The 72,089-nt window shown below is 38.7% G+C and overlaps 1 protein-coding gene across 2 annotated transcripts; it reads right to left on the bottom strand.

Moving 5' to 3' along the window:
* Positions 1-20,382: 20,382 nt before the first annotated feature.
* Positions 20,383-68,867, bottom strand: IL17REL (interleukin 17 receptor E like). 2 transcript variants are annotated; one of them, XM_074825489.1, is made up of 17 exons: positions 68,526-68,867; positions 49,605-49,632; positions 43,745-43,894; positions 42,856-42,965; positions 41,264-41,378; positions 39,631-39,675; positions 38,685-38,824; positions 38,450-38,521; positions 36,772-36,826; positions 33,298-33,461; positions 30,896-30,943; positions 30,195-30,252; positions 29,712-29,857; positions 27,037-27,096; positions 25,920-25,977; positions 22,337-22,391; positions 20,383-21,349 (listed from the first exon to the last, which is right to left on the bottom strand). In XM_074825489.1, the coding sequence occupies exons 1-17, from the start codon at positions 68,625-68,627 to the stop codon at positions 21,322-21,324; spliced, it is 1,434 nt and encodes a 477-aa protein (XP_074681590.1). In that variant the 5' UTR covers positions 68,628-68,867; the 3' UTR covers positions 20,383-21,321. The 2 variants fall into 2 exon arrangements, with proteins under 2 accessions (XP_074681590.1, XP_074681591.1); XM_074825490.1 differs by having other exon boundaries at positions 30,896-30,940.
* Between the last annotated feature and the right edge of the window lie 3,222 nt (positions 68,868-72,089).

Genomic DNA, 72,089 nt, shown 5'->3' with positions numbered 1-72,089 from the left:
TAAATATTGGCAAAGAATTTCACCCCAAAAGGCCTGTTTCTACTCATTAAAATTACCTAGAATTAGATCATTAGCTCAGTCTGTGTGGTTAAATTACATTCAGAAACTGAACCTTGTTCACTTTCCAAAGAGTGCCTATTTCTTTCCAGTGACTCTAATAAGAGAGCAGACAACCAGCTTAGCAGTAGATGTCTACACCTGATCAGATGAATCCTATCATCAGCCAAATTGTTGCCCCAGCTACTAGATAGAAGCTTCTCAATCCCTACATTTTTCACTGTGAATACGTGTTTTCTTTTGATCATTCTGCATAGACATATTATTTCATTATGCTGGGTGTATGATGGGAGGTGAAGACCTGAAAATGAATCATTTGGGCTCACTTCAGTAAACCAAAGTGGATTTTTTTTTATTTTGGACTATGATAACATTTTATTTAGATTTTAAAAACATCAGGAAAACTTCTAGAATTTTAATTAAGCTTTTGTGCGAACATCTGTTCTCTGAAGAACTATGTGCTCACGTTTTTTCTTCATGTGTAACAAAAACAAATGTTAAAATGTTGGAATTTTGCTTGGAATTGAAACTGGGTTCTGATAAACAGCTCTAAAAACATACTGAATTCAGCCAATTAGGTCACAAAGTTACAAAAGGACATTACAGCAATAAGAACCTACTGAATTTAAACAGCTTTGTAGTGTTTTCCCTTTACATTTGCTGTAGCAAACCATAATACTGATTGCTATGAAATATTGGCCATATCTATATTAGTAAGCTGGAAACTGGGGTATGTTTTCTGACCATGCAAACAAATGGGACAGCCTGGCTTGCTTGCAACAGCATAGCTAGACCCTTTCCACAGCATGGTCTTCACCATACCGTGTATTGCAACCAGCCCCCAGCCTCATGTTGTACCTCAAGCCACTCCTGGCCATCACCTGAGGGAGTGCGAGTTAACGGTCATGCGCTGGGTAGAGGGGTAGTAAACACCAAACAGTATGAATGACAGATGCCATTTCTCAAGCCAATGCCTTGGCCCTATTTAGCTTGCTTGAAGTTTGCTTTTAGTTTACTACTGCTAAGTAAAAGACTCTAAGTAGCATAGGCTGGCTTGTGCCCACACTGGTAAAGGTTCGCGCCATTCAGAGCAGATCTTGTGCCTCAGTGGTACACTGGTGATTCTAAGATATAGCTACTATTCTGTCTGCTGCTTTTAGTTCGAAGTGTTTAAAATAATGTAAGAGGTGTTTTGCAGTCAGTCCATCAGGATGTTTTCATAGCGATTGATGTAGGGTGTGTATTGCATGCCCAGGGATATGCTGTAGAAGTGTGTGGAGGTGAGTGGGAGGGCAAAAGATACTGATATATTATGGAAAGACTGTATAGGAGAAGAGGGCCAAAGCCAGGGTAGTCCCATACATACTACCTTTTGGGAAAAGAGCCTGGAGTGAACTGTCCCTAGAACTATGCCTGGGCTTTGTCCTAGCTGAAGCAGACAGGAGAGGACCACACCAGGGTCACAGAGTGAAACCACAACTAATCAGAGTGAATGATCAAAGTTTCTTTCCTTTGCCCTTGTGCATTTAGCAGCTGTAGCACTTTCAGGCTGTAATAAGATGTTTAACAATGGTCCATCACCACCTTTGGGAATTCACCATGGACTGGAGAACTGGACTCCAGAGTCAAAGCAAACCATGCTTAGCTCTCAGGTTCTCTAAAGCCAAAACTTTCTAAGGTCAAAATTTCCACTTTCAATTTTAGAACAACTGGACTTGAAGGGGATGTACAATTTCTGCACAAAGGATAACATAGACCTTTGCTGTTCCAAACTGGAGCATTTCTGTCTATGGCTTGTGGCCAGGCTTTGAAATAACACTCTGTTGCATGGTAACAGTCGAAGTGACACTATCATCTGTTTTGGAGAGATACGATTTTATTACAGTGGTTCCCAGTGAAGAGTCCCCTTTAATAAAAGATTCATAAATGTCTATTTTCAAAAGGCCATAAAATTTATCTAAAATAAGGCTGTGGCACTCAAGCATAATTTTATATTTTTGGCAGCAGCATAGATGGTATATTTAAATTTCAGTTGGTTTGCCCTGATTCAGCCTTTTTTTGGTAACTTAACGGATGTCACAAATTATATCACTTTTTATAGTGTTAGATTTTTTTAACAGATTTCATAAAAACCCAGAAGAAGTCAGATTTTATGCCTGTAATTTTTATGGACCAATAAATCTGAGAGATGGAGTGGTGTTTCACAGCCAAATTGCAGCTCTGTACAAGCATGTTATTTCCACTGTCTTTGTAGAAACGCTAATTACTATAACCAAGACTCTCCACAAAATCTTGTAGATACAGGTTTGTAATCTACTAGGAAACACCCTGAAGAATCGCTTTTTTTTAACGCACTTTTATCTTTAAATCTTAGCCTGACTGACTGGTGACGCCTCACAGAGAACTATGGTTAACAATAAACAATGTCATAAATGTAAAATCATTTCAGATCTGTGTGGTAGCATCTTCTGTCAATTAAATGAAGAAGAGTTCTTTTTTTCATGCACAGCGGGACCTAGCCCAGTCTCCTGGGCTGGGAGGTGGTGGGCAGGGACTCTACCTGCCAGGCCAGGCACACGTAGACATTCATATCCAGCAACAAGCCTGTATTTCCCCAGACCATTTCAATACTCAGCAGCTGCACCTGCAGCCTACCTCCAAAATCCCCAGTGTACCAGTGCATCTCTCTCTTATGCATCACCCCAAATGCCTATTAATCCTAGGCCCTCCTACTGCCAGCTCCACTCAGCACCACATACACTTGCCTCCCACCTACCATCAACCATCTCAATGCCTAGTCCTATGGGTAGTCTCTTACTATGAATCCTTTATCTGCTGGCAGATCTGCCACACACATCAAAAAAGTCATGTGATTGCTATCTACAGAGCCACAGGGGTGTAGAGCCAACGAGGAGCTGTGCAGCAAGGCCACCCTAGCACACCCACGGGCCATGCGTTGGCTGCTGTTGCTACACTCTGTGTGTTTTGACCTTGAGTTCTCCTTTTCAGTCAGTGTGGCGTGGCAAAGAGGTCGACTACCAGAAATATGCCAAAAGAAGTTTCAAGAGGTGTGCTGACTTGATGATATAACCAAAAAGAAGTTTGGGAGAGTTCATGCTAAGAATTAGGTAACACAAAAGTACTTTGGTTTCTAGGAAGAAGTGATACTGCAAAAATATTGTGAGTAAGATAAAGCAAGGAGTCACCCAAATGAGTTCGTAGGTTAGATCATCCCTGTGCTACTGAAAATGAATTGAATCTAGGCATTTTTAAAAAGCTAATAAGAAGGGAAAGTGACTGACTAGGATGTAGCTCTGATGGTCTGGGAACCAAGAGCTACATGAAATCAAATATGAGAGGCATATGACTAAACATAGGCTGTAATATTTGTTCATTATATTGTATAGGTAACAAGCATGCTGTCAAATAGCTTGTCTTCACCTCTTCCTCATCCCTGTAATCCCCATACACTGAAACATTTTACCAATCTCACAAGACTGTGTGTCTCTGTAATTCAGTTTTTTCACCCCTGAGTCCACATATCTTCCATTCTTATTATTTAAACTGAATCACAGTTACTAGGTAGAATGGCTTGAAATGTCTCAGGTTTTCCTGTAATTCAGAGATTTCAGAATGAAAATAGTTTTATATTTTCTTTTTATTTTTATAAAGCAGGGCTTCCCATTTAAAAAAACATAACAGTTTTTTGGTCTTGACAGAAGGCAAAAATTGATCATCTTTCCTTTACTCCATGAAAGGGAAGGAGTAAAGGTAAACAAGGAAGTGAAGATATTATGCTCCTGAGAGAACAGAAGGAAGAATTTCTATAAATAACCCTGTCAGCTGGTGAAAAAATGCCAGCTGCAGGAGGCAGCTCCTTACTGGAATTAGCTACCGAGAGAGATGCAAACACAGAGCGAAGATATAACACACCAAACGACTGGCTGCCGGAGGCCATCCTTTAAAAAGCCTTTGGACAGGACATGGCTGGTGTTGCCAAAAGGGAACCTTTCCCGGAGTGACAGCATGGTGATACCCACACTCCCATCCCCAAACCTGTGCCTGCCTATCCCTGATCTATAAACCGACATTCACTTTACAGAAGCCTTTTCAGAGATGCATGTGTTTCCTCACCTCACAGGCACTTCTATCTATACTACAACACCAGCATGTTGTTCTTAGATCTTAAAGAGCATGGTAACTTATATGGATATGGCCTTATCCTCTATTTTTATTTCATGGTTCCCAGAGGAACTTACACTGTTTGTATCTGCACAGAAATTGTAAAGTTTCTTCTGCTGCTGAGCTGGGTCTGCTCCTGCTTGAAAAGGGAACTCATAAGACACTTACTCCTTCCTATTTAACCCTATATAAAAAATTACTTTAAGGGGCACAGTCTTTTATGAAAAGACCTACTATAAATCTTTTTGACTCAGAGAGGACTCCTGGGCAGAACGACTGATCACAAAGTAGACCCCAAACGAGTTTTTACTTAGGAAATAAATCCTGTTTTCCCTTTCTATACCAAATTTGAAATGTATGTTATAACTGTTGTCAACTCTGTCATGATTCAAAAGCCAGAAAAAAATTGCTGCCCTCTCCTGTTTAGCATAAATTTGTTACTGATATTTCAGATAGGTCTAATCAGACTGGTGTAGTCATAGGTAATTATTTTCCCAAAACGGAATAATGTTTTAATGCGTAGGACTGCATAATTAGTTCAGCATACACGTGAAAGCTGAGAAGTTCACCCAAAAGAAGAAGCCACCATTTCTTATCACCTTTTATTTGCTTACACTCCTGTGGCTTACTACATAACAGCAATAAATTCCTGTTAAGTATTTCCATAATTCAGATTGGTGTGTCATCATTCAACAGTCTGGCATGAGCTAGTCGGCAAAAGAGCAAACATCTGCAGCAAACAGATCATATCCAGTCTGTGATCGATCTCTTTCTCAACTTCCATACTTAATATGCCTCATTAAAAGTGAAAATGCTGGTTCATTCCTTCAACACCCATGTGAAGAGGAGCGATGATAAGCCACACAGCTTAGAGTGTGTTCAGCATGACTGTCCTCTGCAGCCCAGATCTCTGACATCCCTGGAGCTCTATGGAAAACGAAATTATTCCGGTATCTCCTGATTGCTACAGCTTAAGAGCAGCAAGTTCATGTGTTATTGATCCACTGGCAAACCACAGATTTCCAATTCAAAATCCCAGCAGTGTAAAATGTGAGTGGCAATCATAAGCCCGGCCACTGCAAAGCCTTCTACCTACCTCCTACAGAAAGCAGCCTACTGGAAAGGATAGTTTCCAACAGCAAGGTATAGGCTAGACAGTGCTACACTTAAAGCCTCCTCCCCTTCTTCCAGATGTTCCAAATATCCGGGGAGTTGGGATACTGCATCCTTGACCTCCTCTGGGGGTTCCTTATCTTGCACCCTCCATGGGATAGTATTAAGAAAAATAAAATCTGTGGAGGGTTTTAATGGTTTTTTAATTTAATTTCATTAGCCTTGCAATTTGAGTAGCTGCTACCTGACTGAAGAACAGATTGGTTAGCATGGCAAAAAAAACAGTGGCTTAGACCTTCCTGACTGACTTGTGCCCTCCTTAGGTGCAGCAATTTTTTTTCAATTCTACAACAAACCACTTAAGACTATTCAGAAGAGCACAGCCTGAGCAGCAGCAGTCCCTTGGGGAGCACAGAAAGGTCCCAACCTGCAAAGACCAGAGTTTGCTCAGTGTTATCTATGCAAATTCCAAGGGATTTTCTCATCTGAAATAACCCATAACCAGCAGAGAAGAGGAAGTCACACTTCCTCACACACCCACGTGAGAGATGATTGACACTAATGGCATTTGCTATATTGCAGTAGTTTCTCCCTTGTCACACCATGTTGCTCTCCAGTTCTGTCAGGGGTTCCCAGCACTGACTGACTTGGTCTTATCATGACAGCCTTACTGGAAACTGTCGTTCCTCTTGTTATTCTTCACAGGATTCATCATTCATGATTATTGCACCAGTTTTCAGAAGTGCTTGTCAAGTGGAAATTCCCAACTTTGAACAAACTTACAAGATTACAGTCTATATTATCTTTGCCTAGTTTCCTTATGGGAAACTGGACAGAGGTCATGCTTTTAGAATTAGCTGGTTTACTTTCCCTGAGTTACCCTCCTCTGAAAATGAAAAGAAGCTGTGTTGTAACTGGAAAGTGGCCAAGGATAAGCAGTTTTGTAATGGGTTGTGTGTTAGATCATAACCTTGGTTATTGTCATTTCTGTGCTGAGGCTCAGGTCCCCAACATAGCATGCAATGATTGGAGCCAAGAAAGCAGTGTAACACAGCAGTAGGCTGTTCCCTGAGGTGGCACAGCCACCATGGCGCAGTCATTGATTATATGAATTCTCCCTCTGAAATCTCTGGCATAATTTTCTTGCTCGTATTGTCTGCTTGAAAGAGCACCTGGAATCACCCCAAAGCATCCTCTTATGCAATCAGCTGAAGCTAAAAATCAAATTCTTCAACGAGAATTGACATTGAAATGGTTGTTATTGGTGGTGAAGCTCTGGTTAAAAATCAGTCCATGAATTCAGTCTGAAGTTAACACAGTTTAAGGACTGGAACAATTTTCATAGAGGCCTGGAAAAAAATAAATGAGGAAAGAGATAATGAAAGAGATAAGAAAAGATAACTGATTTCAGCTTTTAGATTCCTGCCTGATAGTGAAGCAGTTTTGAAAGACAACTTTGAATAAATTAAAATTCACCTGAAAGACAAATACTGATACTATGTCCCTCTTCCCATCCAATGACAAATTATGTCTTTCCACATAAACAGTTGGGGGATGCAAATGACTGAAGTAAAACAGATAACAAATTACTAAATTAAAATAAAGAACTGATAAGAAGAAAATGAAGAAACTACTTCTGAAGCCAGTTTCTCACCACAAGGACCATGCAGAGCAAAATAAACATTTTAATATCTCTGGCAAAATAAACTAGGAAAAACTGTGTCATCACAATGCAATAAAACAAATTATGTCTATGGGCTTTTTTTTTTCCCCGATGGAAGCTAAGAGAAGAGAAGGGCTAGAGAGGGTGCAGAGGTGGAAGCCAATCTTTGGTCTGTGTGGCTGGATCGAAGGACACTATGAACAGAGCAGGAGATAATTCTTTGGGCAATACTGGGAGAAGTATTAATCCAAACTAATACCTCTGTAATAAGGAAAACCAAGCCAGTAAAGCCAAGTCAGAGTTCACAATCAAGCAATCACAGAATCACAGAATTGTCTAGGTTGGAAAAGACCTTGAAGATCATCCAGTCCAACCATCAACCCAACATTAACAGTTCCCAACTACACCAGATCCCTCAGCACTATGTTGACCCAACTCTTAAACACCTCCAGGGATGGGGACTCCACCACCTCCCTGGGCAGCCCATTCCAACGCCTAACAACTCATTCTGTAAAGAAATGCTTCCTAATATCTAGTCTAAACCTTCCCTGGCGCAACTTGAGGCCATTCCTTCTTGTCCTATCACTCATTACTTGGATAAAGAGGCTCATCCCCAGCTTTCTGCAACCTCCTTTCAGGCAGTTGTAGAGGGCGATGAGGTCTCCCCTCAGCCTCCTCTTCTCCAGACTAAACAACCCCAGTTCCCTCAGCCGCTCCTCGTACGACATGTGCTCCAGACCCTTCACCAGCTTCGTTGCCCTTCTCTGGACACGCTCGAGTAATTCAATGTCCTTTTTGTAGTGAGGGGCCCAAAACTGAACACAGTAATCGAGGTGCAGCCTCACCAGTGCCGAGTACAGGGGTAAGATCACTTCCCTGTCCCTGCTGGCCACTCTATTTCTGATACAAGCCAGGATACCATTGGCCTTCTTGGCCACCTGGGCACACTGCTGGCTCATGTTCAGCCAGCTGTCAATCAACACCCCCAGGTCCCTCTCTGACTGGCAGCTCTCCAGCCACTCCTCCCCAAGCCTGTAGCGCTGCTGGGGGTTGTTGTGGCCCAAGTGCAGCACACGGCATTTGGCCTTATTGAAATTGTCCCTCCTTAGAAATTACCTTTAGTGTGTGTATGTGTGGTCCCTGAAGACTTGGCTCTGCAACTCATACCTCAGTCATTACCTCATAGGAAGGGATAATTTGACAGCAGATATCTCCTTTGTATTTTGTTTCAGAAGGTACCACATTAGTCATAGGTTCCTCTCATGCACATTCCTCTTTTATATATCATTTTAGCATTCTTCTCCTTTTGTTCCCCTTGCATCTAAGTGGAATTGAGATTTTTATAGGAAAAAAGAAAAGGATTTGCATTCACTTCCCCATTCTTGTCTTTGGAAAGTGGAAGGACATCCCGCAGGGTCTGATGTTGCTATATTAGTAAGTAAAGTAAAGTTAGTCAAAAAATCAGAGTTAAAAAGCTGTGAGGTAAAAATGGCAGTGCTTCCTGTTCTGACTGTGGTTTTGTGTTCAGATTGGAAGAATGTTTTAGGAACCCTGGAGCTGAAACAGAAGCATCATTAAAAGGAAACTGTTGAGGGTGATCTATAGTAGATAGAAGTGAGTAGGAAATGGGTGTCTGAAGAGAGATGAGAAACAAAAGGGATCTCAAAAATGTACTTAGCTGCCTTGACAGAAAAATATTAGGGAGCTGTGGATTTCAAGCTTTGCAAAAACTTTTATGATGATTCATGACCACGTTCCCATTTTTCCCCTGAAAGCTCTATGTGGAGTAACTCTAGGGGAACCAGAGGAGCCACACCTATGGAGAATGCAACCAAGCCCCACAGCCACCACTGGTTTTCACCACTAGCAAATCCACCACTGGTTTTTATGAGGAGAATAATTCCCAGTAAATAATATATCATGAAGCACCATGGTATAAGAGATTATCTGTAAGCTTTCATTTTCTTTTATGAATCCATATTTCTTTTCCAATGAAGCAGCAGGGAGGTAACCCCCAGGGTAATGCCTCCACCTCAGGATGAGCAGCTCTCCTCTGGCATGAGAAACAGCCCAAATAGAGCCTCACCTGGGCCTGCTCTCAGTACCTCATGTGTTAATCAACATTGCATACATACGTGTTTTCTTTATGAAATGCATGTTAGAACAGGAAGGTAAAGCATTTCATGTATCTATTATCTATCCTCTTTTCCAAATAAATGCTTTGGAGACATTTTCCTGGCACACAGTACAATCTGTCAGCCTGAAAGCTGGCCCAGGCCCCAGGTTCTGCAGTCTATTTTCATCACATTCAGCAAAAATGTCACACTCCCCCTCCCACTGAAGCTGCAGTTCTGCCTTTACAGGTACCACAGCACAGCCATACACTGAGGGGCCAGGTCTTGGGCTCTGACTGAGGGACTCCCATTCCTTCCTATGAGTTACTGAAATGCCAGCCAAAGGCAGATCAGAGACACATCAGTGTCGGGGTGTTGGACATAACAACTTTGCATTGAGGTTCAGTCTCATCAGTCCCCAGAGGGAATTTCCAGCCTTGTTCGTCCTCCTCACTGTACCTCAAGCCTCTACTTTGCATTAATTTTTGCATGGGTGGATGGGAGTCCCTCTTCCCCCTCCTATTTTCTATCAGACCCAAAAGGTGATTTGTGCAATTCCCAAATTCTGGAGATGGGGCAGTACAAAAGTTAATACCGGAGCTCAGAGACACATGGCATTAGCAATCACCTGGCTTCACATCCTACTGGATAAGCTAACTTCCAAACCATCACACTGTAACCTCCAGTACTCAAGTGCACCAAGAGAGGGAAGGCCTCTGTTTCTTCTTCCCTTTGTCACTTTTAAGGGGAAAGAGAGAATGAGCTGCTGCTGAGGAGTCCCACTGGGCCTTGAGAACACAAAGAGCAATGGTGTCCAGAGAGTTTTCCAAATGGCCTGTCTTGAAAATCAAAGAGACTGATAGATGTCAAGGAATGAATAAACAAACAAATGAAAAAACAAACAAGCAGATAACTAAGTGTCCTGGATATTGTATGGAGAATTTTGCTATGCAGTTTCAGGGGCACCATGCAATTGTGGAAGTACATTTCAACACAAGTTGTAATTCCCCCTATCAGACTCCCAAATGCAGCAAGACTTGAGCCTGGGCCCAACAGGTAGTCTATTCTTTCCTTACCAGTCATTATGGTTTGAATGCTGTGTTCAGTTTTTCACAATTAATCAAATAAATGCTAAACCTACGCAGCTGTTAAGAAACACTTGATAAAAATCACAGCTGAGAAGGTGAAGGAGAATGACTAATCCAAAGCAAACAGTACTTTGCATAAATTAAGAAATAAATACAGGGAGACATATTATTCATTGCAGAGCACTTCCCTTTGGAGCACTCCATGGTTAATTGCAAGTCAGTGGAATGCCATTCCACAGTTTTCATTTTTGGCCCCAGCTGTGCTATTAAGCAATCTATCTGAAGACAATGATGTCTTCTAGTGACAAAAAACTGAGGATGAGATAGAGGGCATGGAAATGGTATCCAGCAGTTTAAAAAGAAATATTGATGTAAATTTTTACTGCTGCAGAGGGAGCTCATGTTGGTTTCTCAACTGTTCAACATGCTTGTAAATTATCTAGGTACTGATATAAAACATTTGCCAATGATGCTAAGGTATTCAATCTGAATATGACAAATTGCAAATGGGTTTCACAACAGTGAGCGGCTGGTAATAAAATGGTAGGTGATATTCAATGCTGATAAATAACGTGAAGTATGTGGGAAAAAACAATCCTAACTTCACAGCTACAGAAAACACCATTGACACCACCACCACCACCATCACCACCCCTACCGTGAAACCTTAACTACATACAGAATGTATCCTGGGATGGCTCACAGTAACTCAGTAGACTCATGGAAAAAAAAAGCTACCATAATGAGTAGGTTGCAAAAGTTTTCTAAAGCTGCCTATCTTGCAGAAAAATATTGTAGTCCATATATGATATAGTCATGTACAGCCTGCTCTAGATAGAAGTGATTTAGATTGGAGGATCAGGACTATTTTCCCTTAAAAGCTGACTACGTAAAGAGCACAGTGTTATAACAGTGCATACAGTGCATGGGTGCCACCATCTACAACAACCTACTTACCATACAAACATCCAGGTAAGGAGCAAACAGCCTCTGGCTGGGTCTTCCCTGCAGGGTGACACAGGAGCATATGAACATGCATGTAAGTGTTACCAAAAAACCATCTAATACAAGGGAAGTGCCGGCAGTTGTCTTTTTTTTTTTCCTTCTGATTTTGCTCAGTTAAAGAAGTAAAAATGAAGCATCTATCTCTTCTGTCCAGTCTACAAGAAGCAGGGTCTGCACAGAGCATAAACCTGCATTTTTTTGTAATATAGTGCTAAGCTCTGATTTAGCCATAAACACTAAGCAATGAGATCTTGGATTTCTAACAGTTCCATGTTGCCAACAGTCCAGTACTTAATAGTACTGGTTAAAAACATGCATGTAGTTTCCAGCATTATTAGGCAGGGAACAGAGAACAGGACCGAACATCACTATGCCACTGTATAAATTCATGAAGCACTCATATTTTGAATACTGTATACAGTTCAAGTGATTTCCATATAAAGAATGATTAAACGTACTAGAGTTCTTCAAACTGACAAAAAGATCAGGAGGAGATAACATAGAGGTCGATAAAGCATAAGGAGTGTGAAAAAATCAGTACAGAGAAACTTCATTATCCCTTTCAATGCAAGAGCTAGAGGGCAGCTAGAGCTAGGTAAATGGCATAGTGGCTAGTGACAGGTTTAAAGCAAAGACATATACTTCACATATCACTTGCTTAAACTGTGGAGTCCCTTGCCACAAGAAACAGAAAATTTGAGTTTACATGAGTTCAAAAAAAGACTGAGGTAAATTTGTATAAGAAAAACCCTCTCAGAGATATTAAACACCAAAAAAAAAAAAAAATTAATTCTTCAAGTTCTTAAGAAATGGGCATTGAAGTTGGGGAGTATTACCCTATGCTTGTCCTGACTATCTGCAGACATACGTGTTGAAGACAGAGTACAAGCTAGATGAACCTTTTACTTGACGCAGTACACACTCTCATATGTCCTTGTACAAAGTCAGGAAGCCTGAGGTGACTGGGTAGAAATGTGAAAAAGGTAATAGTGCAGAGAAGGTCTGCTGACAGTGTGCATTGAAACCCTGGCTAACTCATCAAGATTGGTTTTGGAGTGCTTCACAACAGGTAATGAAGGATGGGATTTACAGGGGAAAAGATTTGACTTTTTCTACCTCTGTCTGTGATTCCCTACATTCCCCAGAAGTACTTTTTACTTCTGTCTTCTCAGAGCCAGTTTCCCAGATGCCAATCAGCTGGGCTCCAAGAACAGGAGAGAAAATGCAGTGTTGTATGGCAAAAAGAGAAGGCGTGTCTCTAGCTCCAGCCCCACAATCCTCCAGGATGGACTCGATTTGGAGATGGCATAAAGGGAGGTGGCTTGTCTCATCATGCGATAGAACATGGTTGAAGGAGGAGCATCTTTGTCACAGCACACAGTCCTGGCAACTGTGAAAAAGTAGCTACCCCCACAAAATACCAGGACTGCATCCTGCCCTGAGTTATATCGATGGGGACCTAAAGTCGAGTCTTTAGGGGAACTAGCAAGGATGACAGCAAAAGCATGGAAGCTCATACTGTCCTGATCCAGAGCCCATCAAAATTTGCCTAGTGAGGAACAGACTTTGATTTCTCATGCTTCTATACCATATATATCATTTGTACTCTCTGAACAAAACCTATAATTACCCACATTTCAAAAGCTGTTCTGTATGTCTCATAGTCTAAAAACTTGCTTTCCACTTACCTGGAAATGAATCATTGGACTTCATAGGAGAACTAAGAGTTTTTGTGCTTCTGGGAAATGAAACTCAGTAGTGTGCATATATTGCCAAGCAAAAAGTAGCACAAAAGACAAATGGAATCCATATTTGACTGGGATTTACTACTAATTACTACAGATGACTTACAGAGCAGAGGCTTACTTTCCTTGGGCAGGACAAAGTCTGTTTTCTTCATGACAATACTAAGTAAGCAGTAAATGATGTTGTTTCTGCAGGCATAGTGACTGTTGCTGTCAAGCAGTGGTTCACAGGGCAGATAATACACAAGAGAAAGTTTCTTGCAATGTTCATTCTTTGTCTCCCTTTGTCTCACACTTCACACACATGAACACACACACACCCTTCACAAAAATTCACAACTGTCAGATTAGACATGGAATGGGAATTGTGGTTGTGAACTATATTACAATGACCATTCTTTAAGAGACCCTCCCACTTTGCTGGAGTTTTTTAGCATTCCATAAAATTGCCTATTATTACATTTAAAAGCAGTTTCTTTACAGACCTTAAGATATAGATAAGGGAATGCTGCTGCCCTGTATGCTGAGTCTTACACAAACCTATCTCCAGGAAAGACTTGATGCAATAGTTCTTCATCTTTGTGAGCTGGAACCACAATATTGGAGTATTTAATGGAGAAAGAGAATGAAACCTTGTGAGAATCTAAACCAAATTAGCCTGCAGTGTCTGAGTCTTATAAAATACCAGAAACATAGATGGTGGCTTACATTCTTCAGACACAGTCACTACTTTTCTCTTGTAATGATACAGAGCTTTGGTAAGCTAGAGTACAGCAGAGCATCCATTCAGGAATCACAGAGTCCTCTTTCATCTGAGGTAATGACACAACAGCAGCAATTTTTGTACAGCTATTTCCCTTGATACCCAATGTATCTGCACCAAGCAGATAATGACAGGTGATAAACAGCCCTCACAAGTACATTTATATTATCTTTGTGATCTTTTCCATAGAGTAGATCTTAGTCTGCAATAACAGTTTGTGCAGATTAGGTTGTATATATACTGTTCTAGGGCTCTTTCAAGAGCAGACTGGCTATATCCACACCCCCCCAAAAGGAGGGAAAATACCCTGGAGCTTAAGCTGTGCCCATGCTTTGTCTCAGATGTGAAAGGTTAGTTTGCTGCAAATGAAAGCCCTGGAGTAAGCTACTATGTATATAATATGGATTATCAGAACCCTGAAGTAAACTGGAACAATAAAGTTTCACCCTAGGGACTACAAAATATTTCTTAGACAAAGAAAATAACAAAATATCAGAGTTTTGTATTCCCCAAAGACTGGGGTCATTTCACAATGACTCTTCAGACCCAGTTTCCTGAAAGTTGTCCCTGTATCACTTTTAAGTGACTGATAAGAACTTTGTAGCAACTGGAACACATTTACCTCAGCATCCTGTTGGTGTTTGTCTCTCCAAAGCATTCCTTTAAGCTAGTTCCAGCTGGCTGTGATTGAAAGGGTGGCCTCCTTGGAGGCATTCCACCTCATGGGACAGAGAGAAAAATAGGAGGACAAGAGAGAAAGAGATAAACTCATTAATAATTTCATTCATGCAAGAACAGATCTCCAGAGCCATTTATGGACTAGAGAAAGGCAGAGGAACAAAGCTCTCACTCTGAACTTCAAGAGTTGTTCTCAGAGAAGAAAAGTCAGAAGACTGCTTGTCAGGGAGGAACTAACACATGCTTCAGCTGTGAAGGCATAGGTTCTTGATTTGCCCCTGGCATTTGTTGGACTTTAGGCTTGCCACAAAGGCCTAAATCCGCCCCCCACCCCCCCAAGGTAACCAATTCAAGAACTTGTGAGTTCATTTTCATGTGGAGGCCAGATGGAGCTGCAGTGGAACAGCTCCCAGGAAGGAAAATTAGCAAACAAAATTAAAAAACAATGCAATAAGATGGCATCTGAAGGTTTTGCAGCAACAGTTGAAGAACATAAAGTCAAGCAGAAGAAAAATGTTTGTTGGATTTGACTGCAGTTTTTACTGACAGACTGGGAAGCCCTGTTGTGGCACTTCTTTTTGAAAGTGGGGATGATGTCTGGTGAGCTGGCCAGCATCAACTAACTGGTGAATATTTTTCTGGCGGTAGAAGCAGATGAAGTCTGATCATCTTGGAGCTTACAAATAAAGGTGATCTGTAATACACCCTTAAAGTGCTAGAAATGTGCCACTAGAAAGAAACTTGAGGGTCACAAAACATCACAGAAGTCAGCTGCCTGAAAACAGGCCAAAGGATTTGAGTCAGGCTAGGTATTTATGACAGCTTTCTGCCCATCACTAACTCACAGAAACTTAAAGGAACATAGGAAGATACCTCAGCTTGAATCACAAAAAAAACCCACAGTCTCTGATGGAAGGCACCCCAAATGAGGTAGCTCATTTGGCTCAGCTCAGTCTCATACCTTAAACAAGCCAAGACAGAAAAGTGAATTTGGGAAACACAGCTCAGATAACACTGCAGAACATATATCCAGAAAAAAAGGCTGAAGTTTTGTTTCTATAGCAAGGTGAGGACAGATACCAGATTGCTGTCTGTGCTCTGACTTGGCCAGAGCAAGTTATAGTCAATCTGGAAACTACATTAGTGCTGTGGTCGAAATGATCTATTCTGCCTTTCAGTAAATATTATTAGTTTAGGCATACTCCCACACAAATACACTTAAGTGACTTCCAGGACTCAGATACACAGACATCTTAGAGCACAAACAGAAGAAGCTTGCATGGTCTAGAAATATTCTGAGATATTCAGACACTCATGGTTGTAAGGTTCATCAGCATAACCTGGGCAGCGTACAGATAAGGAATTGGGTAGATAAAAAAACACATTAATGGAACAAGCAGAACATTTAAGTGTTATTATGATATTGGTATCTGCAGACATACAGAGAAAAATGTCTTCCAGGGTGAGCAGGCAACAGCCCAATCTGAAGGCAGTGAGTTGGCCAAGATCTTGCAGATTAAAAAAATCAATGAGTAGAAACTACAGATGTAGGAACACATTCTGGATTTCACAAAGAATGTGAACAGAGAGCAGAAGAGGAAGAGCCCCTGGAGAGGAAGCTGACTGACACAGAAGTCCAACACTGCAATAGAGGAAGAGATTCATTATAATATTAAGTAACTAAAGAAAGTGAAAGTTCTCCTTCTAAAAATAAAGGGAAACTGAGAGTAATGCAAAAAATGAAAGAAACAGCTCTGTCAAGTTCCAGTGTTTTTAAAGGGGAAAATGGTCATGAAAAGACTATTAAAGCTATATGGCTGTTGTGTAACTCAGTGTTTCTCCACTCATTTGAATCACACCTTTGCTTTCTCTCCCCACTGTTAGAACTTACTGAAGAAGAAAAAAAATGGCAGGCTGTTTCCACACCTCTTCTAACTCATGATCTGCACTTATGCTGAGGCATAAGATGACTTGCTGAGGACCTGACAAACTGTGAAGTCCTGTAGGTAAGGAGCCCATAGACACACTGAAGAGGACTCCTTGTCATACAAGGAGGTTCTGGGTCTGTTTGCCTCCCACTCACCATGACATTGTGCTCCATGAAGGAGGGGACAAGATAGCATAGGACAGTGATGAAGGTGAGAAGCAACCAGGTAGGACAAATGAATGCTCTGGATGCAGAGCAGTACATGCCTGGTTCCTCTCCACTCACATTCCCATTTCACCTGGAGGTTCTGAGTGAGGAGTAGATCTAAACCAGCAATGTGAATCACACCTGCACTGGCTGGCTTCATCTCCCCCTTCCCTCTTCTGCCTCACAATCTTTGTCCCCTCCAGTCCATCTCCCCGCCCCACCTTCCAGTCATCCCTGCCTCCACTTCTGGATGTCCACCTAATTCTTCACCCTTTGTGAAGGCTTCCTTCTGTAGACTTCATATACACTGTTTCCTGCTGAGTGCTTCTCCCTACCTGTGCCCATAGATTGCTCAAGGTACATTCTTCCCATCTTTCATCTAGTCATCCTATCTCTGGGCCTCCTTTTACCTTTCATCCTTTCTTATTCCAGATACATCCCATCAGAGAACCTCTCATGCAAAAGCTGTTGCCCAAGCAAAAACCCAGCTTCAGATTGCATACAAGCTATGAGAGAAAAGCTTGGAAACCTCTGCAGTGGGTGTTTAGCCACTGAACATGTACTAGAAGTTGTGAAATATATGAGAATAGTGGCTAGGTAATAATAGTGTAATAGTGGCTAGGTAATAGTGGCTAGGTACTCAAAGGTAAGAGTTTTTTGATTATACCGGATACAGTATGAAAAGGTCCAAAATCTTACAGCACTCGTGTGGAGACAGCAATGTGGAACATGATCCCATCCCAAGCTGATTTCAAAAATGATACCTTTAGAAGTTATATAGGAACTTACACAGCTTTAAAAGAGGATGGTTTAGGTTTCATTAGTCAGGAGGTATTCAACGGCAGGAAATATATCTTACATATTCAACCTGTTGAAAGATGCAGTCTAGTGAAATTATCATCTGCTTTTCAGTATTATTGTATCAGCTGTATACTAAGGAGTCCTTTAGTCCAATGTAAGATGGAGAGCAGATGAGATCTGTCTTGACACTGATGGTTCCTAGAAAATCAAAATTTCTAGAGTTCTTGTGAATCCAATAGAGGAACTGCTCCTTGCTCATTTAATTAAAGTTTTTTAAAAGTGGCACTTAGTGCCACATAAAAGGGCCTATTCCTGCAAAATGTGATCCAGTGATACTGACAATGGCTTGGAGCAGCAGAAAACCAGAAGAGGGATGGGAGTACTAGTTCCCACTGTTGCTACTGGACTTGTTCCAGTACTGCACTAAACACTGCAGCATTACATGTTTGCACTAAAGGGCTTTCTGGATAAGAGAGAAAAATTGTTTTCTTAATCCAGGAAAGATATTTTATGTACAATAAAAAACTTACAGGGGATATGAGATATAAGATAAAGTCACCGTTTTTTAAGGCCAGCTGTTACAGAATATGAGTAAAGGGAATTTGCTCATTGCAACTTTTCACAGTAAATTGAAGAAAATAAATTATCTTCAGTTTCGTAGGCACAGATACGTGATCAGCTTGCAGTGTTACATTACAGTTCGGTCAATCTGCTATCTAAGGAACTAACAGGAGCAGCACTGTAGCCCCTATAGCTGGGCTGCTTCCCTTCTGCTGGCTCACACATGCCTGACTTTGTAGTTCAGGAAGTGAAATCAGCAGTAAACCCTGCAAAAGTAGTCATTATTTCTCTTCCCATTTATTTCTCTGAAGTAGTTTATCAGAAGTCCAGAAAAGAGATGGGTCAGGAACACAGACTGCAGAGCACTGGACTAGATCTGCTGTGGCTATTATTACGGCTTAGTGAATACACAGCTACTCATTAGGGTGTGGCAATTCAAGCATACCACACAACTATAACTTGCTATCAAGGAAATGTATCCACTACTGCAAATAAAGACATCCAAAATATTGCTGCAGCATCAGTCTGGTTTCCCACACCAGACCCGGTGTGGGTGTGGCAAGTGCAAATAAATCCCTAAATAAGTGGAGGAAAACTACTTTAGTTTATGTGGTAACTTTAAATTATAGTTTCAGGTTTGTGTAATGCATTAGACACAACTGAAAGTCTTCTGAAGAGATTAGTACAAAGCATCTATCAGTGTTTTTGCTATACCTCAATGATATTCTGATATATACTAATATCGGAAGAACTGGGACATTGATGCTCTGTGATAATAGTAAGAATGTACAGATGACATGAAAACAAAATAACTGCAGGTTGTCTCAAAATAGGGTGATTGGACTGGGCCCACAATAAGCAAGAAGGGAATTTCCTTCAACAAAAGAATGGAGGCTCTACAGAATTAGCCAAGTCTATAGGCAATCACACAGGGGAGTTTTGCATTTGACTGTTATTACAGCACATTTACTTGTGCATCAGTCAATTCTGCAAAACTATTGCATAGTTTGGGTGAGAAAATAAAATATTTCAGTGGTCAGCAGAGGAAAATGAATACTTTTAGAGTTGGGAAAGGTTCTCATACCTTCTTTCAGGATTGGCCTACCAACGTTTAAAATGTTATGTAAAAAAGAACAAACAAACAAACAGAACACTTTATTTTTGTAGCTGTAATGTCACAAGGACAGTATTATCTGGTAGCTTAGTAATGCAGAAGTCTTTAATTTCTCTAGAAAAGGAAGCACCCAAGTGGAACTCCTTCCTGTGTGTTACATGTACAGGGTGGTCCAAGTCACTACTTGAGAGAGTGGGAAGAGGTAGTCTCAGGTGGAGCAGGAATTTGTAATCAGAAAAGACAATATTTACCTGAAGTAGCGTATTAGAATCAGGACTCAAAGATCAGCTTGGGAGTCAATCAGAAAAGCTACCAGCAATTTTCTCACTACACAAACACAAACAGGCAGACCTGAGCCAAAGTATGGAAATACTATTATTTACAAATATTGCTGTAAACAGGAATATCTCAATGGTAAGCACTTAGGCTAAGTTGTCTAGGCTCCCTCTAAAACAAGTATCCAAGCAGAATGAATTGTGCTTGGGAAGTACCTATCTGTCTGCAGTGGTCATCATGGGAGCCTAGACTACTACCTTTGAATGAACACTTTACTTTCAGACAGTTAATTTAAGTGACATGTCTGCTATGTTCACCATTCATGCTTTCCTGTAAAGCCACATGAAAGTGATCAGGACCATGGCTGGTCACATCCTCTTTGCTATTTCCATCACTGCAGCCAACAAGAGAAGATATACTGCAAGAGATTTAGTGTCTGTGCAGCTGAAACAGGACCTTATCATTGAAAGCATCGAGCATCAGTACAGCTATAGTTGCTTCAGGACCTCTTATGAACTTCTCATTGGAGGCTGTGTTTTGTCTTCGCTACACTTAGGTTTTCAGATCCTGCCACACCTGTAAAACTTTAATTCATTTTCAGTCTGAGGACATATTCAAACAGTTGATCTTAAGACTTTGCTGCAAAAAAAAAGCACACTGTACAAATCAACCTTTCCTACAGAAAAGACTTTTCCACTGGAGGAAAGTTAAGAGAATAGTGTTATGATGCTCTCTCAGTTGAATGGCTGAATGACTTGTTTCTGGCTGCAGTCTGGAAGGTATTAAAGGAAAAGCAGATGTCCGAATAGATCAGTGCTTCTATTTCACAGCCAAAGCAAGTAACTAAATGCTTCAGGAAAGCTGCCTTGCCACCTCTGCTTTTGGAGCTGTAGCACTGCTTGGAATAAGAATATATCTAACATATGTGTCGTCTATGCAATGAAGCTTTGATATCAAAAGAGTCAAGCAGAATTTGTCCTCTTCAGGGCACCTCAAAACCCTCATGTTTCAAAACAACAGATATGTCTCTTACACCATATTTGTCTCCTGTAAATTGGTCTTTGAAAGTCTTCAAACAAAAAAAAACATTCAGATGGAAAATTTTTTTTATTGATCAGCTTCTTGTTCCAGACCCTTACTCCCCACCCATATTCCTGATCCCCCATGAGCAATTCCACATGGTTTCAGGATTTGCTATTAATCATCTTTTAGTTGGCTTTATTTCCTTGTTACACAACAGGAAGTAAGGATGTTTGACAGGAGTATTCAGTGAAATAAAGGCCAAATGTTTGATAATCAGTACAGTGTGTAATATTCTCAACAATGGAGTATAAATACTGATATAATGGGAAAAAAAACTTAAATTCTTTCCACTAAACTATTTCCTTCTAGACTGGATTTCCACATGACAGTTTTAAATAGCTATGAAACCAAAGACATGTACCTTCTCAGACAAATAGGACAGTTATGTCCAAATCAAATACAAATGCAAACACAGAAAGCAGTTGTTAGACATATTTAAGGAGTATGGTCCGTCTAGGTGAGATCATCAGAATGGCATCAGAAAACAAAGGAAATTACAAAGAACATTAATGTAACAAAGCTGAGAAATCTTCCTTCATTCTTCATTTCTCAAAATGTTTTGCTTCTGGTTTAAAAATGAAGGTTACAAATAAGAAAATCTGAAATATTTGTTCCATAGGTACACAAGGTACTATGAATGTACTCATTTATAACATATTGTATATAAAATATTAATTTAGAAGGAAAATGTGAACCTGATTCTCTAAGTGATCTAAGACTTTTTTGTCTTGAAATACTGGGAAATGAGGCACAATAATACAGCTTCTTTTGGATATGTTAGAATAGGTTTGGCTTGCTAAATTCTTCACTCATGAGAATAATGTCAGTAATTAGCAGAAACTACTAACATGAGATATGACCAGTTAGACAAGACTTGCAAGTTGAACCAAAATACAACTTGATGTTGAGAAGATATTAAGGACCTTGAAAATGTGTTCTTAAATTCAGTGCACGGAATGCACACTCTTCATTCTAGGGGAAAAACAGAAGAGGAAAGAAGATTGGCTTCTTTTCTCTGAAGTGTGAGAGTTCATTTCATTCATATACAGTTGGAGTTAAATAACAAATCTAACCATCTGTCTACAGTTTGTGGACTTGACTGTCACAGTCCAAACAGCACTCATATGAACAAGTGAACAAAACCAAGATACTTTATTCTGTAATGATATCTTCTGACAAGGGAAAAGACTGCCTCAAAGCAAAATGGTAGCCCCTTTCTCAACCACATGACTTGCGTAACTTCTGCAAAGCTGCATGTTTTTTCCATCTTTGAACAAGGGCTTTTCAGAGCATCTCTATTCTCTCCGGAGTTCTAAGTTGCTCCTGCTATTCTAGATCGCCTCTGAAAGGGTATCCTTAAAGGAGGAGCATTTTAAGAGCTCTGGGTCTACCAAATCATACATCTATGGGCTGCATTAATTACTGATTTGATTACAATTTAGGAATAGGTGTTTTGCAAAGGGCTGTGAGAATGAAAAGAAGCACTGGAACAGCTGAGCAGACACATCTAATGAGTGAGAGCACAGAGGGGACTGATCTGCCTGCAAATGTCAGGGAAAAAGCAGGGGGCAGGTGTAAATAATGTGAATGTCATGCTCAGCAAATCTGAGATTGTTCTAGGGCTCTTGAAGGTTGTCTTGTTACTTTACAAGCTTCTCACTTCCGCTGGTTACTTGTCTCCCTTTGTCCTCTCTCCATAGTAGCAAGGCAGCTACCTCTGATGCCAGACTGCACTGTGGTGCAATAGAGAGAGAGCAAGAGGAGAGAGAGCACACAAGCAAGAGATGTCTTCAGTGGGGACAAGGAAAAGGGAGAGATAGGAACCCGATATTCCTGCTGGCTAGTACAAAATTTGCTCAGACATTGCTTCTATTCTTTGGAGAGGCCAATGATATGTTTTCAGGATTAACAACACCATCAACTCTCAAAGATGTTTTAAACTATACATTGGATGGATACCTGTGTGTCATGGCCTTTGCTGGGTTTCCATCACCGTATGTCTGACCACAAAAACCTGAAGAAACAAGTTCAAAGGTAGGTTGCCATTTTGTTTTCATTATGATTCATGCATTTGTTCTCACATTAACTGATTTGGGTTATTGTTTCATTCAGAATAGTTAAGTTTCTTTATAATAGGTGAAATAATGTCTCAAAATGTTTAGCTATGTTAAATGGAATCCAGAAAAGTGGCCAAAGGAAAAATAAAATTTAAAAAGAACACAAAGTTTTGCCTCTAAGTCAATGCTATTAAATGCAAACAAAATTATTTTCCCATTTCCATCCTCTGTAGAGCAAATAAGGCTAAGCCATTCTGATTCCAAAACACAGCTACTGATAGAAAAATGCAATGCATTGCAATATAAGGTATTCTATGTGCCAGAAAACTCCTCTTGCAGCTGGAAAGAGTGTAGTCTTCATGATGGTTAGCTACACTGGTTTTTTTTATAATAGATACTGTCATCACTTGAATCTTGGTTTTGAGTAACAAAATACATGTTAATAACATGGCTCTTTTGGACACACTGATGCTGCTCGGTACCTTTAACAGTGATACTTAACAATTTAAATTTCTATTTTAGAAAGATGTATGCAGTAAATATTTTCACTATTTTCACTATGCCATTATAAGAATTATAAATCTCATTTACTGTGACATTTTGTGTAGTCCAAATTGTCACAAATTACGGAAAAATCTTAGGTTTAATATTCCCTTCACCTTTTTGTGGACTTTCTTAACATCTTAGGTTCAAACACAATAGCATCCCAGTGTAAGAATTATCACTCTTGGTGACATTGTCTTTAAGAAACTTCCATCATTTCCTGATTTTAAAAAACTAGTGCTTGACAAAATATGTTTGCTGTAGAAAATAAGCATTTAAGAATACAAAAATCCTTAGTAGTAATGCTATTACTATTACATTAAAAATCTTACACATGGCAAGCAGTTGATGGCTCCCAACAAGTCATTAAGAACACAGGAATTACAGCAATGAGTTGGACCCACCTAGTTCAGTTTCCCATCTCTGACATTGACTTGTACCATCTGCCTCATAGTGAGGTCTTGGGAACCCCTTCCTGGTTAGCTGACATAGATGGAATTATCCACCTGCTAGTGTGGATCACATTATCCCAAAAATATAAAGTATGGCAGAATCCATGAAGCATGAGGTTAATATCCTCAATACAACAAACACAGTGATCATGCATTACAGTTCTTATATTCTTGATATGCACACAGTTTCTCATATTCTTTTCTGAATCTCCACAAATTCTTGATCAAAAAGTTCCACATTTAAATGAAATACTGTGCACAAAAAGTTCTTTAGTCAGTTTTTGGTGTTCCACCATTTTCATTTAACATGCTCTCCTACTATATATATAACAATTCTCTCCTACTATAAAGTAGAGGGGGATCCCCAGACTGCCAGCTCTGGAGCCTTTCATTATTTTACACACTTTCATCATAGCCTTACATTTGTTAAAAGGAAAGTACGAATAAGGAAAATGCATCCAGACTACACGAATCACAATGCTCTGATTATTTAATTGATTCACCTTGAGTGGGCTTGTTACGAGTTTTTAAGTGGAGAAGAAACCTGAACTAGGATTATGCAAGTGCTTGCACAGAGAACATTTAGACTACAGATTCAAGCCCCCTCCTTTAGTATCAGGCTTCCAAATCTGAAGCTACAGTTAACTGACAGGTATTTTGAGACAGCAGAGAAAATCTGTCATAGAAATCACTGGTTACAATGACCTGGGAGGGCAGGTAGTTTGTTTGGGTGAGTTTGGAAGGATGGTTTTGGCAATACTTAGATTGAGCTTTCTCTCAGCTTGACTCCTTTTAGACTTTTTAGTTCTAAACTAGTCAGTCTACTCCTGTGCTCTTCACAGTAAACCCCACAGCCTTAGTTCACTCTGAACTCACTAACTTCTACAACGCCTTCCTTTCAAGGCTTGAAGATTTCAGAATATTCTGACTCCATGAGTGTATCTAAGTGTGCCTCAAATCATATTTACTGGCCGCTCGAGGCTTGGATGATCACACGCTTTGCTGGGTAAAAAACTGGCTGGATGGCCGGGTCCAAAGAGTTATGATGAATGGAGTTAAATCCGGTTGGCGGCCGGTCACGAGTGGTGTCCCCCAGGGCTCGGTTTTGGGGCCACTCCTGTTTAACATCTTTATTGATGACCTAGACGAGGGGATCGAGTGGACCCTCAGTAAGTTTGCAGAGGACACCAAGTTGGGTGGGAGTATTGATCTGCTCGAGCGTAGGAAGGCTCTGCAGAGAGATCTGGACAGGCTGGAGTGATGGGCTAAGGCCAACTGTGTGAGCTTCAATAAGGCCAAATGCCGGGTGCTGCACTTGGGCCACAACAACTCCCAGCAGTGCTACAGGCTTGGGGAGGAGTGGCTGGAGAGCTGCCAGTCAGAGAGGGACCTGGGGGTGTTGATTGACAGCTGGCTGAACATGAGCCAGCAGTGTGCCCAGGTGGCCAAGAAGGCCAATGGCATCCTGGCTTGCATCAGAAATAGCGTGGCCAGCAGGGACAGGGAAGTGATCTTACCCCTGTACTCGGCACTGGTGAGGCCGCACCTCAATTACTGTGTTCAGTTTTGGGCCCCTCACTACAAAAAGGACATTGAATTACTCGAGCGTGTCCAGAGAAGGGCAACGAAGCTGGTGAAGGGTCTGGAGCACATGTCGTACGAGGAGCGGCTGAGGGAACTGGGGTTGTTTAGTCTGGAGAAGAGGAGGCTGAGGGGAGACCTCATCGCCCTCTACAACTACCTGAAAGGAGGTTGCAGAGAGCTGGGGATGAGTCTCTTTATCCAAGTAATGAGTGATAGGACAAGAGGTAATGGCCTCAAGTTGCGCCAGGGAAGGTTTAGACTGGATATTAGGAAGTATTTCTTTACAGAATGGGTTGTTAGGCATTGGAATGGGCTACCCAGTGCAGTGGTGGAGTCCCCATCCCTGGAGGTGTTTAAGAGTAGGGTCGACATAGCGCTGAGGGATATGGTGTAGTTGGAACTGCCAATGCTAGGTTAAAGGTTGGGCTAGATGATCTTCAAGGTCCTTTCCAACCTAGATGATTCTGTGATTCTGTGATAATAATATCATCACCGTACTTCTGCAGTGGAAGGCAGTACTACTGTCCCATTTGTAGAGGTGGGGAATTAACAGTAGCACTGTGTACCTACTTGCCAATGATTGTTTTTAACTAGTTACCTCATGTACTGACAGCAAGGTAAATATAGGTGTGGCATGCAGAACTTGGCATAGGATGGAAAACTCACCCAGGAAGCAGAGAAAACAGCCAGCCACACAAGTTGCCCTTGCAGTAGCTAATTAAAAGCTAGTCGAGGTATACAAGTCCATTGTCTATAAAGGAAGCTGAGCATATCTAGCTTACATGCAGACCCACATTCAGTCAGGTGAATCCCACCTCAGTTTCCCAATGAAGACATACTTCAGCTGAGATGCTCTCTTCTATACAGTCAAGACCTAATTCTTCTTTTGTTATCGTTCATACTTACCACAGTGGATATCACAGATCTGCAGTGGAACTGAATAATCTACATCAGTCCTCCAGCCCTTTTAAAAGAAAGAATTGAGTCTTATTCCCCTTTCAGCAGAACTGTTACTAAACATTTGTGTTGACAAAATGAGATTTCTTTATTAGTTTACTCAAGTGACTGCACTTTTTAAACTGTTTTTAAATAAATGCATATGGAGACTGCTGGTCTAGTGTATATTTAGTGAGTTGCAACCACTTTTAGGTTTCTAAATGATAAAGCAAGTCAGATGTTTTTTTGAGGAGGGCCGTAGAACTGTATTCTGACAGATATCTTATTTACAGAATAAATTTTTTATGCAAGAAAACATCGATATTGCCACCAAATCTGATTTTTCACTAGGGAAAGAACAACTCTCATTACCCAGAAGGCTCTTGCCAATCTCACTTCCATCTTGCCCCTTTCTTCCTAGCAATGAAGGTGAGGCTGACAAGGGCCTTCCTGGGCAGCTGCTGAAGTCTCACAGCTCTGGCTGTCAGTCTCTCTTGTCCTGGTGTCTGCTGAGAACATTAACTCCAGAGAGGAATAAACCTATCAATCAGCTTCATGCTCATTTTCTATTAATTTTGTCTTAATAAAGTTCAGCTACGGAAATAGTGTGCAAAAATGTCAGAAATAATTTGCTCAGCTCTGCTTTCAAGAGTGCTAATTCTAGCATACTATGCACTTACTGTACTGTTTGCTGTATGTCTAACCTTTTCCAGCTAATGTCAATTTTTGAAAAATTCATCTATGATTTACTTGGATCTTTTGATACCTTGGAAATTTTTATTACAAAGGAACATATAAAATCAGGATTAACAATTTCCTGATGATATTCCTTTATCTGCCACTGACAAAGGAGCAAGATCATGGAGAGCAACTTCTCTGTTAATTAATGTCATCTCAATGAGAGATGGTGGCAGCACATCAAGCTATAAATAATGCTCTTTGCCAACTCCATTTGCACAGTAATCAGATTTGGCTGGGAGGAGAAAGCAGTGAAAGTGCCTGCTGGTTTTCTTTTTTGTGTGGTTTTTTTTTTTTTTAATGATTTGTTTATCTTGTACAGAGTAGCTGGCAAAATCAAGACACATACCTGAATGCAAATTGTTGACCCACACATTTCCCGTGACATAGTGATTGATACAGAATCTCCCTAATGAAAAGAAAACAAATTGAAAACTATTATTTTCTGTACCCTCGAACAATGAAAATGTGTTGCGTCTCTCCAGTTCTTTGGTTTGTTTGACAATAATGCTACATATTCTATTGTGTCAGAAAATTAATAAAGTACATACTCATTATGGAAGGTTATTTATTTTCAGAGATATCCCCAGATCTCAATAACCATAAGCAGCTGGTGTAGCTTTGCCAAGCACAATTTGGGCAGCACGGGAAGAGGGAAAATGTTCCTGCATTTTATGAAGTATCATAAGGCAGGACACCCTCCCCACCATGGCTGCTCACACCACGTTAGCCAATGAGCATCTTCACTTCCTTTCCCTGGTGTACATGAGTTGAAGGAATGACCCTTTCTTTATAGTTCTGGATTCCCCATCACATTGTATGCTGAGAACAAGTCCAGCCTTAGGGTAAAATTGTCCTAAATGACTGTTCTGACACTTAACGTTTGATTGTTTATGGTTTGTCCTCAAAATAGTTAGTTACTCCACTAATAGCTATGAATCCTACACTGCTCTCTTTGTGTGGCAAACTCCTAAAATAATTTCAGGCAAATTAGGTGAATATGTTCCTTTTTGAGCACAGCTGAACAGGGATTACTAGGGAAATAATGACCATTGGTTTCTAGGAACACAGAGCTACGTCTTGATGAAAATTTTGTGTATATCGCTCATGGTGTTGAGACAGGAACTGTATGTGGGGTTTTGTGGGCTCCATTTTTATATGGGCTCCCATTCTGTCACAGTAGCAGAGCACATAACAGCTTTGTACCAGAAGGAAGAAAACAGCATTTTTAAATGCATCAGTGCCCTTCATGAAACACACATTTCAATACCTAGCTGTGATTTATTGGTGCTTCACCATTACCCTTCTCACTTAGTAATTCACACAGGGAACCTTTAAAACCAGAAAGCCTAAACTCCACAGATTTCATGTGAAATAAGCCAGTTGAAGCAAAGTGCCACTGTAAATGTTCACTGAACATAGAGTTTGACAACTCTTCTACCATGCAGATCTCCATCTTTGCCAATAATACAGCATTTCCCCAGACATCCTTCCCCATTAGGACAGTCTCTTGATAGTGCCACCAATGCCCTCCGTGGTCTGTGTTGATCAGGATAGCTGTTTTTTCCCAGCCTTTCCCCATGATTATTCAGCTCTGGGATCTCCTGCAGAAGCAGTTATCATGTTCCACTTAGCATGTGCTTAGCTTCAGCAGCACAGCTGAGTTGGGAAACTGCTTTTAACAGCTTCTCTGTTACATTCAGCACCAGAGATGTAATAAAGACTTGAACTGATTAATTAGAAAATAAATTCAGCTTTCAGTGTCCACCCCTTTGAGTTTAAGAAGTCCTTATTCATAGCTGCCTCCTTGTCAGCTACCCCCTAGCATATGCACCCTGCACACTGAAAGCATCAGAGGTACTTGAAAAAGTCACAGCTGCACCATGTATGTGCATACAGTGGCAAAGGAAGTACAGCTGGAATATATCTTAAAAAGAGGACAGGTGTAGGAGCTACAGCATGCTTGTCTCTTCTAAAGCACATCCCCCTACAGCAGCATGAAGTCAGTGGGCACAGTCAGGAATAACAGTAGAAATCACAACATATGAATTTCTCAACTTTCTCAAAATCCATCATATGACATCTGATATATCTGGTCAGTGGAGGAGACAGCAGGAGCACACATTTAGGGGTGGACATAAGACTACTGAGGAGCTGGCTGCTGAACCAGCAGGATGCCTTTCATCATGGTGGTCCTAGTAGCTCCTAGACCCTATCCTGCTAATATTCTCCTATTTGAAAAATAATACTATGGCCACTCCTCTTCTCTTTGACCCTGCTTTCCAGATGTACCTCTCAGTAGATCACAAGTCAGGCCAACAAGGTAACTCTGGTTGGGAAGGTTGAAGGGCAAGGGCAAGCCACAGTGCTGCACTGAAAGTGTCTGAGATACAGGCTTAGTTGCAAGAGAGGAATGAAGCTCCCACTTCCTGACCAGCTGCTGCCTGAAACAGAAATCTCACCCTCCCATAATCTTTTTCCCTCTCTTCCCCACTTTGCTGGAAGAAGCAGTTGTGTAGTCACAGTCAGCCAGCTCAAAAATCTATTTTGGCTGAAGACTTACCTTTTTTGTGTGTTGAATTTGTTTTGGCAGCTGTGAGATTTAGCGTGGCTCATCATCATGGATTTATGCCTCAAGTCTTATGTTTCATGATGTGAGATTTGCCAGGTCAGTTGTATCAGTGACCCATATATGAAATACTAATACTAACACTAACATTTGCCATGTACATAATAGAAATACTACACCACAAAGATGATGTTTAAAGCACATCAAGGTCCCACTCAATAGCCACTTCCTGTGATGTGATTCATTTGACTTCAGGATCCTTATTTATTTCTTTCTTCAGTGTGGGATCCGAATTAAAACTACATGCTTTAAAAATGTTCCAGTAATTGTTCCAATACGTACGTGCATGGGTTTATTAATGCTTTCAAGCTGCAGAGTGATAAATGGAATAATAAATGAATGCAGTCAGATATATTTAAAAGTCTTACAATGTTTAAGAAATAACATATACAAACCACAGAGACTGAATGGTGCATCCCAACAGATTCACATGAGGCCAACTGCGTCCTGTTACACACAAGCACTGAGAACTGTGCCTTGGTTTGGGATGTGAAGAAAACTTGTATTTGTTCTGCAACTGCAGCAGTTCTCATTTTCCAAGCTGATATTAGGGGAAAAGACTTACTTTTAGATGTACAAGGACCATATATTATATTCTAAATTGTAATATTTAAAATAAATGCCTTTTTAATTAGTTAAGTGCAATGAAATAATATGCGAGTAATTATTCTGATCCCCACTAGTTACTTTTTATACTGATAAACACTTGATCTGCTGGGGATACATAGAAGTAGCAAGCTGACAAATCTCTTTGCCATAATTTAGAAGCTACAGTGATGTGAACATATCCACTTGCTTACTGGAGAAGGTTCATATCTAGTGATTGATTTAAATATTTTTCACAATTTAGTATTATGTAATTAAAAAAATATATTTACCTGGAAATTCCCCATGAGCAAATGGACATTTAACCCAAGAGCCTTGCTTGGTTGTAAACTGAAAGCAGAGAAATCTGTTAGGAAAACTGATTTTTCAATTTCAGTCTGTGGCTACAGATTCAACTAGAGATGATCAGTGAATTTCAGAAAGTTGCAGAAGGTGAATTCACATCTTTCCTGGTCTATTGTATCTTCCAACTCTTGATTTAAATTAGGTCCCCCAATTCTCCAGGTATTTATGCACATGCTTATTTTACAGAAACCTGTAGTTCCACTGACTTAAAAGTAATCTAAAAGAAAACAATAATATGCCTATATTAACCTTATGTGTCATTCTTTTCTCAACTAGAATCATAAAAGGTACTCCAGTAAATGTACTGTATTGATCATTTTTATTACCAAATATTTAATATGGAAAACTTTATATGTTAAGTTTGGTGCATTCTTCAGAGTTTGCATTGACCTAAAACACTTTTTCTCTGCTTTGCTTAAGCAGAGAAAACAGAGGGCACAATCTGACCTGCTGCTGACTTCAGAAGAACCTACTGTTAATCTAGTCTTTCATATTTCCTTAATTCTTGCTTCCCATTCATCAGAGCTATGAAAAAAATTATTAATCCTAAAGAACATTAGAAACTCATTCTTTTAGAGCTGACAGAAAGAGGACAGTTAGCAGGTGTTTTACAAAGAAATCCCTTTACCTTCATGCAAAGTCTTGGGTGAGTGTCCACACGAGAATATTTAACCTGCTTGAAAAGACAGCACTCAGCATTAGCTAGTTTCATTAACTAGTTTCACAAAGTCAGTTACCCATAATTTTCATTGTTTGATTACTGAGAAAGGAACTGGTTTGTTTACTTTATAAACATCCCAGGAAGTTAATCACATAAAATATTAAGAATAGAAACAACCGCTACTTTGGACTACTGAATAATTTGCTTCATTTTATCTGTACCATGTAGCATTTTTATAGTCAGTCTGACCAACTAGAGTTAATGAATTGATTCTGTGGTGGCTCGTGTGCAAAATTCTAATTACACAGACATCTAGGTTCAGTCCCTTATTTACCATTCATCAACGACTCAGCAGAAATTTCAAATGTACACTCAAAAGTGTTGTTCCACCTTCAATTCAGAAATTTTTCTATTTTCCATATCCCTATTCCAAAAAAGACTTAAATGTAGACTGAATTTTAAACATCTGCTTAAGTGACCTACAAAATATTGCTTTCTTGATTTAACTGCTGTTCATCTGCCAGGGCTTCACCATAAAAAGCCTTGTGTCATATAAACAATTGGTACCCATGTAGGTGATCTTATTTAAATAAACACCATTGCTCAAGTGACGGAGCACAATGGACCCTACACACAACATATGGCATCGTGACCATAGTAACACCTTTTTCCTGTAACTTTTTTGAGGAGAACATAATGGATGTCCTTGGGTATGTCTACAATATGGTCACAAAAGATACTTCTGTAAGAAACCATTCAGACATGGAGATGGCATTGCCATCAACAGAGAAAGCCCCACCCTAATTTGAGAGAAGAGTTATGTAGCTTCTGGGCCTGATCAGTACATATCCATGGTATTAGAGTGTGCAGCATGTGTGGATTCACTGGGGGAGCTGGCACTATATGAGGAATCTCTGCAGTAGACTCCAGCACACTATAGAGGTGTTCTTCAGGGTTACAGTACAAGAAATGGATGAAATTCATTTCTTTCATTTAGGATTAATTAGAAAAAAGGGAAAATTCATCATGTCCATGAAAATTATAAATACAAGAAAACATTCATCATCTGTAATAAACTAATCTTGGATTGTATTCTGGGTAATAGATATGACCATTACCAGCCAAACCTCATTTTAGGCTTCTTTCTTTTTTTTCTTTTTTCTTTTTTTTCATTTTTTTCTTTTCTTTTTTTTATTTCTTTTTCTTTCCTGCAAGCAATGAGTTGTGCTTGTTGTCAGCAGATGATGAATCCCACAGGGACCACTCACATGTATAAAATTAAATATATTTGGTTTTGCAAGATCAAAGCTTTGTTGAAACCCTTAACGTGGTGACTCTGAACAATCACTGAATGCTTGGATAGGAGTTCCTAATCAAAAAAACATTCAACAGCCTTGAGTCACTCCCCCACTCCAAATCATGTCATCAGAGTAATACTCAAAGTTTCAAAAATTAAGAATTTGTATTTTATTTTATTTGGCTTTTCAGTTGTTACCTCAAGTTTACTGGCTTCTCTCCATAATCAGGAAAGCCTGAAACCTACTTTTCAAGATGAAAGCTGGTATTCTAACCACCCTCATAAATCCAGTGCATTCAGCATCATGAGACTTCAGATTGAATTATTAAGCAGTTCAAGATATGTGCAATGTAAACCCTTTTCAACTTCAGAACATAAGTGCTGGAAGAACCAAGGAACCCAATATTTCAATACCCACAATTTCAAGACACTGGACCAGGTTGAGGAAGGCACTTCAGAGAGACCTTAACTGAGTACAAAGCAATTGTGCCCTACCAAAGTACCATTATGTCTCCAGTAAGTTTTAAAGAGATTTTGCTTCATCTCACTTACATTTAAGGTGTCTAAATGTTAAATATCCAAATCTGATCTAATCACAGTAGACTCTTGTGATAGTCATTGAAAAGAAAGAGGTACCTTCAGAGAGAAATCACTCCAACCTTTCTTATATGCCTGTCTTCAGATGAGAAGAGTTGTCCTCTCAACATGTCTGTTTCACTTTAAAGGGAATCTGACACGAATAGCATAGACTTGAACACTTATCTTTTAGACAGTAAAGTCAGGGCAGATGAATCATGCCTTTACTATAAATGAAAAACAGACCCTATTTACCCCAAAGAATTTAGCAAACATTACCAGCTTCACAGTCATCTCCACTTTTTATTTCTTAATAGTGAGTCAATGAGCTCTGAATAAATCATGTGGTTACTGTACAAGAACAGACTGTGATTATGAATAGTTTTAAGTATCAGAGAAGCAGAAAGGAATTGTTCTAATTCTAAAGTCTAGCTCTTCACATTATGTCTTTGGTCATGGCCTTCTCACAGTTTGAATAAATCTACATAGCTCTTACTTTCTCAGGAGAATTTTTGGAAGAGTTTTGTATATCTTCACAGTGGTCGTTAGACTTCATTAACCTGCATAGGTTAACCATGACAAGCACAGGACAGGCTGGCTCCCAAGCTAAGGTTTGTGTTGCTGGGTTATAAACAATATTATCCCATAGCGCCTTTGTATCTGTGCACAAAGAGTGGAAATGTTATTCAAGATGTCTAAAAATTAATCAAATTTGTTCACAAATCTGGTACTGATACATGTGCTTCAAACCAAAACCATTGCTTTTCCATTTCCTTGTCATTTTCACCAATCAGAACTGCAGTGTTTCGCACTGCAACACTGTAAAACTTGAATTCATCACACCAAAGTGTTGGCATTTACCAGAGGTACTCAACCTGAGAGCTTAGTCTTACCAATCTCCCACTACAGTGATAGATAGGCATCACCAGGGAATGACACCTAGGCTCTTAAGTAGGCTGCACAAGCTCCTGGAAGTGAATTCTGTGCCCATCAATCACAGGGGGAGTGTAACACACATAAATTCCTAACCAAGGACCTTCAGTTAACTGTGTATGATAAACTGGAATGAATCCATACATTACTGACTAGAGGTCATGGTATTGGAGACTCAAATTCTGTGCCTTGTGTAGCACTTACATGTACACCTGTATGTAAGAGTATAAATTCAAGCCTTTAGCTGAATATCAAGAACTCCAATAACAAAGCTGTGCAACTAATTCACAATAAATAATTTTTCTACAGCATTCATATAAATCTTCTTTCTTTCTATACTGGGCACACCGTAATTTCAGAGCTAGCCAGCATATATTTGGGGATATCTTAAATAGGCACTATTTTAAAACAAAAGCTGTCTTATTTATTTGGTCAAATTAGTCACTTCATACTGACTTTCTTTTCCATTTAGCTGCACATGGATGAAAGAATTTCAAATTGATATTTCAGTTCTTGCTTCAAGAAATAATCTTTTTTTCTAATAGTCAGAAGTAGGAGAAAAATATATTTCTGCAACTATGTGTGAAGCAAAAACTTAAGAACATGGCCAGTTGCATGTTCAAGAGGAGTGAACAAACAATACCCTTGACTAGAAAATGTAGCAAAGTGAAGAAGCACAGTCTACATCAAAGAGTGGAAACACCAGATGTCCAAATTCAACGCCCATCAAGCATAACAACAATTCCTATTGGTATCGCTTCTTTCAGAAATGTCCTGAAATAAAATCTTTTGATATTTTCTAACAGAAACTTTCCAGACCCTTTAATTCTACCAAGCCTCTTGCTGTCTTAACTTTGTGTCCCAATGCATATACATCAAAATACCGAAACATTCTCTGAAGTGAAAACTTTTATTCTGTTTTTTAAAAAAACTGCTGAAAATTTTGGTTCTTTTTGAAGAATGTTGTTTTTAATAAATGAACATGTACTATAAAGCTAATGTTTAGAGACTATTCAACCTGACTGCAAAGTCCTGGGTCTCAACAGTTCTGACTGTTTTCACAGCTACATTTTGAATGTTACAGGAGTCTGTAATACGTAGATATAGTGTAAGTGTAATTCCAATTAAGAGAATAGCACCACAATTAAGACTTCTCACGTTTGTTTCCAGTCCTGCTCATTGACTTATTACCTGAGTTTCCTTCTGTCTTACTCTTTTGTGACATCTACTTCTTTACTTCATAATAGATGCTCATTAATCTACATTGTTTAGTAACCAATAGACATTATTTTTTTCTTTTTTTCTCCTCTTAATTAACAGTTATTATATAGAGGAGCTTCTTTCTTATACAAAACTGTTAATTACCTCCTACCACAGAACTAGCTCTATAATCCCAACTTTATTACATCAGTGATAAATGAGACAAAAAGAGAACCAATCTACTTTAGATATTCCAAAAAAACCCTGTCAGTTAGGAAAAAGAAAGATTTAAAAAGAATAAAATGTGACTCAAAGGCTGGAACTCCTTATATACCTAAATAGCTGGGTACTAGTGTCTGAAAAATTGCTTGAGATTCCTGCAAGGAGGATAGTTGACTAAACAGCTGTAAAACAGTATTTCCCATATTCATTTCCTTATCAAAGCTATAAGTTATGTTTTCAATGGTAATTGCCCTTTGGAACTGCCTAAATGGACAGAAATAAGCTTCAAGAGCTTCAGTGTGCCAAGGCACATACTGCCCTTCCTCTGACTACATAAAGCTTTGTAACCTGTGCTTCAGCTACCCCCAGGATTCAGTGGCATCAGAGAGGGGAATGACTGCCATAGGAGGGGAAGGAAAAGAAGCAGAATGGAAGGAATCACAGGATTCACGAGCCTGATTTCCTGCACTTGCAAAGCATACCATTCCAAGCACAGGAAATAGGTAGAGATCTGAGAAAATCTGGAAGAAAACAACCTGTGCTCTATGAGACCCAGCCTCAGGCTGAACAGCGATTAAAACTAGAGGATAGGACTTCATACTGCAGATGACTTTAAAGCCGGATCTGACTACATGACGTAGACATAGCTGCAGACAGAGCTTGAACATTCCTGTAAGTGCTCTCTATTGCATAAATAGAGGAAAAAAACAAAATCCATTTTTATTTTATTTAGTCAAACTGCAGTCCATTGATAGAAAGAAATGGTAGTGTCACAAACACTATATTCTACCACAATAAAATAAATCGGAAATGAAGGCTGGGCTAACTAAAGAGGAAATAGTTTCCATTTTAAGACATTTTAACACAAATGTATTGGCCCTATATGAATGTGAAAGGATTGCAGTAAATGTCTATGCAGTTTAATGGAGTTTGGATGCACTGTTATGTGACGGTGTTTTTATTATCTCTCTTTTTTTAAAAAAAAAAAATCCTTAATGGGCTTCTTAGCATAATCTGGGGCAAAATTATTGTTGTACTTATTTGGACTTAACACAATAAAACACTTTTTCAGGCTACACTTTTTTTCTATCTTCCTGGTAAAACTTTCACTAAAGACCCATATAATGCAACAACTTCTTTTTCAGCTGTCATCTCAGACCAAACTCTGACGTTTCTGGAACACTTTGTGTAAATAATTTCCCATTAAGTATGAGAACTCCCACATGCAGTTAACTCTTCTTTTTCAACTCCCTATTCCCTCCTTTAAATTGGGTGACAGACACCTTCTTCAAATCTCTCCTTGAAGCCCTCTTCTCATATAAGCATTTCAAAGCTGACCTCAGTGGCTTTTCTTCCTTCTGGCCAGTTTGTGTGTGACTTAAGAAAATGTGGGAAATTACTAGAAAGTTACTTAGTGTTTATATTGGCATAAACTTGGTGAACAATTTGGTCTGAAAGTAAGTTATTTCCTCTACCCACAGTATAACAAACCAATGTGACGACTTCCTTGAAGTTTTGCAATATATGGTTTTCACCATAGATTAATTACAAATTGTGACATACTACTGAAGCTGCTGAAAATCACTTACATAAAGAGTAATCACACAATACTTGCCATTTTCAAAGGGGCAAAGTTGTATCCTCCTTGCATCTGGAATTGCCAGCCAAGCCTACAATCCAAAAAGCGACCATTAGCTAGAGATTCTCAGATACATCAGTTTTTAACATTTCAGACAGAATGTGAAAGAAGACCTGTCTACCAAACATAATGATGCTATGTTTATTAGAAAGCTTTGGAAGTAGTTTATTTAAAGGATGTTTTGCACTAGATATCTTTTATTCTTCATCATTAGGGGGATTGGAGCTGATGAACTAAGGTGATCCCTTCTAGCCCTATATTCCTACTATTTCTGAGTCATATATTTAGCCCAATTTCATTTAGAAAGTCTTCCAGTTTGATTTTCATTAAGTTTCTTACAGTGTCATTACTTTCTAGGGGTATCAAAAGACATTCAAGAATCATTCCAAAATCTCACTACTCAGATTATCAGGAAAAAAAATCTGTATCTATCCTGAATATATTCATGGAATGAATTTATCCCCCTTTCTTGTGGCAAGAATGGCTTTAGCTTAAAAAAATCTCATAGAATCATAGAATACCATGTTGTAAGGGACCTCGAGGATCATCTGGTCCAACCTTTCTTGACAAAAATCTATTATTTCTCCTTAGAAGTGACCCTTCTGTTGTGTATTTAGACAACAAACATATTTTCTCTTTGCGTGTGTTTTACCAGGCTAATGAAAACATGTTCTTTGAATCTCCTTTATAAGACAGTCTCTCCATTCCCCGACCATCTTAGATTTGTCATGTACATCTTCCATTTGAATTAATCTTTCTTGAATACAGTATTGCCTAGAGTATGTCAAAGAAGGCCTTGTCCATACTTTCTTGTTAGCTTGGAATAATCTAACCCACTAGACCTTTGTTCATATTTACATCATGTAAGCATGTTAGTTTAATCATCCTGTGGTGAACTATTACAACCAGATTTTTTTCCTCCACTGTTATTTATAAATGAGGACTCTCATCTTACATGAAGAATTCTTTTTTAGTAGAACAAGGCCATGAACTTGCACTTCACACATTACACTTCATCCTCCTTTAGTTATTTCACATATGAAGACCTCTAGTCTCTTCCAATTATCCTGACCCTCTTCCATTTTGATTACACCTCTCAACTGTATTATCAGCACATCTCATTAACATTCCCACCTTTTGTGCCCATGTCATTGATGAAAACATTCATATAAGAACTGCTCTAAGTGTGGTCCTTAAATAACCTTCCTACTAGCACAGTCCCATTCAACAGGAGTAGTCTAGTTAGCCTTCCAGCTAGGTATTATCTACCATACAAATCTTGTTCTCACTCCCAACTTCCTCAATTCCTCTTTTAGTTTCTCATGCACGACTATATCAAATGCTATGCTGAAATTCAGTCAGATTAAATTTTCTGTCTTTTCATTGCTTAAAAAAATCAGTCAAATTAATCTTACACAATACTTTCCATAAATTAATGTAAATTGTATGCCATTTTCTTATCTCCATGTTTTAATTAGTGTTTCCTAAAAAATTTATTCTACACTTACATAATCATAAGGTCAGACAAGCCTTAGTCAAAAACTTAAGTCTAGAGCCTTTTTCTACAGATTTTTCCTCCTTTCTTAGCACAAATCCCAGATAAAATTTCTTTAATCAGAAACACAACTATATATTAAATTCCAGACTGTATTACCTCAATGCAAAGACAAGGGAGTAGCTGAGAATATTTCAGAGACACTGATTTTAAAGATTCCTTCCCTTTTATCTGAAATGAAACAGATGGTCATGAATCCAGGACAGTAAATGACTTTTCATAAAGCGAAATAAAGATATAGAAGGTCATTTCATATTACTATGACCTCAGTGAACATTTCCACCTAAATGTCACCTCCCACCAGTTCAACAAACTGCTTTGAGCTTTAACTCACCACAGCAAACGCCCCTACATCTTCACAGGTAAACCATTTGTGGCACAGACGAACGTAATAATCTTGATCTCGAGGAAAGTTGGATACATTCACTGATATAATTTTCCTTGCCCTGTCTACATTATAATCAAACTTTCCAGCTGAAAAAGAAAATTCAAGCATGAAATTATCACATCTGTTTCTTTACTACTTTTTTATTTCTGATTTTTTTGTTTCTTTATAAAAGGTACTGAATATATTTCATAACTTGATGGAGATTAAACTCAACATCTATAGATTCTTACCTAGGATGTTTGAATTAATTATTTTTATATCCTGATATTCCTAAAGATATTATTATTTTATGAGATATTTCAATATTATTCCATTTTAAATTAGCCTGTGTATACTGAGAGGCCAGGACACCTACCGATTATACCTCAACCTTAGTACTTGAAATGTTATGTAGTTCATGTACAAATACTTGAAATATACACACTGATACTATGACAAAAACTGATTATCCCAAGGTTCCAACTTCATTACATAGAGAATATGTGCAATTATGTTAGCAAGTACAATATGTGCGGGGATGTTTTATTTTTTTTATATTCATGGGTATGCCAAAATTGGGATAGCAGTTTGGCAAATAAATTTCAATCTATTTATGAGGTCTGTCTATAGAGAAAATATAAAACCAGCAACCCAAAGGGCATGAAAAGGTCACAAACTTTTTTCTAAAAGTTTAAGTATTAAATAAGTTGTCATCTTTATCTGCTATCTAGCATTTCCAAGTAAATATAAAGAAACACATTTTCCAGGGTATTACCTATCAACTACGTGGTAATTATAATTAGTGGTAGTTGTAAATAATCATTTTTTCTCCTGCTTATTTAGCTATGAAAACATATCATTGTATATGTCACCAGAAATATCTCACAGCTTTAAGTTGTATAGATCATCTCACCCGAACAAGCTGAAATATGTTTTCCCACATCACTATTTCTGCAATCTGTAAAATAGAAGCCAGAGTTTTCTTCAGTGTTGTTTTATTTGTATAGCTGTGTAAATAAACTGCTATCTCTTATACCCCTTTTTAAAGGCAGATTTACATCCACTTCTAGATAAACAGCAAAAAAGAAAAGTACCCTTACCACACACAGAGATTATATCACAACTTGCCTTAAGGGGCTATCTCACCAGTGTGGGGTTTCTACTGGAAAACCTCATCAGCAGTTTAAGGTGGCAATCTAGGATATAACACTGCACTTCTTTACCTAATACCTAACAATAATTCCAGTAATAATAGTAATAATCATAATAAAAATTTCCATTATTCTTTCCTTGAAAGCTACTCCTGTTGTTTACCAGGCTTATTCCTCTGTTATAAACACCTGTGTATTTTTGCTATTCTGACTGTACTCTAGGCTTACAAAGAAACACCTTATTTAGCTCCCAGGAAGCTTACCAGAATTAGAGGCCAGGTGACACTTTCAGAATATCTAATATTTGTATCTCCAAACTTAAATCTTGATTTAAGAACACTAAATAAGCTCATAATGTGCTGCCTACTGTTTTCATCCCTCCTTGCTTAACTCAGTATTAGAGCAGCACTTTGTGCTCATTTCCCCACACAGTTCTTTTCCCCAGAGAAATATTTCCTGTTTTCAGTTGTTTACTCACCCTTGTAAAGTCTCTTAAAATTGGGCTCTATAAAACCTTAATTCCCCCGCTCTTTATTCACAAATTACATATCTACTTCAATAGTGGATCAGGATTTATCAAGAAAATGAAAGGCTTTTTAAATACAAAAAGGCTTTACTCCTATGAAATCATGAAACAGCCACAACGTGTCTGATACTGTGTGCAAGGGATGATACTGGACCAAGGGGAAAGGGCAAGATCCACCCCTACACACCAGGCTCTGGAGGTGGGAAGACAGGACAAGCCTGGGCACTGGATCAAACAAAGGGTCTCATTTCATTTTTCGCACCACCATTTGGTGCACTTGTCTCCACTAGACACACTGTATCTTGGTTGAACCACAGCGCTGAATCTATTTTTGTATGCATATGGTAGGCACTTTACCCCAAAAACATGGAAAAATGCTACCTTATCTTAGCCAGTTACATGAAAACAGGTGATAGAACAGCTAGCTGATGAAAGTAAAAAGAAATTTCTTTGCACTTCCTTATTAAGCTTTCCTTAATCTCTGAAACCACCTGTGACATAACTATGAAAAGAAGCAGAGGTTCCATCTTATGCACAGAGAGCACACAGGACTGAACCTGCAGGCAGAGAAAGAGCACATGCCAGCCACAAGAAGGCCAGTTAGGACAAATGCATAGTGTAGTTCAGTTTTTCATATACTTTTAGATATAAACTCTGGTCTCTGTTATTTATAGCAAGTCAGACATTTATATGCACAAAATCAATCATCGAAATGTAGAATAAGACTGGTCCTGGCATACATGATGTACCATCAGTTAGATCAGTGTATCCCAGAACATGATTTGGCTTTGCATTTGAGGTTTTTTGGCTTTTTCTTTTCTTTGAAAAGATGTTTCTTGAAAAACATCTGGTTTAAGATGTTTTCCTACCTTCAACATAGTATTCCTGACTCAGCTTGACTTCACAGTAATTTGGTACTGTTTTGATGGTCACATAGATGTGTTGTGCTACATTGACTTCAATGCAATTGAATTGTACCTGTACCTGTTCAAAACATTTATAAAATCAAGTTTGTGTGTGACTTCCAGAATAAACGAAAACTACTGGTTATCAGATTTAAGCAAGAAATATTCTTTGTTCAGATTTATTTATATTTATGAGGACCATTGTCTCAGATATTTTAGCATTAAGAATGTAAAAGAAGCAGATACCACTTAATGAAAGGATTTCAAAGAGCATCATTACTTCTCATCCAGAATGTTGCTATCTTCTTCACTTCCAGAAATCCAAATATCTACAAGCTATCAAATAATCCTAAAAGCACAGAAATACAGGTACCCAATGCTCATTGAACTTCAAAAGCAAAAAGGTCTTTCATACTAGCAAAAGTCCCAGTTTGTAGGCGTTTTACAAGCAAAACCACTTGCAGAATAGGAAAAAAAATGCCTGTTTAAAGATTTAATGCCAACTTCAGCAAGTTTTTTTATTCCAGTAACAGTTTGTGAGAGAGAAAGTAATTTATGACACAAAAGTTGATGTCCAGTTATGGTAGGTCATTCCTTCACTGACAGCAGTAACTATTAAATTCAATATAGGTTTTCATGCTGGATATACTCCTATTTGGTACAAGGCATTTGGAGGGTAAAAGACATCTTATTGTCACCATTCTAGTCACTGAACTGAAACTAAGAAAATTACATTAAATATGTTTGTTGAGTCTTGCCTATAAACTTACCTTACCCTAAAAGCTACCAACTGTTCATTGCTGGCCCTGCATTGCCTGACGTTTGATCATCAAGTGATACAGACTGTAAACTGCAATTGCAGTTTGGGAGAAGAACATTGTTTCACATGTGCAACCAATATAACACTTACAAAGCACATTTTGTATGAGATTAATAACAGTTATCCACCAGTAACTGAAAGCAAAAATTCATGTCTTTTAAACAGTTGGTAAATGTTGGGGTTTTGGTTTTTTTTTTTTCCCAGTTGCAAATTTTAATAAAAGATACTTCTGGGTTTAGCTTAGTAAAAAAGTATATTCTGCTGTTGCAGTTACTACCATGAGTTTAGGACAGATGTGTACAAGTGCTTAGGCACTTGGCTGTCTTCTAGATGTGTAAATTCCATTGACATGGTTGGACTTAAATAAATCATACGTATGCACTTAAAATCCCTGTGGCATTGTGCTTCCTAGCAATTGGAGTTACAAAAGCTTCCCCACACACAATTTGGTAGGCACAAAAAGAAAGCTGGCAAGATTGATATGAAAATTAGGCTTTGCAGAGGCAGCTTCTCTTGCAAAAAGGTAAGTGGAAGAAGTACGAAAATGGTGGAGAATTGAATTTATAGCTTATAAAAGGACATTTTGTTATGGAGTTTCATTTGACAATGCTGAAGCATACATTTCATTGCAGTTTTCCACAAAGTCAATAAGAGGAGAAAATAAGAAACAAAATATTTTTTTTACAAAGACTCATAAACATTTAAATGAAAAACAACCCCCAAAAAAGGGGTCTACCTTCTTTCCGTTAAGCATCTTGCTTTTTTTCCTAGCAAATCTCACATTTGTGCACTGAGATTGCTGAGTGTCCAGTGAAAGAGAACATATTTCCAGCCCACGGATATTTTCTGAAATGAGTCAGGAATAGATTTCAGAAATATAATTTGAGAATCTTTAAGAAAAATAGAAAATAAATAAAAATATACCATATCGTAAGCTTTCGTTCTAAGTGAAAGGCACATGTATTTTATCTCCTTTAAAAAAAGGGGCGTTATATATAACGCATGCATGGGGGTAGGAGCAAGAATTTAATACAGATTGCTATAAATTAAAGCTTTAATTATGCAAATTCTTATGCAAATTTTAAAAATAAACCTATTAACTCTGAGTGAAGCACACTAGGAAATATCTAAATGGTAACACAGTAAGCACATGAATGGCAGAGTGTTAAGTATAAATAGACTATGCCCCAAAAGTCTGAGTGCTTTCATTTTATTTTAGTGCAGAATTGTAACTTCAGATGCATAAACTGTTTCTCCTTCTGTTGGGGCAGTCGCTCATGTCTGAGTTACCAGGGCAGAACGAATTAGCGCATGTGTGCATGCACGCATGTCACAGCTAGAAAGAAAAGGGCAGCAGTATGCTTGGGGCACTGGTAGAGAGAAGTGTATTATGTTGGGAGTAAAAAATCAGTTTTCTTGAACTCATTATCTCAGTTCTCATTCCCCTGAGAAGGGCCATGGCTTTATCGTGGTTTGTAGTAAAATGTTTTCACAAAAAATATCTTTCTGATATAATTACATGAAAACAGCTTGGACACAAATATTTCAATAAGGAACAAAATCTGGCTGAACAGCTATAAACAAAAAGTAACCAGAAATTATTCAGGAGCAAATCTGTTTCCTACCATCCAGATTCAGAGTTCCTTTAATGTTTAAATGAAGAGAGCATGGGCTTCCTTGGACACATTTCATCACTGTTGAGATCTTCATGCTTTTCAGTACCATAGAAGATAGAGATTTAGGAGCATCATGGCAGAAGCTGTTAAAAATGCCACCTGCAAATGCAAATACACAGACAGAGAAATCTCACTGTACACAGGATATTTGGGGGCAACAAAGCACCAAAGGTGAAGGTCCACCTCTACTGAAATCAGTAGGAAAAGTCACCACTGACTTGAGCAAAGCCAGTACTTTACCTATTTATATGGCCAACATTGCTAGTGAGCAATGTAGGGGGGTTGGAAAGAACTACATTACAGATAGGGTTTGATAATAAATTTCCTGGCTTAGGGAAGTGTTAACCCACAAGAGGAAGGAATCACACTTCTAACAGTTAAGGCTAGCAGAGCACAACTGGACTAATAGTGTTTTTAAATAATCAGATCTCCTAGGTTGTGGCTAGACTAATAGTTTATTTAAACTTTTTTTCAAAACTATTACCTGTATATTGTGAACACTCTCATAGGTGGTATTTTAATTTTAGGATTGACTGATGGTCTCAACTGCGGTTAAAATTTCACTTTCACACAAGAGGGCACCATTGCATTCCAAGTCATGGAAAAATCCCTCACACCTACAGGATTTCCTTCTGCTTTAGACCAGAACAGCAAGAGCAGAATAAATATTATCCAGGCCTTCTTCAAGGTATAAACAGTAGGCACAGAACACAGCTACTATGTCTCATCTTATTTTCCCATGGAAATTTAGTCATCCCGAAACCTTAGGACATCAGTTTGCATAGCTGCCTTCTGTAGGCTAATGTAAAAGAAAAAACAGTCTTAAGGCCCCAAATCTCATCAGTTAGCCATATTTCATCTCTTTCAACTTCTCAGACTGCCCTGCACAGAAATCAGTTATTTATTTATGAATTTATGTTGGTACAGTGGCTTTAATCCCCAATGCATTCCTTGGGCTTCTCTACCTCACATATATTGTTTGCAGTCCCAAAAATCAAGAGTTCAAGAAACTATCAGAATGAATAGCCAGGGAATTGTGTTTTGTCCCTTGGCTTTGTGGTATACAATTGCAACACACCTCATTTTAGCTGTAACTACATCATAGCAATTTCTTTGAAATATTTCTTACTCGTCTCACTTCGGCACATAGCATGAAAGTTAAAAGATACCCAAGAAAAACAAAGTAATTTACTGCACATTCTCCTCCCACTGGGGAGAGGCTGGAAGAACAAAAAACATTTGACTTTTTAGTCATACTGCTTAACATATGCGTAGAAGGAGTTCAATTACTATAGCAAAGAGCGTAGTATGAAACAGCAGTGCCACAATACTGTGCTTGCCATAAAATACAGGATAACACTCTTAAATCATCAGGAAAGGGTGCATCCAAGAATTGTTGTCAAGCATGGATGCCCATTGACTCACATGGAAGACACATCCACAGTTCTCACAGAGGAAAGGTAGGATGTGGAGGAGGAAGAAGGGCAAAACTTATCCTTCCTTACCCCTCCAAACCCTCCAATGAAGGAAAGTGCTCTAAATTTAAAGACTGAAAGTGTATTAACCTGTGTAGGACCTCCTTCTATGTTATGAGATCCTCACTTTCACAGTGTCTGGTTGCAACTGAAGCTCATTGTCAAGGGCTGAATACTGATACATGAAGGATGTGAAAGAAGGCTGACATAAATGTGGTACCTTGGCTTGAATCTGTCAGGCCTTAAGGTGCCCTCACACTTGGGATTAGGATAAATAAGTCCTGCGTGATACATATCAAAAGTCAGAAAAGACAAACTCTTTGCACCTGAATCTCCACTCCATTATCCTGGTTTTGTGCCATTAAGCATCTTTTAGAGGTGACAGGATATGCTGTTATGAACCAAGTGGAAAAGAATGGAAAAACAAGGACACTTTACCTCAACTGACAGTAGAGTCAGCTCTCAATTATCCAAGGTAATATTGGCAATGAGAGAAGACAATTTGTGCAAACCAAAGAAAAAACACAGATCATTCAAAATACACAAATTAGGCTTTAAGAGCAGTGGAGTACATTGACTTTTGAAGAATTTGTAAACAAGATTTCACAGAGATGAGGAAGCCTTAAGAAGTACAGTGTACAGCAGCCAGATGTGAACACTATATTCCATGTTCCAGGAATGGGTGGTGTAATAACCCTGAAGGTATCTCAGGATAGAGAGCTACTGTACAACACCCAATCAATCTACCCACAGTTAATTGGGAGGTTACTATATTGCAGAACCACCTGATAATTATTACTAATAGCATGATATGTGATGATTAGTTTTAGCTCTGTCTCTTTGCTCAAAATGATATTTTCTTGACTGCATCACATGACATGCAGTTGTGGATACCAAATGGTATCAAGGAGCAACAGTTTCTGCTTAATTTCTTGGCTGTTGGTGTAAATTTTTTGATCCAGACCTATAATCTTTCACATTCCCATGTCTGTGTAGAAATGATTTAAGAGAAGAGCAATGTATATATGTATACATTGTCAAAGCTGACAGTTCTTTACAAAGTACTCTGTTTCGGTCAATTTGACCCTACTTATTTTTAGGAGTGACTGTCATGACTTAATTGAATTCAGTTCTTAGTTATTACTGCCTGAGGTATGGTATTATCAGATGTCACAGGCTTGGAACTATCTCAGCAGAATCCTAAGACATACCTAGGTGCATTACTGACACTGGATCAGTATCAGGCAGATGCACAAACACAGTTTTAGGGAGTGCTGTCTGTCCTTAAGCAGGGACACTGCCCTCCTTGATCACAGTTGCTACCTTCAAACTGAGAACAAATAAGTAATACACTGGATAAAATAAAATTACTCTTTCACTTTGGATTTTTTTCTATTAATTTTATGATACATTTTGAGAATTGAAAAAGATGCTGCAAAACTCATTAATAATAATTTAAATGGATCGTATAATGCATGAGGATATTAGTTTTGGATGACAATAAATATATGATACAGGGAAAAGCTGACAGAAAATAATTTTCATTCTATAAATCATCACAGTATAAAACTCATTTCTGACTAATTCTTCAGTAAACTTTTACCTTATCATCTTTTAATCCCCCCCAGATAGTTTCCTCTGGAACACACACCTCTTTCTTTTTCTCATGATTAGTTTGATCTACACCCCAGAAGACATAAAGATACATCTTGCTACACAAACCATCTGCTGAGTAAATCTTGCCTAAATTTTGTGTTTATGAATTATAACTGTAATTAGCCCTACATGAGAGAGGGATTGTTGCTGTAATAAAAGATTCCTTAATTATGGACACATATATGCCCAGGCATAAAGAACCCAAGGCTTATTATTCAGCGTGTAGACACTTTCCTTGTACTTTTGCCATCAGATCAACCACAGCAGATTATTTTTTTATCTGATGATGCAGCAATCAACCCAGAACTGTCACGACAGCAAAACACACCTTATGTACACTGGGATAATAGAAGCCAGAGCTGAGCAATGAATACGCAATAGAAATGATTAGATGGATAATTTGAAGCCTCAAGCAAGAAGATGAAATTGGAGAACAGCAAAAAAAATTGCAGAGAAAATCCATTAATAACAGGTCCAGGCCAACACCCAATAGAAAATCATAACCATTTTTTTGTCTGATATTTCTTCCCTACAAGAATTGTAAGAATCTGAAATACTTAGGATACTGACAGTGCTAAATTTGTAAGCATATCTAAAGCACACTAAAATTGCTTCACTGGAACATCTTTCCATGAGTATAAATTACAGTAACATTTCAAACCTATTTGCATATGATTTACCACAGTATCTGCTGCATCTGTGCGTTAGGGTGATTCAACAAAATTCATAAACAAACTAGATATGCTCTGCTAAGATAACCACATGGTGCACTTCAGTTAATAAATACCAAAATTTGCTACTTAAAAGTACTTACATCAATTATGAAATTGGTTAAATTTCAGACTGGCAGCCTCTCTTTCACAATAGATTTCAATGCACAGTAAATTAGAAGGGTTTCACAGTTGTACATTCAGAAAATATTTCAAACTTCCAAGTATATTGGACAACATGGTGATATACTATGCCAAATACATTTTCTGATAATGTAAGGTTTCTTACATTATATATCTGGAGATATATATATATATATGGAGATATATATATATGGATATATTACAGTGTATTACGTACTAATAGTCTAGAAGAGCAAGAGGGAGAAGGCAGAGTCAAAGTTATGTTGCCAAATACTACAGAGCTGATAGCTGCAATTCTAGAAAATAAAGTCATCTTTTTGTTGCAGCTAAAAGCAATGACTACTGCAAAGGTGCTCTATTATACAGTTAAAGTCTTTTAAGGTAATTTTATCTCAAATAATAAGTAACAAAAAGAATTACTATAGAAAAGGAAGTATGGAAATGAGTATACACCCACTGTTGCACAAGTGAATTAGGATGAAGATTAAAAAAATGTTTTTTCATCACCCCTATAAGGCTGACTCATCCTACACGTTACTTGTATTAAAGATAGGCGGTAAGTCATTTTCAGGCAGCACTGAAAACCTACAACCAGCTCTGCTTCGTGTACATCGTCTTGAAAGATAAGGATCTTTAGTTTACAGACTCTTCAGGGCCCAAAGTCTACATCCAGCTAAGAGCTAAACATCTAGTTTATGCTTATGTGCATCATCTAAGCACCTCTGGCAGTCAACAGAGAAGGAGAACCCCTCTCGCCTACCTCCCAGCACATAAATCACCTGGTCCTAAGATGAGTGGAATGAATCACCACTTTGTGGTACCTGTAGTGAGTCTCCACTATCTAGATCTGCATTTTTGCAATACCCAGCACAGATTTTAACTCATAACCAACAGTATTGCAGGTGTCCTTCCCTCTGAGACCAGGGTTGAAGGGTTTGGTTTCCTCAGCCTGTGCTGCCCGAGGGCATGAAGGCAGGCTTCAGTTAGGTAGAGCAAAGGTCAATGACCCTGTTTCTTCTTCTATCTTCCATGTAGTTTGTGTAACTAGCAGCTCAGCTGCCTAATCCTAAAAGGACTCATTCACAATCCTTGAACCAGCCACCAATGGTTCAGTCTGCTGGCCAGCAAAAGATTAGAGACCTTTTCAGGTGGGACTTTTAACTGCATCCCTTCCACAGCCATGTTCTTTCTCTCCACCTCAACACATGTCCCACAAATGCCACGCTTTCAGAATAAGACTCATGACCGCTGATGTTCGGCTCACACCCCATGCCACAGCATCAGCATCTCTCGCGCTTGCGGCTCAGCATCGCAGCTTCTCCCTCTTTGTGGACTCTGCCATACGGATCCAGGAAAGGCACCGTGGAGACAAGCAGTGCTCAGAGCTGCACCTCCAGCTAGGACTTCTCCTCTCAGAGGGGACTGCCTGCAAGGCAGCTGCCTCGTACTTCCCTGTTAAGAGACTGTGTGAACTGGAGGAGTGATTGATGAAAGCTTGAGAGTTCAGGTAATTAAAGAACCTGTATTATTACTGTAGGCAAGAATATAAAGTAGAAGCAATAAAAACATGTGAAATGACTAAGCAAATACACCCAGTGACCATCTATGGTAATGAAAACTATAAAGCAACAACGCACAGTCATTATTAACCTATTATTTATCAGAGCTTACCAATTTCCAATGTTTTGTACAAGGAAACTGGTGGTAAATACCCTGTCATGATAGTGATCTGATGTCACCAGGAAAGTGGATTTATTATCTGCAATAAAATATCTTTGACTTTTAAAAACAAATGTAGTAAAAATGTGAATGATGTATACTCACCGGAAGGTTTGCTTTTACAATGAATCCCCTGCAAACAGAAACAAAAATATTATAAAATCTGAGGTAACAATAAAAATAAATATTGCTTAATCATTGGACACAAATATAAACATATCTTAAGCAAGTAAACATATTCACAGTCCACAACAGAAATAATTTTCAAGATAAAAAAAAGATTCTCAAAACAATGCAAATGCATATCACTACTGCATATGACAGCCTGATACGTACAGGAACACAAGATCAGCATTATCCTTATTTTCATGTATTTCCACTGAGGTGTAATTGTTATAACAAGTATAACAGTTCCATCAAATACAGACATCATTTTATCAGGTACTGCCATTCACAGTGACCAATAGCTTATTTATTGTTTTGTCAAACTTTACAACAAACTGCTTCATACCAGGGCAAAGAAACCAAATGATTTTGTAATGAAAGATATCTAGAACACTATTGAATATTATATGATTTTTAGAAGATCACACTAGGCCAATGGAAGGAAGTATTACAGAACTATCTGGCTCAAAATCCTGAAAATGAAATTACTCAGGCACAGTACTTACCATGTTCAAGTGGGAGAGTGTTTTTATAAGAGTAAAATGAACCTGACACTGAGATTTTAACAAGTTTCCAGCTATCTTTCAGACAGACTCCATCCATTTTCCCAGCAAACTCTTAACCACACACTAAAATTCTGTAGAGTTTGACTACTCTGCATGACATTGTAAAAAAAGGCTACTACTGAGCTAACGAATACTGTGTTCTGCTTTGTATCCAGCACATATGTTCCCCCCTGCTTTCCTTTAAAATCAGTGTCTCAATCACAGAGACACTTTTGTCACACCCACAAAAGGAGCAGGCACCGCCTTGTCTCCTCTGCTCTCAAACGGACTGGCAGCTCTCAGTCCTTTTAAAACATCTTAGGATCTTGTCAATAAGCAAAAGTCTCTCCATGGACATTTTGAAGTTCTCAAGTGGTGGAGAAACACAAAGACTGCAGCCTGGGTAAGCATTAGTACATCGTAAAATAACTATTGCTTGGTGTTCCATGAGGCTTTCGTCCACAGGTAATTCTGTCCTCCTCATAAACACAGCTGTAGAGCAAAATCGTATTATTGCTGCAGGTGAGAAATGGCAGCATGTTAGCTACCCTGTGGCAGCTGCCTAGAGTACCTGAGAAGTGTTTTCTGTCCTTCATCACTGCTTTTAAGTTTTTTGCTATATTAGCTTGCTTTTAAAGAAGGCCTTTAGAAAACCAGTGACCAATATTTAACCCGTATTAATTCTTATTCCTTGGTCCTTTTGGCACTTTTATTTTTAATCACTTCTAGAAGTAAGTTGTCATCTTTTTTGATTGGCAGTTTGTCACTATGACTCATAAAAGTGCAGGCACATAAAAGGTGGTATTTTAAACCACTTTTTATAATAAGACAGAGATCGTCGTATTCTTTTGTGGAATCGCTGGAAAACAACGAACATGTTGTGAGCAATCCAGACCGAGTGGCCTCACTGTAACAACAGGCTGCAGCTGTGTTCAAGGACATATGCAAGGCCGAGATAGATTTAGAAACTACATTCATGGCCAAGAGATAAGGAAGTTGGACTGTTGAAAACAGGATGCCTACCTAGTAGGAGAGCAGCGCGTGGACACCACACCTGGACCAATCATAGAGGGCAAAAGGACGCGTGGACAAGTAGCTTTAGCCTATTAGCAATAAGATAGCAACGTGTGTACTTTATGTTAGTGTATAAATTGCTGCGTATCCTTTAATAAAGTGGCATTAACTTGATCACATTGGTCGTATAAGTTGTGTCCGGGACTTCCGCGTCAGCATACTTTCATAGACAAGTTTATAAAAATTACTTGTGACATTGTAAAAGATATCACTTTGGCTGCTTCTACACAATACTACATTGACACTCAAAGAAGTAGGGCCTATTGCGATAGGACAACTCTATCAACTGTTGCAATAAGGACCCTCTTAAACTAAAAGGGTAGATTTAGATTGGACATAAGGACGACTTTTTTTACAATGAGGATGGTGAAACACTGGAACAGGTTGCCCAGAGAGGTGGTAGATGCCCCCTCCCTGGAAACATTCAAGGTCAGGTTGGACGGAGCTCTGAGCAACCTGATCTAGCTGAAGCTGTCTCTGCTTATTGCAGGGGGGTTGGACTAGATGACCTTTAAAGGTCCCTTCCAACCCAAACTATCCTATGATTCTATAAAGGAAATCAAACTTCTCTATATAACTTCTCTAAAACTGGGGTACTTCTATTTCACTGGTTTCATTAATTCCTCAAGACCCCCTGAAAGTCTGAAAAATGTAACTGATAAGACCTCATTTCCTCTGTAATGTGTTCATAGAAATAGTGGTCATTTATTAATTATTTCTGCTCCCCCCCCAAAAAAGCTTCATTGGTAGTTTGCTGATTCTCCCAATTCACATTAATCAGTAGAAAGAAGACCATAGCTTTCTGAATAATTCAGTGCAACACTAAACCAATGAAAGTGGAACATACCAGCTCATATAAAACTACTGGAATTTAACTGCTGTTTCAAAGCCCTAATTTTGAATTATTTCTGATCAAACCCAGCAGTATTATGCAGAAGGACAATCTGAATTCAGTTTCTTTACTTGAGGTTCTCCATGGCCTTAGGGAGTGGAATAGACGAATATACAAAATGACTGCAAAAATGAAGTGAGTAAGTTAGGGAGCTTTCTTGATGAGAAAATCTAACTGTTGGATCAACTAATTGCTGAGCCACTGCTTACTGAAAGAAATTAATCTCTCATGAGGTTGATAATTTAGCAAATTACTTCTGTATTTTTAACTTTTCATTTTGCAGCCAGACTATTGAAAATATTTTGGTTAGGTGGCTTGAGAAAGTTCCCAATTGCCAGTCAAAATTTATTAGAACATCCTCTTTAAACTAACTTCTGTAACTGTTCTTTCTGGTTACAATCATGGTGCAAAAATACATTAGGAAAAAATCAGGATCCCATTGAAGTAAACAACAAAAACATCACAAAACTCAGGATTCAGCCTTTTATATAAAGAAGGTCAGTGCTTTGGAACCCTCGCTATGACACCTGAAAAATGCAAATCATGTGTAAATAAATTATCTTAAGTTACAAACATGGAAAAAAAAAAAAACACTCACTTCTGTGGGTCTGTGGAACAATGCAGAAATCCTCCTATACCTTCTGGTCTATCTTAATTAATTATCATTTTTCAGTATTGCTCAGATGAATACTACCACATGAGCACTTTCCAGTGCCATCTTGCATTTATTTTCCATGGGGAAAAAAAAACCCAGATCCATCAGTGATTTTTTGTTCTGGTAGGGAGATGTTTTGTCATTCTTGGGCACTTGGGTTTGTTCTGGGTGAGGAGTTGTTGGGAAGGTTTACATAAATAATCAAACATTTGCACAAACACTTGCCAGTTACAGTGAGCATTTGGTCACAGCTCAATTCCTTTTTTTTTTAATAAGGGTTTCTTCTTATTGTACAATACCAAGGGGGGGTGGGGGTAGTATTTTCTTTTATGATCATTTTGCAAAATAGTCAAAAGAGACCATTTGTCTCAAAGAAGAACTCAAATAAATTAACCAAGTTCCTCTCCCACTTTCTATATCTTTTGTTTTCAGGAATTTTCAGTCATGAATGCAATAGAAAAACATAACACATAAAACCAGAATGGAAATTTTCTTCCCCTTTCACAAATGCCGTGGGTGTCTTTTATGCAAAAATAAGATCCTGAACATGATAATACATTTTACTCCTATACAGAGAGCATCTTTAATTCATATCTGCTTTGGCAAAGAGCCTAAGCAAAATATACTTACACAATGCACAAACAGTTAGGGATTTTCCTATTTCTTTAGGGTTTTCCCCATTTGTGGTATTACTCAACTGTAGCTAGAGGTTATCTGAACAGACACCACCAATGTGTAGCATTCTGAATAGAAGGTGTGGTGCCAACTTTTTAGCTAGCACAGCAACTTCTCCTCAAAGTCAATTGTAATATCACACTGTTTTGTTTAAAGACTGTAGAGAAGAAAGTGAGATCAGTAGAGGAAGACTTGGATTTAGGGGCACAGAGAATATTTTCATGAATTAAATTGCCAAGAAAAAGAAACAAAGATTAGACCTGCTTCCCATTTTCTCTCATATCTCTAGGCACTGAATCAAGCACAGAATAGCAGAAATTCTTCTCTGAATGTTCTGTCATGCAGGAAAGAGTCTGAGGCAAATTTGATTTCACAGTCTACCTGTTAGCTCTGCTGTACCTCGTTCATAGAAGAGTTGGTGGCATGACTCCATAAGAAATAGTAATATGCCTGAAAATGCCTTAAAATGTTTCCTTTAATTGGACCAGGTTGTCAGACACTTAACATTCATTCATTAAGCTACCTACATTAGTCAGTGAATTTAGAGTGAACAGTTTTCGTCCCTTTTGAGAGATCCTCAGTGGCAAAGCTATTATCTACATTCCTACTTCAGTTTCAACTGTCAGAGGGCAGAGAGAAAGGAACATGACCATATTTTGATGTTTCCCTCTACTCCAGCAATTTCTGTTCTTTGACCACCATTAAAAATAAGCAAAGGACTGTATGTATTCTTACAACACAGGGAAAGCGTGGTCTTGCAATAACTGATGCTCAAATTGTAGCCAAAATGCTGATAAAGATGATGAATTTAATCATGTTCTTTTTGATTTCCAGTTGAGAGGGAATGCTCCGCACAAATCCATCTTATTCTGCACACAATTAGAAAGGACCCCCCAGATCACTGGGTCTAGTGCCCTGAAACCACAGGTACCACATCATCTAATCCCTTTCAAAAACTAGAGAAACTTCATTTTAAAATCAGTCAGGCTTCTGTGTGCATTGCTTCAATAGCCAAAGCTATTCCAGAAGCCCTGTTTTCTGCCAGCGCCAGCACCAAATCTTTTTATTTCTAACATAAACACAATAATGGCTAGCTTGTATTGGCTTCTGATTGTGCCCATTATCTTTTCACTTAAATAGATGCTTTCCACCCTGGAATTTACTTTCCATTTATTCACCACCTGTAATATACCTTTTCTCAGTCTCAGCTTTTTCAAGACTACAAAAGCCAAGCTCTTTTATTCCTCTCTAATAAGACAGGCTTTCCTTCTTACCATCACTCTTCTCAGCAGCTATTTCTACTTTAATGCATCTGTCCAAATGGAGTGACCAGAACTGAAGACACACGGTTCTGAAGACAGTTTCCCTCTAGGGTTTATCTGGTGCCTTGTAAAGCGACAATATTCTTTGTCTGAATTGGGAGCACCACAACCATGTTATATCAGTAGTTATCCTCCAATACAAAGAGGGAGTTACTTACCCCTTTCCATGTAAGCAATCCAGCAGCAGCCTTCTTTTTTCCATCTGCTCACCCCATTCAATTTATGGAGGGAAGAGCCTACAGATGCTGGGCCATTAGAGACCCAAATGATTTCTCATGGCCTCTAGTGAAAAACCTGACAATGTTAACGTGATCTCAGTCACTTCCATAAAGAAAAAGGTCTCTGAGCAGTGGACAGCCACAGTCAAAGTGATATGGACCTATACAATTTAAGAACTTTGGATGGAAACAGAGAGGATACGGAGTTGTATCATAAGCTCCTCAGACTATCAACAAATGATTGCAATTTCTTTCATAGAGACATTCAGCCACAGAAACTACTTAAGGAGAACTTCACAAATGGAAACAACTGAGTATGCTTTAGCTTTTTCCAGAGCTATTTTCACAAGCGAAGGAGATAATGGCTTTGCGCTTTACATGTTCCTGATGCTGGTGAGGTTTGGAACCTCACAGGACTTCTCTCATTCTATTCTCATAAGGGTCACCGCTGTATTTATCTTACCAGATGTAAGGAAACAGAATTCTTTGCACTAAGAGAAAGTACAGGGATAACATAATGATTCCTGTCCCACTAAAAAAAAGTCTTAACTATATCATGGTCAAGTATGTATACGAAAAAGCTTGTTATTGGAGATGGGTGAAAGGGAAATTATAGGCCTACAGAACACACTTGGCAATTGAGTAAAATTGTCGTTATTTACTGAGAACCAGAGGAATTATGATTAATACATGTAATAAGAAAATTTAGAACTGTTAAAAATTCATAGTTAGTACTGCTGATACAGTGTCCCCAAAAGACCTTTTCTCAAAGGAAGCATCTATATTTGTGTTGACGTCATGTAATTACTTTCATTGCCAAGGTAAAACTATCTTACTGATGATCCTTTTTAATTTTTGGCAACTCACAAGGTTGTTCTTCAACTTTTACTGACAATGTGGTGATCAGATACATGTGAACAGTGTGCAATGAGATCCGCTAAGCAACCATAGAAGGAAACATTTGGACTGTTATCCATGCAGAAAAGATAGGCACCTGAATTTATGGCAAAGCATTATTTTGGACTACTTTGAACTGCTTCTACAAGGGTGCCTGGATGTTGCTGGATTTTTTTACAGAATGTTAAAACCAAAACATCTGAGTCATTATCCACCTCCGAGTCTCTGTGTGTGTGCTCCAAGCTGAACAAAAACCATCCCATCACATTAGTGCAGTGCTGAACCTGAGGGGATAAGTACTACTAAGAAGTGGGATATTAAGCTCAGGCTCAGTACAGTGCTAACAAGGCCCACACACTTTTTGGATGAGAGTCCAACAGAGCAAGGTTAACATCTGCCTGTGTCAGTGTTGTGTTGATATGCTCTCAACTAAACAGTGAACAGACAGTGAACAAATGGGGAAGAGATTAGTGGGTTTATTGAAGATTATTGGACAATCTTCAGTAAGACTGCAGAGTGGTCTAAAGCATAGCCTTTTAACAATTTTTGTTTCCTGCACCATTTGCCATTTCACCTGTATATGCAAATGTATGGACCCTGTCCTCCACAAGCTGCTGTTTGTCACAGGGCCAACACTTCCATTACAGTCTAGCAGCACTTCAGTAATGCAGGAGCACATGATTAACAAAAGACCCTCAAGCCCCTTAGATTTTTTGTCCTTATGTTTACCTGCTACTATTCAGGTATAAGAGATTTCTGTCCTCAAGTCAGTATGTATTTCCTCCTGCATTGTATTGATGCAGAGGAATCCTGTTCCCATATTTTAACTGAACTGTCCCATATTTTAGCTGGACTGTATGTGGCATATAACGTCTTCTGACCATTACTGTGGCTGCATGGCTGTATCCCTTTTATATAGCAGAACAAGTGAAAGAGTTGGTAGCACAGTAATTATATTTCTGGGAACTCTTTGCAGTGACATGCATTTATTCTATAAGCGAATGTCCAATCAAAACAATATTGCTTTGAGTTCTCACAGCTGGGAAGAATATTCCCCCGTTGTATTTTTTTAAGTGATTTGTATGTAAAAATAAGGATGTGATACAAAAAGGACCTACATAGAAACCACTTGCTTTTAAATTTATTGGACCAAAGGGAGCTACGAAAGTCTGAAATAAAAGCTGCCTGTTCTATTGTATGCTTCAACTCCAGGACTAGAAGCAGAATTTGCCTGAAGCAACAGTATGCTCTAGCTTCTTTTTTTTAGAAATTTAAAAAAAAATAATAAAACAAAAACATTGTCAATCATTTTGATGTCGTGTTTCCTAAAATATTAATACAAGTTGTTAACAAAACAGAATTGCATACAATAGACAAAGTAAAATTAAAATTCACTTTGAATGCCATGCCCTCAGCTGGTATAAATCAGCACCATCCCATACATAGAGTGTCAAAAATTTCAGACCACTCAGCTACTTGAAAGGACAACTAATCTACCAAATCAGCACTTCTAGTCTAACAATGAGACAGGGACATTCTAACACAGCATTAATGGTTATTTCAATGAATGACTGGAGATCTCATACAGAGGATGATAAAACAGAATCAAAGAAATTTAAGGTGGAAGGAGTCTCTGGAGGTCACCAAGTCCAGCCTCCTGCTAGAAGCAGTACTATTACCAAAACCAGATCAAGTCAGCCATTACTTTGGCCATTTCTTGAAAAACTGGAGGATGTAGATTCCACAAGCTCTCCAGACAACCATAGATATCCCCTGCTTTGAGGTTAGGATGGTATAATGATCTCTGTAGCACAGAAGAGGCTACGATAAAAACTTAAGATCCCTCAGCAGCACTGACAGCACTGAGACTTGCTGCATTAGAGGTGACTGGAACCAGTGGGCAGTAAGATTGCCACAGAAAAGGAAAAAGAAAAAAACAAGCAAGAATTGAAGTGAAGATCATGAGAAGAGACCCTCCAGGATAGAATTGCTCTTCCTGCTGCTGCTGCTGGAGGCAGTGGTTATTTCTTTGGAAACAGTTATTTTTCTTTTGGCCTCAAGATCTTTTTCTATTCCAGTTACATCCTAACGCTATTCCATATATCCTAACACTATTCCTCAGCAAAAGAGGGAATATATTGCATGCCTGGCTTTCCAGTGCTCTGGCATACACAATGAAGTCCTCAACATTTTGCTCTAGGCAACTACTTATTTTCCTTATGTTTAGAGTCAGTCCAGGAGCAGAGCAGTGTTCTGCTGTGCACTGTGACCTTTATAAATTATAAATGCCATCCTGCTCACATTCACAAATTGTGGAGGACTATGGTTGAGTGAAACTCTTTCCACTGATTTGAATGAACTTTGAATCAGATCCAAGTGGGGAAAAGCTTTTTGCCTATTGTGGTGGGTTGACCCTGGCTGGAAGCCAGGTGACCACAAAAGCTGCTCTATCACTCCCCTCAGCCGGACAGGGGAAAGAAAATACGATGAAAGGCTCATGGGTCAAGATAAGGACAGGGAGATCACTCACCAATTACTGTCATGGGCAAAACAGACTCAACTTGCAGAAATTAGCTTGATTTCTTACCAGTCAAATCAGAGTAGGATAATGAGAAATAAAAACTAAATCTTAAAACACCTTCTCTCCACCCCTCCCTTCTTCCCAGGCTTAACTTCACTCCTGATTTCTCTACCTCCTCCCCACCAGTGGCACAGGGGGACAGGGAATGGGGGTTGCAGTCAGTTCATCACACGTTGTCTCTGCAGCTTCTTCCTCCTTAGACTGACTTCTCACATTCTTCCCCTGCTCCATTGTGGGGTCTCTCCCACAGGATAGTGTTCTCCACAAATTTCTCCAATGTGAGTCCTTCCCACAGGCTGCAGTTTTTCATGAACTGCTCCAGCGTGGGTCCCTTCCACGGGGTCACAAGTCCTGCCAGCAAACCTGCTCCACCATGGGCTCCTCTCTCCATGAGTCCACAGGTCCTGCCAGGAGCCTGCCCCAACACAGGCTTCCCATGGGATCACAGCCTCCTTCAGGTGCATCCACCGTTAACCTCCATGGGTGCAGGGCACAGCTGCCTCACCATGGGCTGCACCACGGCACCTGGAGCACCTCCTCCCCTCCTTCTCTGACCTTGGTGTCTGCAGAGCTGTTTCTCTCACATATTCTCACTCCTCTCTCTGGTTGCAGTTGTTGTTGTGCAGCAACTTTTTTCCTTCTTAAATATGTTATCCCAGAGGAGCTACCACCATCGCCAAGGGGCTTGGCCTTGGCCACTAGTGGATCCATCTTGGCACCCCTGTATCTCCCCCGCTACCAAAATCTTGCCATGCAGACCCAATACACCTATACAAACTTCAGATTTGCCCATGATAAAAGGGTCACATAACTTCCAACTAAGGCAATTTCTGTGTGCTGATTTTGCATTACTACTGGTAGTGAAATGAAGCCAAAGTTTGCAGTCATTTGCAAAATAAGATTAAGTCAGCCAAATCTAAAAGAGGATTTAAGTACCTGAAACATGATTTAAGCAAACTAGTAATCTCAGCTGAACACCATGATCGATAATACCCTATTAATTGCCACCTAACACTAGAGGCACCCAAGATTATTAGGCACCTCCCTTTCTGATCTGAAAGCTACCTGGAGACATGTAGTTTGGTGTTTAGTTCATGACCAGAATGAAGCTGGAATGACACCTAGCTCATGCCAAAGCTCTTTGAGATAGCATTACACTCACCTGTGAGACACCACATCCCCCAGCATAGCAGGTGGCTAGAGGAGATTTAATAGTAACAGAGGACAAATTAACAAAGCTCTAGCCTAACTTCTCTCAAACTGGAAATATTAGAGGAGAAAATCAGACAGGGGCATGTTCCAGTTCTTATACTCTAGCTTTCAAGTCCTTACCTCAAGGGATAGCCAGGTTCAACATCATCCTTAACCTGAAGCAGTTCTAACCCTAAGTTCTCTGTTTGCCACACTGCCCAGTAAACTAGAGGGTTTCCCAAGCCTCCTGTCAAAGCAGTGATATTATATATAGAGAGGATGAAAGAACGATGGTCTGAGAGAAGGACAGGCAAGATGCAGTATAGTTTTTAAAGCTGAGTGCTTCCAACATTCAAATGGGAGATCTGTTCCCTTCTCAAAGCCCACTTAAATTTTATTTTAAGCAGTCATCAGAAAAAAAACAGAAACTGAAACTTTGGAAGAGTGGCTCTCAGCAGCTACTCTGAAGAGAGACTGTCAAACTCTGGCTCGTAACTCAGGTGTCTGGACTCTAGAGAGTGGAGTTCAGAATAACCTGGTGCTTAATTTGTTCCCTTGCCTCACTTGAGGCAGTACCGTGCTGAGCAGGCACGTTTCTCATACTGCTCTGACAAGTCACTAATGCTTTCTCATGATCTCCATTTAATCTGTACTTAATAACCTGGAACCACAGGAAAGGAACATAGAATGGGTGAATGTTGCACAGATACTGTCCTGAAATGTTGGCTTAAAAACAAAAATGAATGTGCTAATCCTAACCCTGCCAGTGTGGATCACAAAGTCATACTAAAATGTAAACCAGAGCACACTTATTATAACAGTTTCAAGACTTTGTAGGCCATGTGTCAAGGCTCAGACACTCTTCAAAGCCATGCAGAGAAACACAGGAGCACGTTTCTGGTTTTTGTAACTCCCATAAAAATGGTGTTTCTCCCTCTTCTCCTTAAACAGAGAAAAACTTAAAACCTAAATAAACTTGGAACTACCCCCTATTATGGCTCTTCCTGATGAAAAATATTTTTAAATGTTGATTTTGATTTTATTCTAGCCTTAGCTTGTTATGTGGTTGTGTAAGGATGTAAGGCTGTACAAATGATCCCTTGGACCATGCTAGAAGCAGTGGTAGTGTAGTCTTCGGTGACAATCCTGAGAAGTCAGTGCATTCCTTCCTGGTGTCACAGTATCAGTTAAGGAACTGTTTCCGTTAAAGACTTAATGATAAAGGTGCCTGACTAGCTCTAATTGTGCTTGCTTGAATGTACAGAAACACTCTAGCCACAGCAAAATGAGGAAAATCTTCTTGTAGGTGAAAAACTTTTTTTGCAGCTGTATACTTGAAAATTTTTGAGAGGATTATTTCCTAACTATTTGATTCCTTTCCTAACTATTATGGCATCTGAAAGTTTTAATCCTACATCAGAAATCTTATACCAGAATCCCTGCATACATGCCTTTCCTCTCCTATGAAGAGCAACAAAAGCCAAAAACACCTTTCCCTGAAAGAGCTAGCGGTGTGAATACATGAAAAATTAAAATATATTCAAAATTTGCCATGTAGAAAAGCCCTACTGAAAATATCTGTACTGTGCATTCCAACTGAAACATTTGCAGTTTGAGATAACTGATACAGAAACTAGTTATGAATAAATTTGGAAATGCTAAGGAAGAATAAATCATATAAAATACAGACTTAAAAATATTTACTCAAAAAGTCATTACACAGTCTATTTCACTTTTTACTGTTAACTCATAATTTTGTGGGGATTTGGGGGGAATGGAAAAAACCCACCAAACTATGGATAATCACGTAGTTTGGCTTTATCTTGTGTATCTTCCATATACTGTAGTTGCTAAAGTTAGCACAGTCCAATTAAAGGAGGCAGAGGTTCAAAAGAAGAGCTTCCAAGGAGGCAGGATTCTACCAGCTTTACAACAGCAGCATTGTTTCAGCTGACTCTCCTGATCATGCTCGTGTCCCTAGAGGAAGCTGTAATTTCTGGGCATAGCCTCAGTGTAACAAACCCATCAGTGTTCAGTACCTTCATATGTTGCTTCACCCTATGTCTCATTTTTAATGATAGCACTTACTCACTGAAAACCACCTATGCCACACATTCACCTAAAAAGTGTATGTGGGTTTTTTTCCCCGTAAGTGGAAGATAAAATAAGCTACAGAGGCAGACTGAATGGTAACACAGATGTGACCGTGCTCTAAAAATTATTCTATCATATACAAATATAATATATTGAAAATTAGGGGAAAAAATTAAAGAGCACATACTACTGACCAAAAGTAAGCATGATACTATAATGAGAATTGCAAAATTAAATTAAAAAAATAAACAAACCACAAAGGGGGAAAAATTATAATACAAACATCAACATTTGAAAAGTAATGGAGAAAACTCTCATTGCAGTCATGGAAGGAAGAACAGCAGGTCAAGGAGATGAGGAAGTAGGAGAAAGATCAAGGAAGTTTGCATATGTAGGGATGAAAGGGAAAAACAAAACTGGAGACAGTGAAATGTATTAACTGCAATAAATTTTATTTCCTCAAGGTTTTTCCAAGAAAAGACAATGAATGCACAGCTAGTACTGTACAATGTTGTTTATATGATTCATACTTTCTGAAAATATGCAGGCAAGTAGAGGCAACTCCAAGACAATCAGTTTTCCAGAAATGATTGAAATTTGCCACACATATTCAAAGCAAATAAGTTGAAATATTTTCTTGTAAGAGAAAGAGCCACAGATCATTTACAAAGTAAAACTGAAACTCTCTTCATTTTTGCATAGACACTTCCTGAATGAGATTGTATGTCCCATACAGTTTTCATGGTGAGCCCCATATTTTGCTTGCTGAAAGGGCAGGATATGCAATACAGCAAGACAGATCTTTGGCTCTGTTGAGGGACTTGAAAGCCCATCTTTGGATCCCACAAAAGAGAAATTTATGAATGAAAGCAAAGATATGGGTTAGAAAAGAACTCAAGATGCCATCTACTCTACATTTCTGCCTTAGGAAGAATGACCTTTATCTGAGACATATCTGAGAGGTATTTGCTTAGCATGTGCAGAGATCTCTATAAGCTCCTCAGGCAATCTATTTCAGTGCTCAGCATCATTAGTTACTGTGACTTTCCAGCTTATTCATGACCTCAGAAAACTCTGGCCCAACGACTTCCTACAGTTGTGAAGGCAGGGTCAGGCCTGTAATGTGTCCATATCACATCCGAGCATACATGAATTTATCAGTTCCTAGCCAAGTAGTTCAGAGCTAGTCTGGAACTTCCTCAACAACACACTGCTGTTCAGGGCATATTTTCTGTTTTGTGTTTTTAAGATGGCAAATAATTTTCAAAAAATTTTCAAAAAAACAGAAAATAAATGTTAACAAAATTTAAAAAAAAATTTTTACAAGGAAAAATATTTTCCTGAGAATATGAAAATACCTGTGCCAGAGTTGATATATAAAACCTAGAGATCCCTTGTGGGGATGATAGTAACGCAACACATAGAACTTCAAATGTGGATTCCTGGTTTGAACAGCCTGGTAGCCATAGCATGGTGCACAGGAGTTCATGGTCCCAGAAATCAAAAGATTTTCAGTCACAGATAAGAGGAAACTCCTTTCTTAGGTCCAAATTACCTACCTAGCTGGGAGTGAGGCCTAGTTTCTCAATGCTGAGCCAAGAAAACAGGACAGTGTCCAAATCTATCCTTAGAAAGAAGTCTTATAAAACCTCTTTTTGATCCTTCTCATTTTTGATCATCCCTGGTTCTCTCCCATGCACAGACATTCTGGCAAGAGAGGAAGAACAGGACAGTATAGACAAACATGACAAAGTAACAGGTACAGCATTACCAGCTCCAGCAAATGTAGAAATTAAGCTAATCCTAGACCTTATTGCAAGAATTCCAGATAGGTCACACCACATGGTCTCATTAAAGTTACTACCACTCCTAAAAAATTTGTCTTGCCTAGATTTGATCAAATTACAAGTAGCTTTTCAACTGCAAAGCAGTCAGTCAGACAGCAATATTCTGCAGCTGTGAAAAGCACCTGCTCCCAAATCTCAATATTCACCAGTGAGCTTTGGGTCCAAATGGAGACGAAGAATATCTTCGCTCCCTAAGATCAGGGCTGAGAGACATTTGTGAGCTAAAATTAATTGCCAATAATAAAGATCAGCTGCTCCCATCTCCTGCTGAGCTTGCTTATATATCCCCCTTTTTTTTTTTTTTTTTTTAAATATCTACCTTCTGCTGCAGGTACTGATTGCACATACTTGTGTTGACATCTCATGGTGGTGAAGCTTCTAGAACTGCCTTATGTTTCAGTTGCAGGACACCTTGTCATGTCCAGTTCCAACATCTGTTAATTCTGTGCCCCCAACTTTCATGATTGCCTGTAGTGCCTCTGCTCTTGCTACTCCAGTGGCTTATCTCTTTCCAGACCTTGTAATCTTTTTCCAGAGTTTCTGAGGAAGGAAGAAGTGAGAAAGAAAAAAAACAAGAGCTACCGTTGCATTTTTTGCAAGCTCTGAATTGCAGAGCTTTCTCCATCTCCACCTCTCCTGAAAGAAGTGGTGGTAGATGCTCTAATAATGAGGAACAGTGGAGAGTTTTGTAAGTCCCTGCTTGTACCTGTCACTGGGTATTTTCTTCTCAGGGGTTGAGGAAATGGGATGGCACCCAATCAGTGGCATAAGACACAGCAGGAAACATGGAAGCTAAGTGTTTCATCTCATTGCCAAGCTATTTTTGACCCTAAGAGCAAATGTAAAACACAGTCCAAGAGATAAGTCACCTAAACTTGCTAAACTGCAGCTCTCCTGATTACCAGCAGAGAAGGCAAGCAGGGATATCTAAGCAAATGGGTTAATATCACTCTAATACAGTGACTCAACATGATTGAGCCCCTTAAGTATGACTGTTTTGACTAATGAGTACTTAACATTAATTATAGTATTCAAAGCACTTAATTAAGACACATAATTAAGACACATCACACAGGAAGGTCAGCACTATTTTTCACTTGTGAAAACTGGAGAAAGGAAATTACTTGGATAGGGCCACACAAGTGAGTCAATGACAGGCAGGGATGCAAAGCCCAGGCTGTCTATCTAGGGCATTCTCTCATGGATTGTAGTGCATCTCAGCAAAAATTAGCAGAGGATATGTTTTATGTTTTTATGCATCTCCTCCAGTCATCAGGTATATTGATGCATACATAATATACCTAATATACTGTGGTGAATCATCTTCCTATGTTGGCACTTCACACTGTATCTCTCACTCTGAGGAAGCCAGGTCTCTGATCAGTCTCTTTAGACATTTTCCATGTCTAAAACTAATTTTTCAAACAGATTTTAGAGAACAAATTAATTATGTTACCTAGCTTATCATGTCCGTTTTTTAGAGGCTTGGGACCACTTCTAAAATACAAATTGCTTACCGTAATAATGAACAAAGAATGCCAATTTATGTCAGCTGAGTTAGTGGCCTAATGGCTGTTTTATACCACTGGTTTTGCAGTGTGTAGTATTCAGCAAGAATGGACTGATCCATGGCATAAATATCCACAAAGAAACACCACGTACTTTGATTATTAATAGCATGAACAGACAGCAGCTATATCAATAATTTGCTGCCAATAACCTTTATAATTGCAGGGAAATCCCAGGTTCACTTTAGGGTTTCTTTCTTTATCCATGGACTTTGGAAACGTTACTACAATTAACAGCAGACAATACAAATACTATTTCATAGTTTTCTGGAGAGTTTTTTTTAAATGTAGTCCTCTTGATCTTTACCAGCTGTTCAGTCAAATTTGGCATAGGCCTGTTTCTTTGTATACAGCCTGCAAACAATGTGGATTGTAAAATGAGTAGGGCACAAACCCAATTTCATTTGCAGGCTGGGATTCCCCTATGCTTTTACAGGGAATCTTGGTTGATAACTGTGTTTACTATTGGGTGAGGCATGGAGACCAAGCCCATTGTATTTAACCTTTGAATACCAGAATATCAGATGAGCTCTAAAGCCAGGCATTAAAGTAAGGAAGGAGAAATAAATCATTATACATAATAAAAGCTTGATTGTTCCTTTGCCATCTCTCAACCCACAATTGTATATTTTTATGCTGTTTAAATTTTCATGTAATGCTTTCATAAACATCCAATGTTCTTTTGTTTTTTCCTTTCCTGTACTGAACAGAAGTACAGTTTGTGGTATAGTAATGAAACCTGGATATTGCCTTATACAAGGCAATGCAAGGATGTCTTGCTGAATACTCATGGTAAACTAAGAATGATTCATAAAGTCATAATAAGATCCAAAATCTAAACAGTTCAGTGTGAAGGGCTTTTAAGTCACATACCTCAAGACAGTTATGTCACTATTTCCCTCTTAAGTACAACCAGTGCTTCACTCTGATAAGGAGTACCCAAGACGGTCAAAATTGCTTACAAATAGTCAAGGGACATAGTCACCTTAAAATCTAGTCTGCTGGTCAAACTCAACAATTTCTGTTATTAAACCTGCTCAAAACCTTCTGACAATACCCACAGTTTGAAAAATGCAGAAAAATGCAAATTAATTTATTTTCATTACCCTATTTCTTTATGAAGAACCACACAACCTCACGGTTGACTCTGCCAAAGGGGAATCCATTATAGAAACTTATGGGAAAACTTCATAAAGAAAAAAACAATCTTCTATAATACTCACTTGGAGCAATTGCAGCTACAGAAAACTTCTGATAGTTTTACAATTACAATATCTTATTATCACATTAAGCAAATTCCTAGGAAAAATGGCATTAATTCTCTACTTTGTGATGTGACGTGCTATAGCAGAAGGCAGCACACATATATTGCACATAGACAAAGACAAATTGTAACCCCTGGTTAGTGCCCCTATAAAGACCATTGAGCTATAAATTATGGAGAAGATAAACTGCACCCTTTTAAAGTAACTCAGGTAGGAATGGAATTGAGGCCACAAACTGTGGTCGGTTATGTAGGGAAATTGAAGTTACTTCCAAAGGAAAAGAAAGAAGGAGTTTTCTCTAACAAGCCAGTCATGAGACTCTAAAGTTCATGTAGCTAAAATGCTTTGCTCTAGATTGAAAATGTTAAGCTGGCAGTGATTTGTCCTGTTGAGATCATTATTGTTCCCAGTGAGAAAACATTTTTGACTTAAAAAGTCATTAATGCATTCAAGATTCTACTGAATACAACTAGCGGAAACGTTACATAGAGGACATGAATTGAATCCTGTCTTTAACATCACAAATGATTGATTGATTCCATTATTCTGGAAACAATGTATTTCCACTGTAAATTAAAAAAAAAATACACCTTTCTCAGTTATCCAACCTACAGTATTGGAAAAGTTGTAAGACAAACTCTTGAAAGCAAAGGAAGGGATCCAGTTTACCAAACCTCAGGGCTGTCTATATCTTAGACATCTAGTGAATCAGTCTTCTTAACATAAATACCTAAGATATGATGGAGAAAGATGCCCTTTCAGGTCCTCAGAAGTAATCCTATCCCCTAGACTGATTCACTCCAAAAAAAGTTGCTACTGTTTTTTACATGTTGAGACTGATAGTCATACACTCTTTGGAGAGATAGCACAGTAAATCATTTCTATACTAAACTCTCATTGCAGCAGACCAAGGAGCACAAATCATTTAAAATACACGTGTGTTTGCATTCATAAACGTAAGTACATAAAATTCTTGAAAAGTGCTCAGGTATATCTATAGATTAATCTCTTATGACTATATTTTATTATTCTAAAAACACTAAGTGGATAGAGACTACAGAATTTGAATGTAGAAACATTAAACAACTTTAAATATAGAAGGGGTTTTTTCCCCTCAGTCTGGTATTTTATAAGCATCTTTATTCCTGATATTTTCTAGGATAGATGTATAAAATATAGAAGAAATTCCTGAGACATGTACTAACGTAATATCTGGGTAGTACTACCACATTTAGACATTCTTTGGTACGTCTCATTGCCTGACCTAAACACTGACATCTTCAAGCAGAAGTCTGTACAGACAGCCAAATTCTTTCATGCCATCAATTCCACTTCTCTGTAGCAAGTACAGAGTTAACATCATCTGCTAAGACTGATAGTCAGATTCCCTATTGTTTTATCCTTTTTAAATTTATCTTTCAATTTACTCTATTCTTATAGTTTCAGAATGCCAACAGAAGCAGACTATCTCCATACTGCCCCTCTGTGGGGATAGTTGGAAACATACAAAATTCAAAGTTATTAAAGAGATGGTATGGCTCACACTCCACTTTTATGCACATACATAAGTCATTAACATTAACATTCATCACAGAAAATTAAAAACAGGTTTTACTCTTTCTCAAGCTTAATTCATTTACTCACAGGAAAGTCAGTGTTCCATATATTCCTTACACAATTAGCAATTTCTGAAACTTCATGTTCCTCCCTCCCTCATCTCTTTGGCACCACTGCTGTTACAAAAACTGACTCTCCAAAGTAATGAATATGAACTATATCATTTTTTTCAAATACGGAAAACAGATTTTACAAGGTACTAACACCACCAGTTGGAAATACTGTAAAATGCATTTTCTTACTCCTAACAGTCATCTTTGCCACTTCAGATACTTAATTCAGAATGAGAGGAATATGAAGTGAATGTTCATTCAGGACAACTGAAATATTTTTCCATTTTGCTTTCTTGCTTTTCTTACAATTATTTTGACAGCATACAACTACTATATTAATAGATAGCAAATAGGAATAAGAGATTACCTGAGAACATGAAAGTCCACATTCTTCAATCCTGGGAATAATCTGACAATCCAAAGTCCAAAAAAGAATTACTAGAAGAATCTGAACATGAATACTTATCATCCTAAATTGAAAAAAAAAAAAAAAAAAAAAAAAAGAAAAGGCAAAACCTCAGAAGAAACCTTCTACTCTGACAATTCTCCCTCTCATGCCAAACTTTAATATGATTTTTAGTCCCTCCCACAGCACCTCTCAGCTCCTCCCTCTAAAACTTTCCAAAGACAGAAAATTGCTAGTTGTGGGAAATATAAAGCCTGTTCAACTCATTTCTTATGTTCCATAGTGAAAAATCGGAAATGTGAATTTCTGACAATCACACTAAAAGCCTTTTCCTTCTGGATTTCATCATGTCAGCTTTAGATCAGTTTTTGCAAATTTCTTTTCTGTAAATTCTATGTAAATGAGAACTTTGTTTCTAGAGTGATGTATCAGCAGGTTAACTGGAATCCAAATGCATTCTTATGTCTACTTATTTTCCTGGGTTTCTAATGCATTGAATAAAAAGAAAAACAGCTTTGCTGAGGTGGGTAGTCTTGAAAGATTGGTTTCTTGGTTTTCACCAGCAGGTAAAACAGATTCTTTTACCCTAGAAATGTGTGCCTTGAACTTATTTCACTTATTATTTAACTGTATCAACAGAAGCCTCTTGTTCTGTAGCCTATCTCCAGTTTTTGGATTTTCAACACACTCCAGAAATATGCATGCTTTGCCAAAGAAGCTCTGAAAGCAGGATAGGAGTGAGTCACAACACCTCAATACCTGTTAGCACAACAAAATGCTCAGGAATGCCTTTCTGAGTGCTACCTTGCATAGTCTCAATTGTCATCACAAGGAATAAGTATTCCAAAAAACACACACTCTTGTTCATGTGGAGGCTATACATGGTGTGCTATGCCCATAGGTGGAATAAGGAGTTATTCCTCCACAGAGAGGGCATGCTCACAACTAAGAGAAGTATCTTTCAGTAGAACACTGCCAGACCCCAAGTCTGCAGTGCTCTTGCAAAACTTTTTACATCAGTTAAATTAGGAAGTTCACACTTAACACCATCTGGTAGAATCTGACTTTACCAATTATTTTTTTAATAAACAGGTAAAAGACAATGTCTAGTCTGCCATTGTATCTACTATACTTGTATTTTAGATACTTTCATGTGAGTCCAGTTGGTCAATTTTCCAATAAGACTTTGGTTTTGGAAGATAAAAAGCAGTATCAATCACAGTACTAAACAAATTGTTAATGAATTATTTTGGTTAAAAGTAACAATGAAATTTTGTCATCCATACAGAAAAATACACCAGATCAAAGATCCACCCAGTCCACTCTCCTGTGACTAACAGGATCAGTAGCAGATGCTTAGGAAAAATAATAAAGATGTTAAATATGTTACTTATTTTAAGATATGTGGCATTTATATTTTAACCTACATAGGGAATTATTTTAACCTATATTCTGCCAAGCTCCAATGACCTGGATCTTATGGATTTCCTGAACTGAAAGCCATGTGCACATCACTGGTTTTAATAGCTGTTTCTGGACCGTTCTTACATGAATTTGTACAACAGCTCTTTGCATCTATTTATCTTTTTGGTTTTCAATACTTCTTGTGGCAATGAGTTACACAATTAAACTACTTTTATTTGCTTTGTTTTGATTTTAAAACTGCTTCCAAATAGTTCAGTTGGGTTCCCCCCTTGTTCTTGCTTTAGAAAAAATAGAGAATATCCATTCCCATCTCACCTTTGCCAAAATAGTCACAATTTTATTGATTTCTAGCATGTCTCCCCTATTTTTTCTAAGATTAAGAATATACCTCTTCATTTTTGCTATACTGTTTTGTAAGACAGGGGATCCCACACACACAACATTCAGGACTGAGCATATCAAGGATCTTTTACACAATAGCACAGTGATGTTGACTGAATCATCAGAAGCATGATTTCCCTCTACCAAAAAGCCATTTTGACTCTCCTTAGTGTATCATTTACCTGTATGTCTATTGCAAGCACGCCAGTTCAGCACACACCACACTAGTTTTGCAGCTTCAATTTCAATTGCAATTTATGGCACCCTGTAGAACACCATTTGATTACTGTTTCAGATAGTCTCATTGTTTTGGATTATTTGTTTTAAACTTAGATCTGAGACAATTCCTCCAACTCACCCTTCAGTACGTTCCCCTATAATGAATTCCACTGCAAGCAAGCAAGGACTTCCTTTTTTTACTGTTGCATTAGATTTCTTGAGCAAAAAGTGTCCTTTCATATCTCCACTACTAGTCAGTTCCATAGACTTCTCCATTACTAGTCAGCTTCATGGACTTTTTAGAAGGTTTCCTTCTCATCATTGACTAAAAAGGATGATATTGACCTTTCTTTAAAATATCGTGTTGGGAGCTGCAGAAAGATGTTTTCTTACAGGTGTTCTGAGTTTTCCCTACATTACTTTTAAAGAAGCTCCTTGTGCCTGGAAAGCTTCTACCCTTTCAGCTGCTCCTTTTAACTTCCTTTTGGAGACTTATTCATTTTACATAATTCCTTTTTTACTTATACATCTGTGGTGGTGCAATTCTCACCCCTCCTCGCCTCTCCTTGTTGGGCTGCTTGGTGCTAGGTGTGATTGCACCCACCTCCCCCGAGCTATACACCAGTCTGTGGAGATAAGGACTGCTAACAGCAGTGAATCAGAACTTTAAGGTGCCCCTTTAACGAGCCTGGCTCCTGCCCTCCGGGTTGCTTGAAACGGTTATAACAGCCCATCACCTCCAAACGGCCTGGCACACCTGTGCCTGTGATGTGGTCAAATGGAACAATAACAGAGTTGCACATTCATCAAGTTGTTGTGCAACTGCTAGAAGACACCAGAATACTTTGTTGTTCGAGCTGGGTGTGAGCAGAGGGTATCTGACAAAAGTCAATTATCTTGGACCCTATAAATTGCAACCACAGGGGAGACCCTTTGAGCTCTCCTGGATCGTAGCAGGCCTGTGACCAGCATCTCCCCTGAGCTGGGACACCTCTCAGGTACCAAAACCCTTAAGGTGTCATCTGCTGCCAGAGCTGATGGAAGGCCAGGGAGAAGTCAACCCACTCGAGTCTCAATTATTGCCCATTGAGGAATGCCAAAGCATTGTGAGTATTTAAAATCAAGAGGAGGGAAATTTTACTTTGAGCTAACTTCTCCTTCACCCACTCTTTCTCTGCTCACTGGTGTGTGGGTACATACTTCATTCTACCAGATCCAAATACTTTTGTCTCTGTGGGTGTTTGTACGTTTTGTGTTTGTGTATGGGCATGTACATATGTATAGATTTAAGATACCATAAAGTAAGTTAGTGTGAATCTTGTCAGAATCTGTAGATAAGTCGCTATTTTTATAATATTTTCTGAATTATTTTGTAATGATCAAGTGCTGTTATTAATAAATCTAGATTTCCTGTTAAATCATTACTGTGTTAATACTTTCATCTGCAACAACATTAGCATAGCACACTTTTTTGGACGTTGAACTTGTGTCACTATTGAA

The sequence above is a fragment of the Strix aluco genome, chromosome 5 (assembly GCF_031877795.1).
Source record: "Strix aluco isolate bStrAlu1 chromosome 5, bStrAlu1.hap1, whole genome shotgun sequence".
NCBI lineage: Eukaryota > Metazoa > Chordata > Aves > Strigiformes > Strigidae > Strix > Strix aluco.
Note: the sequence above shows the minus strand (reverse complement) of the source record. Positions and strands in the feature narration are given on the sequence as shown.

Bases quoted from the DNA above. Each gene is read 5' to 3' on its own strand.
- IL17REL (XM_074825489.1), bottom strand. From the start codon at position 68,627: ATGATAAGTATTCATGTTCAGATTCTTCTAGTAATTCTTTTTTGGACT. The intron at 27,097-29,711 runs GTTTGTATATGT...TCTTTTCATTAG, and splicing joins TGCACCATTCAGTCTCTGTG to GGAGATTCTGTATCAATCAC. The intron at 22,392-25,919 runs GTAAGTATGAAC...TTGTTTCTTCAG, and splicing joins GATCTGTGATATCCACTGTG to GTTTTTGTGGTCAGACATAC.